General features: G+C 47.3%; 1 protein-coding gene across 1 annotated transcript; it reads right to left on the bottom strand.

Moving 5' to 3' along the window:
* Positions 1 to 26977: 26977 nt before the first annotated feature.
* LOC142577746 (uncharacterized) lies at positions 26978 to 30350 on the bottom strand. Its single transcript, XM_075687200.1, has one exon. It carries the CDS (start codon positions 30338 to 30340, stop codon positions 28349 to 28351), a length of 1992 nt encoding a protein of 663 aa, XP_075543315.1. The 5' UTR covers positions 30341 to 30350; the 3' UTR covers positions 26978 to 28348.
* Positions 30351 to 53419: the final 23069 nt, after the last annotated feature.

Raw genomic sequence — 53419 nt, 5'->3', positions numbered from 1 at the left:
CAAAGGAAGAGGCATTCTGTTCATAGTCTGATAGCTAGAAAAAGTACGAAAGACGCCAGACGGAACCAATAAAAAACGCTTTAATGCCTGTCAGAAACCTGATGAGGCTCTCCGTAAAATTCGCGTCATGGTTTGCGCTGTTCTTGAATAGCTTTAGTACGACACCGTGGCAGGTAGAAGTAGCGGAAAGACCTTTTTTTTTTTTCTTTTTCCGTTATTTTTCTTTTCATGCACAGACCTCGGAAATGCTAGGAGACAGGACGCAAACACTTAAGTCTTACTTTATTTATTTTGTTTACTCGTAAATTTTATAGGTATTTCGGGGTAAAGTTCTCACCTTGCTTCCGGTGCAAGGGGCGCTTTTGTTCTTGAGAGGAAGCGACGCATTACGTGGGCCGGTGTCAGTGGTGTACTCGCCAGCCACCCATATGGGAAGAGGCCCGAAAAATAAGACCAGCCGCCCGAGACAGGAGCAGCAACACAAAAGCCGTAAATTTTCGAGCTGCAAAAGGGATGAGGGGACACGGCGTCTGCCGCGACAGAGTAAACGAACCCTTAACGACGCTTTCGCAGGAAGCACGCTTCCGCCTGGGCTTCCATGTCGGTATTGTTTTATGGCGAGGTTACACCCTCATCGTGCAGCCTCTTCTCCGGTGATTTCACTCGCCCCTACGCGGTTGCTCGCGAAAACGGTGCAGTGCTAAGATAGCTACAGAGACAACAGCGATGAAGAATTCAGGCAGCAGCTTGCAAGACCCTTTTGTAGAGGTGTCACGCTGGCTTTTCGGCAATGCGCAATGAGCCAACATATCCTGGTAAGAACACCGCTAAGAGTGTAATTACACTGAGGGCCCTAAGGTTAGACTAAGCTAGGGATCACGCTGAGAGACCCACGCAGTTATGATTGCGCATTTGAGCGCCACGTTCGTTGTTCTTGCTTTCGCACGGGGAATATCATACCTAGGAACGTATACGGAAGCGGGAAGGATGCTTCAGCTACGAGGCCATCGACATTTTAATAATATGTTTGTAGTGAAATTTCGGTGAACTGCTGCGTGTTGCTGAAATACCTGTTTTGCACTTTTGCAGTAGGGTCTATTGGCCAGCGCATCGACGCTAAGGGGAAGTCGATCACTTAAGGACCGATTCTTTGAAATTGCTCAATAGCGTATAGGAACGTTTAATTCCCATAAATGCTCACGTTTGCTTTCCAGTCGCTGTCATGCAACATGTCGTTCACTGAATAATTTCGTTCGACGAGTCTGTGGATTGCCTACAGACATCTGATAGACCGTATTGCGCTGTTCGGATCTTTTTTGTGTCTTTTTCCTATACATAAATATAGACATACTGCTGAGATTAGTTTTTCTAATATTTGTGCGCTCCAAGGTCAAGGTTAACTACATCATCTGTAAAAGTATCCTCTTGTCCTGTATTTAACTCCCTCTTCGATGGTTGTCGTACGCGCCAATGGAGCACCTCTACCTTACTTTCGAGCAAACAGAGTAAACATTGTCCATCGGAGAATAAACGAACTCTTAAAATCAGGACAGGCAGTTACCTCTACTTAAAAGAGGTCCTGGTGCTTCATTGTTTGTAGAGTGTAAGGACAGACATCCAACGACTTTCTATAAACCACCTACGAACGTAGACTTATAGTCCATGCTTAACGCATATGCTTTCGACGATCGTCTTCATTGTCACGCTCTTCCTTTTATCTCAATCTCTCGCCCTTTCGCCCAACGCAGAGTATACGGTTAGTACGCACAGGTCCAGGCGGAGCTTTCGGCTTCTATTTTATAATGAATCTCTCGTTAGAAAATCAACAGAAGTTGTTGATGTGGAGTTTAAGACATTTACATACCTGCCTATGACTTCCTACAGACTACCAGATATATGACGCTGGCCAACCACAAACCGCCCTCACGGGCTAGAAAGATTCCGAGAATTTGGCCCGTTGTTCAGGTGGCGACGCATGTATCGCTGAACTGCACACTTTTTCGATCAGGCCACGTATATACCTCCTTCATCCGCTTCCCATATAGCGAAACCTGCTCTGCTATCGCGAGGCTTTGACAAGGAAATTCTGCAGAAACTGGCCCTCCTCAGTAGTGGCTTTCTTGTAGGCTATAATGTCGCCGCTCGCTTGAACGCGGCCTAGATGCGCAGAAAGAACAAAAAAAGAAAGAAATGCGCGCAGAATGGAAGTGCGCGTGTTGTGATGCGCTGCATCTCACGTTTCCAGGCACCGCCCCGTGGGGTGAAATTCAACGCCTCTTTTGTTCACGCCAAACCGTGCACTCACTGCGAACCTCTTTCGCGCCACTACCAGCTCTTATTTTTCTCTTCCCTTTGGATTTCTTGGCTGAATGGGTGCGACACGCTAAACGAGAACAGGTTAATTCCGGGCGATGGCACGACAGTGTCTTGTTTAACGGCTGCTTTGTTCTCAATTACCCGCTAATGAGCAAGTAACGCGGCGACGGTAACGAAAGGCCATCAAGGACATGTGCATATGTGAGAGCTTACGTGTACGATGCTAGGTGGCCATTTGTCTTCTCCTTTCTTTCTTTTTTTTAATTAGCCGTGTTAAACGACCTCCACTGGCTGTTCAGGGGAAGACTTCAGCGTTCCAACCGAAGCGTGATTTGTTTGTTTCTTTTTATTTACTTTTTCAATATTGATTGACTACAAGGTGGATGCGGAAGAATGCAAGAGACATTCCACGTAACCATCACCACCCTTATTTAAATCTAGTGCGCGAAAAATGCATATTCGAAACGCAGAAACTAGGCAGGAGGCGCTATGACGTAAAGCTATTCCAAACTGTTCCCATTCCGTTTCTTTCGTTAGCCCTCCACGATTGGTAAACATTTTCGGAGCCACGCGCACTTCGCCTAGATGTCACAAGAGTTCACGAAAACCGCGAGAACTCTCCATCTCAAGATGAAGTGCACGCACTTATTATCGTAGGCCGAAGAAAAAAAAACATTTCTTTCTAATTCTACGCTTTCGTCACCATTAGGCTTCCGCCATTGAAGAATAAGTTTTCTGGCCACGCACATTTCGCCTGTCTGTCACACATCACAAAACCACGTCCATTCACCGCGTCAAAGTTGTGTGTACGCACTAACTTTGTATTAACATGCCAAACAAATATGATTTTTTTTTAATAGCCGGAGGCTGGCTCTTTCCAAAACGAACAGAAAAGGCTCCTGCGCTGTGTTCTCATAACTGCGGGAGAGAATCGCTTTCTTTGCGAATAACAAAAATTTTGCGCAACAGCATAACATTGCCGAACTTTTTCGTAACTTATACGGCATTGCTGTGCGAGATTTCCCTCACTGAGCATTCATTTTGGCGGCATGTTTGCCACCCCCTTGCACGCCGCCGCAATGGTCGACGAGCCACCGCAAGCTAAACAAGGGGAAGCGGACCAATCGAAGACCATCTCTAACTCACCCAGTTATATATACTCCCACTGCGCTAGCCCGTCCCCGCTGAAACCATTTCCTTTTCTTCGCGCTCCTCCCCTCTCGCCAGCCAATTAGATAAGAAAAAAATCGTGAGACATTCCCCTCTGTGAAGTTTGTTGACCAGCGAAGCTCTTTAGCACACGCCACGGAGGTGACACATAACTTTGATCAAAAGCACGAACTCATTTATTCCCTTGATCGGTGGTCATTATTTCCCTCGCAACTGCACTCACATTCTTTGATAATGTCAAATCGATGCACGTACGCCACTGGGTGCTCGGTTGGGCATCGAAAGGGATATGTCTGCAATACGGATCGCGTAAACAGCTCCGTTGTCGGTACCGACACATACACATCGAAATCATTGGCAACGACAGCAGGGGTAGTGTCATCGCAGCTAATTCCCGCAAAGTGAGTAGCCCTGAACCTTACGGGACCGTGAGTCATTGCATTTTTTGCTTGCTTACGGAGGTATGAGCCACTGCTCACGGGAGTATGAGCCATTGATGATGACAGTTTTCGACATGCTGTTCTCTATGTTGTATGCGTAATTAGAAAAAATTTAAGTACTATTCGCTTCCTTTTGCTGAGAGCTTGTAGCCTCTGCCTTACGGGGCTATGCGCCATTTCATGTTTTGCTTGCCTACGGGAGCATGAATGCTTACGGGGGTATGAGTCACTGATTATAATTGTTTTTGTTGAAGGAGAACAAAAATGCACGGAACCGTAACCACCACATACAGAGCTTGACTGTAAAACCTGTCACGGTAGGCACTGCTCTTCGGTTTGAAACCAAACAAGTCACCTTCTCTATACGAGAATAGCATTTGTCTGGGCTGTTGCAACAACCTTGCAGGTCATCACCCGTGCTAGCCTCGGCGGTTACGTATGTTGGACGTTAGGATATTGTGATAAAGTCGTAATGGGATAACTTTACGTCATAAGGCGCCGAAGATCAGAGAAAACGCAAAGAAAAACGTTTATATTTGTTTCCGTTCTTCTTTTGCTTGTCTGGTTGACGCGTTGTGAATTTGCACCATGGATCACTAACTAGCCAGATCCGATATGCTGTAAGACACACGCTACCAGAAATCTCCGATGTACGATATGAAAAACTTGTGAGCGCGCTTCCATGCACACCTATTTTGACATATACAAAATGGCGTAACTCGCGCTAGAATCACAGTTAAGCTTTCAACATGCAAGCTGGTGACATCATTTCTGCACACTCCGTTCCCTTAACCGTCCAAGCATTTGAAACGAGTGTCTCAGCTTTAACAGTGCTACTAGCGGTAACGCGGCCATATTGGTTTGGGCAAAGTTAGGTGCAAGGTAGGTATGGTAAATGAATGAGAAAGCCTGCTTACCAAATTTTGCGTATCGTCTAAACTTGCGTCCCGTGAGAATCCTCCCTAATCTCATTAGTCTTTCTAATCACCTGTAGCCTTCTACTTCACATGGTGTTACACGGCTTTAAGTTAATTTAGTAGGGTGTGTTGGTAGGCTAGTTGGTAACGCATAATTTGGGAACAAACTGTGCTGCGGACGAGACACCGAAGTAGAAGAAGACAGGACGAACACCAGACTAACAACTGATTTATTGAAACCACACAATACTGCTACTTCGAACGATGCGTATGAGCAAGCGCAATCATAACCGCGTGACCGTAGAACACTCCTTCCTCACGCCCCTATCTACACCAAATCAAGCTCTTTCCTGAATAGACACACTGGTGGTCCGCTGACGTACGTTGTAGCTGTTCCAACTCTTCTCGTGGGTACGTGAAGTCTTGGAAGCTTTCTTGATAGCAAGACCTGGCCCAGATAGGTGCGTCGACGCACCTATCTGATGGTTCGCTGATCAGCGAACCATCAGTGTATTCTTTCAAGAAAAAGCTTGTTTCTTTGGTGTAGATAGGGGCTTCGCCAGGGAGTGTTCTACAATCACGCGGTTATGATCGGGCTCGTGCATGCGCATTGTCCAAAGAGACAGCATTGTGTGGTTTCAATAAACCAGTTGTTAATCGGCGTTCGTACTGTCTTCTACTTCGGGGTCTCTTCCGTAGCGCAGTTTAAGTTACCAAATTACGTTACTTCAGTCGACCAGCGGTTACCTTTAGACCAAAAACAAAAACCAAATTTGGCGTAAGCAGAGGAGTTTACAATAGTTGAGACGATTGTTCCATCGTAGTCTTTTTTTTTCTTGTTGATGAATATGTTCTGTTAATTTTTAGTCGTCTGTTCTACAGATTCTGTCCAATTTCACTACTTCTTTATACCATGCAAGGAGGCTGTGGCGTTCGCAAATTCGATTTCTACGGCATTCTAAAGTCGTGCGTTGCAAGGTGGGACGCTTGTGGATTTGTCAGAGAGCGAAATTCGCAAGCACTCTACGACCGCGAGCTCTATTTAGCAGTGGACCGCGCTATCGGCCAAAGCGGACATGTGGGCACCTTACACCATAATAATGAAGTTCAATTTTTGCGAACTGTCAAAGGGGGTCCATAGTAATGGGGCCTGTATTTCAAGGGTGCTGGCTTGACCAAACGACCTCGAGTATAGCCTGCAGCTTTTCATTTAGCCGCGTCCATTACCTAAAAGTTAGAAGAGCCTATATTTTCGTAGATGAGGGACTTTGCTATAGACCACCACGTGCAGTGCGCCGTTTTCTATGGGGCCGTGTCCATTACCTAAAGTTATACATAGTTCGAACAGCGGATGGCTTTTTTTCTAAATAATCTCGAGCAGCCCGCAGTTTTGGAATAATCAGTTCCATCACCGACAGCTAGAAAGACACTCAAGTGAAAAAAGATATTTGAACTGTGTTAGTAAATATTAGTAAGCTACCCTTCTACATTACCGAAAAATCCACTTTTACCGCGAGAGTAGTCTTGGTAAGTCAGAAAAGACGCGAAAAAAAAAAAAGAAAGGAAAGATGGCTGGCGGCGCCACACTGACTTTCTCGCGCCAATTCGCCTTGACGTCACAGATTTGGAGGATGTCTGGTCGGGCTTAGTTAATTCTTCATCGGTAAAGGTAATCGGTAACGTATATTCTAAAGGAGCCGGGTACATAACTTAGCAAGTTTGGAGTGCTCTAACAGCACCACGACTGCGCGAATACAAAAAAAAAAGAAGAAAGATACTTTGAAATCTGTGACATCACACGGATTTTCCAGTGATCGCGTTTCGGCGCGAAATTAAAAAAAAGAAGAGGGAAACAAAAAGGACACGAAGTTTTGGCCTCCTGCTTCTCTTCTAATAGCCAAACTATCATAGCAAAGTTAACGAAAATACAGTTTTCAAAGAATACGTTATCAGTTTGAACGGATGCACTGTTTCTCCTCCAGAGCCCATTTAATATTTTGAAAAGAAACGATGTCATATGGGCTGCGACCTGACAAGCGAAGCGTCTGTTCGTAAAGGGGGCGTCGGGGCATGCTTCGATGTTGGCAGGAGATAACTCCTTCTGTGACGACGCGTGCACCGCATCGTGTTGCGTAACCACCTCTCACGTGAACAATACTCATTCCGAGAGACCTGATGCCGAAGGCGAAAACGACGCCATGCAAGGGGCTGCCAGGAGAAGCAGTGTTTCCGCACCCGGTAATTTATAACCAACACGTGAGCGCGCTCTCCACCGTGCGACGAACGCGAACCTCAACGCAGTGGCTCTTTAGTCAGCTTGACTCACCCTGACGGCGGCCTTGCGTGTGGAAAACAATAACCCTGAAAGTCGGACGCGCATCGGTCAGCCGCCGGGCTGTCGCCTCGCCGACGCGCCACTTGGGTTACACCGCACGCAAAGGTCAAACGTGACGCCTTCCCACCTCGCCAAAGGCGGCGAAGAGTGCGTGCTCTTTGCACTGACTGACGCCCACGCTAAAACTTACTAGATAAAACAATTTCTTTTTTTTTTCATCTAAGTACCTTACGCGATGCGAGAGGAGAGCGCCATCTACCAGGCAGGTACCGTGACTGCAGCGTGCTAAAATTGCACGGAATATACGAATGTCGTCATTGCGTGGCTTCGGTAAACGACACCGCATTGCTAGTAGAATGCCATATTCGGCTTGATTCGGAGCTTTCTTCGAGGGGTGCTCCAGTGGAAGGGCCCCTTTGGAGCATTCTAGCAACTTTAGCCGCACTAAAGTGTCGTCATCAACGCCTTACACAACTGCGCGGTAGGTCTGAACCACTGCAGGCAACGCTGGCAGCGGCGGCTATTGATTACGCCCAGCATGGTGTAAACTATAATAAGCCATGTTTATAGCCTACGTTTAGACGCTGAGAGTTACGTATTATGAGTCTACCGAGCCCGATGGCCCGACGAGCCCGACGGCCTGACGACCCCGGTTGTGTTGGCATCGCAACGGGGGGAGACGTTCCTGCGCCGTGCCTCGGCAGTATAGAAACGTTTGTTCGGTGCAGCTGTGGACGAACCAACTACAGGAGACCTCGTGCAAGAAGGATAGTTCTGTAAACCAAAGGAGAGGGTCGGCGAATCCGGAAAGCGCATCGTGCAGTAATAAACCACCTGCAGCTATCCTAAGTCTAAGCCTCTCCACATCAGCGACCTCCCAGAGCCCGCTATCTAGGCGTCTACAAAGGAGAAAGAGGCTCCGAACTTGACTGATTTCATCGCTTGAACTAGTAACATTAAAAAGAAATACCAGCCTAAGTGACAATCGCTAAATGCACTTGAGAAATACCGAGTATGGCGGTATCATCCCTAGCGGTAATGTATGGCCGACCGATATGACGTCCCACGTTTAGGAAACTCCTGCTTAATTCTGTTTACTTATATATATATATATATATATATATATATATATATATATATATATATATATATATATATATATATATATATATATATATATGTGTGTGTGTGTGTGTGTGTGTGTGTGTGTGTGTGTGTGTGTGTGTGTGTGTGTGTGTGTGTGTGTGTGTGTGTGTGCCCTGCAGTGGGTTACGCCCACTGCAGGGCCCAGGCCTCTCTCATACATCTCCAACTATTCCGGTCATGTACTACTTGTGGCCATGTTGTCCCTGCAAACTTCTTAATCTCATCTGCCCACCTAACTTTCTGCCGCCCTCTGCTACGCTTCCCTTCTCTTGGAATCCATTCCGTAGCTCTTAATGACCATCGGTTATCTTCCCTCCTCATTACGCGTCCTGCCCATGCCCCCCCCCATTTCTTTTTCTTGATTTCAACTAAGATATCATTAACTCGCGTTTGTTCCCTCACCCAATCTGCTCTTTTCTTATCCCTTAACGTTACACCTATCATTCTTCTTTCCCTAGCTCGTTGCGTCGTCCTCAATTGAAGTACTACCCTTTTCGTAAGCCTCCAAGTTTCAGCCCCGTAGGTGAGTACTGGTAAGACACAGTTATTATACGCTTTTCTCTTGAGGGATAGTGGCAACCTGCTGTTCATGATCTGAGAATGCCTGCCAAACGCACCCCAGCCCATTCTTATTCTTCTGGTTATTTCAGTCTCATGATCCGGATCCGTGGTCACTACCTGCCCTAAGTAGATGTATTCTCTTACCACTTCCAGTGCCTCGCTACCTATCGTAAATTGCTGTTCTCTTCCGATGGTGTTAAACATTACTTTAGTTTTCTGCAGATTAATTTTTAGACCCACTCTTCGGCTTTGCCTCTCCAGGTCAGTGAGCATGCATTGCAGTTGGTCCCCCGAGTTACTAAGCAAGGCAATATCATCAGCGAATCGCAAGTTACTAAGGTATTCTCCATTAACTTTGATCCCCAATTCTTCCCAATCCAGGTCTCTGAATACCTCCTGTAAACATGCTGTGAACAGCATTGGAGAGATCGTATCTCCCTGCCTGACGCCTTTCTTTATTGAGATTTTGTCGCTTTACTTAAGGAGGACTACGGTGGCTGTGGAGCAGCTATAGATATCTTTCAGTATTTTTACATACGGCTCGTCTACACCCTGATTCCGCAATGCCTCCATCACTGCTGAGGTTTCGACTGAATCAAACGCTTTGCCGTAATCAATGAAAGCTATATATAAATGTTGGTTACATTCCGCACATTTTTCTATCACCTGCTTGATAGTGTGAATATGGTCTATTGTTGAGTAGCCTTTACGTAATCCTGCCTGGTCCTTTGGTTGACGGAAGTCTAAGGTTTTCCTGATTCTATTTGCAATTACCTTAGTAAATACTTTGTAGGCAACGGACAGTAAGCTGATCGGTCTATAGTTTTTCAAGTCTTTGGCGTCCCCTTTCTTATGGATTAGGATTATGTTAGCGTTTTTCCAAGATTCCGGTACGCTCGAAGTCATGAGGCATTGCGTATACAGGGTGGCCAGTTTCTCTAGAACAATCTGCCCACCATCCTTCAACAAATCTGCTGTTATTTGATCCTCCCCAGCTGCCTTCCCCCTTTGCATAGCTCCCAAGGCTTTCTTTACTTCTTCCGCCGTTACCTATGGGATTTCGAATTCCTCTAGACTATTCTCTCTTCCATTATCATCGTAGGGGCCGCTGGTACTGTATAAATCTCTATAGAGCTCCTCAGTCACTTGAACTATCTCATCCATATTAGTAATGATTCTACCGGCTTTGTCTCTTAACGCATACATCTGATTCTTGCCAATTCCTAGTTTCTTCTTGACTGCTTTTAGACTTCCTCCGTTCCTGAGAGCATGTTATATTCTATCCATATTATACTTCCTTATGTCAGCTGTCTTACGCTTGTCAATTAACTTCGAAAGCTCTGCCAGTTCTATTCTAGCTGTAGGGTTAGAGGCTTTCATACATTGGCGTTTCTTGATCAGATCTTTCGTCTCCTGCGATAGCTTACTGGTATCCTGTTTAACGGAGTTACCACCGACTTCTATTGCACACTCCTTAATGATGCCCACAAGATTGTCGTTCATTGCTTCAACACTAAGGTCCTCTTCCTGAGTTAAAGCCGAATACCTGTTCTGTAGCTTGATCTGAAATTCCTCTATTTTCCCTCTTACCGCTAACTCATTGAGCGGCTTCTTATGTACCAGTTTCTTCCGTTCCCTCCTCAGGTCTAGGCTAATTCGAGTTCTTACCATCCTATGGTCACTGCAGCGTACCTTGCCGAGCACGTCCACATCTTGTATACATATATATGATGCAGTGTTAGCGCAGAGTATGAGCTCTATTTCATATCTAGTCTCGCCGTTCGGGCTCCTCCACGTCCACTTTCGGCTATCCCGCTTGCGGAAGAAGGTATTCATTATTGGCATATTATTCTGTTCCGCAAACTCTACTAATAACTCTCCCCTGGTATTCCTAGTGCCTATGCCATATTCCTCCATTGCCTTGTTTCCAGCCTGCTTCTTGCCTAGCTTGGCATTGAAGTCGCCCGTCAGTACAGTGTATTTTGTTTTGACTTTACCCATCGCCGATTTCACGTCTTCATAGAAGCTTTCGACTTCCTGGTCATCATGACTGGATGTAGGGGCGTAGACCTGTACAACCATCATTTTGTACCTCTTATTAAGTTTCACAACAAGGCTTGCCACCCTCTCGTTAATGCTATAGAGTTCCTGTATGTTACCAGCTATATTCTTATTAATCAGGAATCCAACTCCTAGTTCTCGTCTCTCCGCTAAGCCCCGGTAGCACAGGACGTGCCCACTTTTTCGCACTGTATATGCTTCTTTTGGCCTCCTAACTTCATTGAGCCCTATTATATCCCATTTATTGCCCTGTAATTCGTCCAATAGCACTGCTTGACTCGCCTCACTAGATAACGTTCTAGCGTTAAACGTTGCCAGGTTCATATTCCAATGGCGGCCTGTCCGGAGCCAGGGATTCTTAGCACCCTCTGTGGCATCGCAGGTCTGACCGCCGCCGTGGTCAGTTGCTTCGCAGCTGCTGGGGACTGAGGGCCGGGATTTGATTGTTGTGTTCATAGGTTGTGGCCAAGTACTGCACCATGGTGGCCAATACTGCTCTGGTGAGGGAGTGCGTTACCGGTTCTGGTCACCGGGATCAGGCCACACTCCAAGCCTGTTTTATGCAATTTTATCAACACGGGATATTTCTTGTTTTTTTTTATCCGGTGGAAAATTGCCCGGCACCGGCACCGCAGGCGAGGCGGGTGTTCTACTTCTACGCCACCGCTGCACCCCGATATATATATATATATATATATATATATATATATATATATATATATATATATATATATATATATATATATATATATATATATATATATATCACAAGGAATGTCCACAAGTCTTCGTTATCATAATCACTGTTATAATCATCCTTTCTTCCTCTGCCAGACGAAAGCCTCTTTCAGTGATCTCCAATTACCCCTGTCTTGCGCCAGCTGACCCCGTCCACTGCCTGCAAACTTCCTTATTTTATTGATCCACCTAATTTGATGTCGTCCTCGACTGCGCTTTCCTTCTCTTGGCGCCCCTGTTCTAAAACTTTAATAAACCACCAGTTATCTGCCCTGTGCTTAACATGTCGGGCCCAAATCCATTTATTCCGCTTATAATCTCAACTAAAATATCTCCTACTCCCGTTTGCTCTCTAATCGACACCGCTGCCCATAAAAACGTTGCACATAAAAATTTTCGCTCATTTGTTCTTCGCAAGGCGCCTAACATCTTCTCGAGCTTGCAGTTTCTGTCCCACCCATATGTTAGTGCAGGTATAATGCAACAATTGGGGACTTTTCTTTTCAAAGAAGGCGGTGATCGTTACCGGTCATGCCATGTTAAAGGGAAGCTGAAAGGTTTTCCAGAAAAAAATGAGTGAACATGTGTACATAATGGTTTTCAACCCTCCGAATTCGAATATCGTATCGAAATTGAGCGAAAGAAAGCGCAAATATATTTTATTTCGACGAAAAGTGCAGCAGCGGACGCGCCCAGCTCGCGCGTCTCGTTTCCGCCTGTGATTGGTCGGGCGCCTCGTGACGTCAACTCTAGTGACCGACCGCTGCCGCTACACATGAAGCATGGTGCCAGGTAGTTTGGTGCTGTAATGGAAAATTAAGAGGTAATGGAAAATTTAAAGAGACTGCGTTTTTCTGAGGAGTTCGGCGTTACTCCCTACATGTACGAGCCGATTGCGAAGAGCCGGCCTCTCGAAGAAGCAAACGATGCTGGTGCGAGCAGTGCTTTCGACGCGAACGAAAGCGAAGTCTTGGGATCTCCTCGTGTTGGAAATGCTATTTGGTGAGTATGTTTTTTGCAAAGCGATCTAGTGATCTCGCCGATCTTTCGCCGATCTAGTGAGCTCGTTTCCGGTCAAACAACTGTAGTGTTGTGTTCTTGCATGCCTCCTCGTGGACCGTAAGCGGGGATGCGATCGTCGGCATTTGTGCGCTGTCCAAAGCTGTCGGCAATCTACAAAGACGGTTTAAACTCGTGAAAAGCTTCCCGGTTCATGCAGTACGTGTAGTGACCTTCATCTGTGCGCCATCCGCACACTACTCGTAACCGAAGTCGTAAAGGCGGCGAATTCCGTCGGCTACGTGAGACGGTCGGTTAATTCAGGCGTAACGCCTCACTGTTACCAAAAACCGGTACACCAGCTCAAACTCCATTTATCTGAAAAAAGCATTGTAGCAATCACTAGCTTACACGTATTAAACTACACTGAACAATGGTTCGCGCAGTCAGGTTCTTACCTCAAGCTTCCTTCTTTTCGCGAAAGCTGCAGCCTTGACAGCGGTGACGAGCTCCTTGTGTACGCGAAGACTGACGGCACTGTGCCGGGCCTTAGACGAGCCGACTTGACTGGCAAACGCAACGCACGTTTTAATGATAAATTCTCGTGATAATCCTCGTCACGGAAGTGGTTGGAGCACAGCACTGTTGTTCTTGAGGGCTTGAAATTCGTTCGCTTCACAGCAGCCTCCCACTTCGTTAAAAGCTTCTTGTCTTGTGGGAAGCAATGGAAGACAACATCGTCGCGGCCGCTGGTGCTCGTGCAACCGTAGGCTGCACAGAAAGCCGGCATGATCGGCCCACCGCTTCAGTTGATGCTGCGCACGTTGACTACCACTCTACATACACGCAGACGCACCAACAAAGGAATGCAGGGTCGATCGAAGCAGATTACGATGGCACGCACGCAGAAACAAGCACGGTCAGGCACGGTCGCGCAGGCTGCGAAGGAACAAAACACTAGAGTTGACGTCACAACACCGCGGTTTCCGGTCTCCGCTCGCATCGTCAGCGTCAGCAGCAGCGCGCGGCATTCGACGGGGGGCGGAGCTACAGCGCAATTTTAACCGACGATTACGTCGCTCCTAATTGAAAAAAAAACCCCAAATTTTACCTACATGGTTTATAAGGTTCTCGCATCCGTATATGAGCGTCTTATTGAATTCGACAGACTCTTCAGCTTCCCTTTAATGCCTGCCGTATGCGCTCCAACCTATTTTTCATTCTTCTGCAAATTTGCTTCTGATGATCAAGGTCCCCTGTAACTAAAATGCCTAGACAAACGTACTACAGCACAGACTCTATCGAGGCTGACTGGCGACCATGAATTATCGTTCTTTTGCCAGGCTGTTAGACATTAGTTTTCTGCATATTAATCTTCAGACCTGCTCTTACACGTTCTTGATTAAGGTCCTCAATCACATTGGTGCGAGTCATCTGCACCATTGCTGTGAGGGCAATGTCATCAGCAAACGGAAACTTGCTGGGATGCTCCCCGTTGATCGTCATTTCTAATCATTAACAGTATAGTAACTTAAATAGTGCTTGTATAAGCAAAGTGAGTAACTTTGCAGATCTCAGTGCGTAGCCCTTTTATTCACAATTAAGGTAGCCCTAGAATACTTACATATGCTTGGTAAAATATTCGCGTATTCTTTCTTTGCTCATTGATCACAATTGCTCCGTGACTGATGGTATTTCTCTTTACTGAAACACACCATTTTTCGTAATCTATGAAAGCTATATAGTGAGGTTGGTAGTGCTTCGCAGATGTCTCAACTGCCCGATTGACGATGTGAATATGATTCATGGTTGAATACCCCTTCCTGAAGCCAGCTTTTTTCTCTGGGTTGATTGAAGTGTTGCCCTCAGTCTGTTGGAAACACTTTGGTGAATATTTCATACAATACTGATAGCAAGCTGATAGGTCAATAATTCTTGAATTAGCCTTTTCTTGAATTCTTGAATTAGCCTTCTTCTATAAGAAGGAAAAGGCTAGTTAGCCTTTCCTTCTTATAGATTAGTGTGATGTTGGCGATCTTCCAAGTCCTTGGTACACGAAGTCTTGAGCCGTTGTGAATATAAACTCTCGAGATTTCTCAGTATAATACCTCCTTTACCTTCGATAAAATTTACCACTATTCCATCTGCACCTACCGCTTTTCACCTCGAAATGTCTTGCAAAACCCTTCTAACATCTTCCATTGTGACACATGGAACTCCTGCATAATGTTTGTCACTACTTCTACTTGCGGTTGCGTGCCCACTGTACTGTAGTTATTGGACAGTTGCGAATAGAATTCCTCTGCTGCCTCTACAATATATTTGACATTGATCTACACGTATGGCAGGATAAATTCTTCGCTTCCGTTCGAATGATATGTGATGATTCTTCTTAATGAGCGGTCGATTAAGCCTCGTTCATTGGTGTCACGACCTGTGACGTTAAAAATACCTGGAGTAGGCACTCTAATGTGGCGTTGTTACAATTTTTGGAGGTTAATTGTGATACACCGCTGTGATCGTTTGCCTTGGCTGTGACAGGCTTGGAATGTGTACCCGTGCTCTGTATCTTTCTCTCCCTCTATATTCTTATGTTTCTACCTCCTTCCCACTGAGCAGGGTGGATTAGGGTTCTGGTTAGCCTCCCCGACTTACTCCTTTATTTCATATATCTATTTCTCAGTTACTGGTGTACCATTCTCCAGCTATCAGCAAAATCGTCCCGCTTGGTATACCAAAAGTGGAACGTACTCATCTAACGTAACTTTAATATTTTGGCTTATCATTCACTTGTATCACTATAGATTCTCATAATATAATGAAACATGAACAAGGCGACTGTTACCCTCGAGCAGAGCGTCGGAATCTCATAAAACTGCAATCGTGTAGGACAGGCAGCAAATCCACTTTGAAAGTTCTACACTAGGTGACGTTGACCTCATAGATTAGGACAATACCTGGGCGAATTTATATTTAGTCGCCAACCTCAGAATGCAGTATACAAGTTCTGCGCCGCAGGATCGCATTAGAGATGGCGTCTGTTCATATGCCCTTTAAAACATACAGTTTCCGAAGGATATGGGGATGTGTAATGAAGTTCCCCTCCGCCATGACGTCACGACAATGAGGAAACGTAATTGACTCGCGCATCCATACAATTTATCTCTAGTAGGACAGTTATGTAATTGCCTTTGCGTTCTTAGGTTGTCACCAGTTTGAAGTCGTTTACTATACATAGAGAAAAAAGAATGACATCTCCATCGAAAAAGACCGAAAAATACGTTTTGTCACATTTGCATGGCGTCGAGGTTTGACTTGATATGCAGATGGAAGAGCTTCACCTTTTTCTTTTTTTTTTCGAAAGAGCCGAGTTCTAAACAAATGAAGGAAGTTTTGATCCACTAGGTTGACTGGATATAAGGCTCCAGCGACTCATGCGCCATGCAACGAATACTTATGGTGAATGCAACGAAGCAAAGCGAGAAAACAAAAAGGTTTTTTATTATTATTATTACTATTGCTCGGACAATCTCGCCCGTAAGAATTTTGACATGCCGAGCCAAGAGGTTATTATGCGCGAGCGGTGCTTTAGTTTAAAAAAAATCATCATTGTCGTAAGCAAATAGACTTTCTTTTTTATTACGTGGGCGGCCGGGGCGCATCACAAGCTCTTACACATTGTATTAAATATAGTTGTTCCGATGTTTGTGTTTATGAGACTTAGATGAAAGCAAGCTCGGGAAATCATATCGCACAAAGAAAATTTTGGCTAGTTTTCTTTGGTTTGTAACGCGAAGGGACACAGACGAAGACTAGACGAAGACAGTACGTCCGATCGCTCGTCCGGTCTTCTTCTAGTCTTCGTCTGTGCCCCTTCGCGCAACAAACCAGGAAACTGTTACCGTATCAACTCGCCCAACTGTCCATCCTTTTGCTTTGGCTAGTCCTCTGCGGGTCAACCGCAAAAAAACATTATGCTGCCCAAGAAACATAAACAACTTTCAAACATAAACATTCATTTTCAGTACTACATTACCATCTCTTCTAATTACTAACCGTAGGCAATTTTGGAGCGTAGTCAATAAAAAAGACAACTCAGCTATCACCCTTAAAAACTCAAACCATCGACTAATCCAACTTGATCAATGCGCAAGCGTTTTTAATTCTGCATTTGTTTCTGCTTTTTTCCAAAAATGTGTGTTCTGTAACCCCTACCTTTCCCGGTACTGACTTTTTACCGATGGACCCTATTGCCTTTGATATCGCTGGCATAGAAATCATAGTAGATATGTTAAAGGGTTTTTCGTCATGTGTCATTGATAATATAAATTCCAAATTTTTAATCAGTACTAAAGTATACAGTGCTATAATACCTTCTAATCTATTCCAGCAATCTCTTCAGACAGCCTGTATTCTGGACGACTGGAAGATCGGGAGAGTGATTCCTTTGCAGAAGTATGGGGATAGGCTATTCGCCAGATAATTGTCGGCCCATTTCACTTACGTGCATTCCCTGTAAAATTATGAAACATGGCATTTACTCCCACTTTGAATCCTTCCTACAGTCAAACGCTATCTTTACAGAACATCAGCATGGATTTCGCAACGCATTTTCCTGTGAAACTCAACTCTTATCGTTTACACATGAACTAAATTCCATACTTGACAGGTGTTCCATTGTTGACTGTATATTCCTAGATTTTTCGAAAGCATTTGATAAGGTTTCTCATCAACTGCTTCTGTTAAAACTAAGTAAACTTGATCCTAAAGTTCTTTAATGACTGCACTCTTTTCTCGCCGATCGTTCACAATTTGTCACAGCTAATAACACTTGCTTTGTCACTTCTACAGTTGAATCAGGTGGGCCACAAGGCTCTGTGTTGGAACCTTTGCTTTTTCCCATTTATATTAACCATTTACCTGATAGGTTATGCTCATAAATTAATCTTTTTGCAGACGACTGTGTCCTTTACCGCGAAATTAGCAGTGACACCGATATAGGTCTTCAGTCTGATATCAACCATGCTCTCTACTAGGCTAACACGTGGAACATGGAACTAAACATTAACAAATGTAAATACATGCGTGTTTCTAGTCGTAATACTACACTGCCCTCATACCCATTTTAATACTAGTAACTTCGAATCTATGTCTTGTCACAAATATCTAGGCGTTTTTAAAAAAAATTCTTCGAATCTTTCTTGGAAGATGCATGTAGACCATAAAGCCAACAATGCTAATTACATGTTAGGCTACATACGCCGCAATTTTTACTTCTTCTAGTTCTGTGAAACTACTTTTTTATCAATCGTTAGTTCGTAATAAACTTGAATATGCTGCATCTGTCTGGCACCCCAGTGAAGAGACGCTCATCTATCAACTTGAATCTATCCAGATGCGAGCGACTTTCTTCATTCTTTCTAATTATCACCGCAATTCCAGCGTCACCACTATGAAAGCAAGCGTATCATTACCATTGCTAACCCAAAGTAGAAAAATATTCCGCCTTTGCCTTTTCCATAAGATATATTATGGCAACCCCATTCTTAAGAATAAATTGATAACACTCCCTTGTTACGTTCTAGCTCGCATAGACCATTGTCATAAGGTTGGTATATTCCTTCATGCCCCATCAATCATTTTTTCATCTCATTCATCCCCAGTTTATCAGCAAGTTGGAATCGCCTTCCTCGATCTGTCGTCGTACTATCTAATAATCCTAAGTTCAAAGCTGCTTTAACTAACCTGCTGTTGTCATAAACGCGAAAGATTGTAGCATGATCATCCTTCTTAATTTTGCGTGGCCTTCTTCTTTATCCCACCAGTCTTGTTTTGTAGGCATTATTAGTGCTTTGAGTGTCATTTCTTTTGTTTTCTTTATTTGTTGATAAGATATCTTTATGCTTCGTATGCTCAGCGGTTTCCTTTCTTTTGTTTTTCTTTTCCTCCATGTACTGTGCGCTATTTATTGTTCATTTCCTTTATTGTATTGATGTAACTTTTCCATTTTTTTTTAGTTTTATACAAATTTACAGCTGTTATTTTTCGTTTTCCACTTTATCGAATATAATGCCCTCTGGCCCTTAGGGTAATGAAATAAATAAATAAATAAATAGGTAAGTAACATACATTAAAATAAAGCAACTAGCAGTTTCTGTGTTTTCCACTCGGGCTTTTGCTTGGAGATGTAAAACTTCAGAGAGTATGTGGAGTACTAATACATTGGCTTTCTCCTTGACCGAGCTATCTGCCTGCCTGTCCTCTTTTCTATTTCTCTCTCTCTTTCTCTCTCTTCTCCACGCTATGCTATGCACTAGGAATCGGAATCTACTTGTAACATCACGGTTGCTTGTAACAACACTCCTTTTAACTTCACGCTCTAAGCCTGAGAAACAAAAATAAAGTTGAGGATGAGTTTGTCCGTTTGTAGAGTCACAAAATAACAACAGTGCACATTCAAAATCATGAATGCGGCTGACAGATCGAGTAGCACACTGTGGTATGGATGTTATAAACAGTGATAAGATGCCTCAGAAAGGCTGGCCAACGTTCCGATAGGAGGAACTATCTTCGTCAAAGATGGCCTCGTCATCCTCGGCAGGTTGGTTTTATCGGGTTAGTAGAGGGACATCACGTGCGGTTGTTGTTGGTGGCGGCTGGCCGCAAAGGGAGAGACTGCAAAGAAAATGAGCGCTGTCGCCTGACGTCTGTAAGCGGGGTTTCTAAGACGAGGGGACAAGAGCGGGAGAGTGGGAAATGCGGAGAAACCTTTAGTCTTCAAGTGGAGGCCGATCTACAGCATTGCTTGTGAAAACATTCGTTAGGTTGTATGACTGCAAGGCTTCTAGCCGATGGGAGGGGTACATTGCCGCGGAAAGACAAAATGCCGTCAACGACTCGACGCTGCCCAGTCTGTATTTTCTGCCTCTCCCTCGATCCCTCTCTCTCTTTCTCTCTCGCTATACCTTTTCTTCCAAAAGATTTGTACCAGGAGACCTTTTTTTTCTTTCTCAAGCAATCAGCTAAGTGATGCATGTACTGCTCTTGTTCTCGGCTTTCGTACGGCCGCGCTTGCGCGTTTGAAAGCGGCGCGTCGCTGTTGGAGGGCGTCCAGGTGCCACCTCGACATCCAGTGAGTGCATTGCACGACGACAGAGGGCGGCAGTCGACGACGGAACTTGGCGGTAAGTGCCGTTCGCACAGAAGGCTGCTCACGCGCCGTTGCCGATCCTGAAATCACGCCTCGACAGCACAAGTGTGTCAGGCGCCATTCCTAGCGCTATGATGTGGTAGTGCAGGGGTGACGTGATGCAGATTATTCAGGTGTCAGCTAAGGATCGGCTACATGCATGAAAAGAATAATTTCTTGCTCAATGACTGTGTACGTGCGAATAAAGCCCCAGGTGCTGGGTATCCAGATGGGATCGGTCCAGATTGTCAGCACTACTGGCATGCAAGGATTGCTGCTTGCACACCGGCTACGGTCAGTCATTATGTTTGACAATATTATAGCAATTGAGGCAGCCAACGCAAACTTTAATAATTGAACACAAAAAATTCCCTAAGCAGGTTCATCCAACGTCAGACCATGAGAAATGTGATATATGCAATCTTCTTGCCCTTTATTGATCATTTGTATTTATTGCAACTAGCTGCCCCGCATTCGGCTGCGAACTGCTAAATAGCTAATAGGCTTTACTTTACCAGTCGTCATCCTCCTAAATTTCACTAAATAATTTGACTTTGGGGAGAAGCCGGATACCTATTGGGCTTGTTACGAAGATTTCAACTCATAATTATTGATTGATTGATTGATTGATTGATTGATTGATTGATTGATTGATTGATTGATTGATTGATTGATTGATAAGCCACACTTCGCAATATTTTCGGCAGTCGCCTGGTTACTGCCTAGTTCGCTGTCATATCACCTAGCCATAAGTGGTTACCGTAAGCGGTTTCAAGTGACCGAAAATCGAATTTTTCTAATACGAGTCGAATGTTAATAGTAAGGATCGAATATCGAATCGAATATCGAATAGGTAAACACAAACGCTTATATTAACAGCCGGAACATTTATTCTGATATACTATTAGGCATAACGCTTGTACTGAAAAACTAAAAAAAGAAAGAAACCTATTAATACGGGAGAATTATGATTAGTTTTAAACGCAAGATCACTAATCGCTTATCATTTAATAAGCTGCACGCGTAAGCCCTCAAAATCTTTAGAGCGTGGTTGCAAACAATGTTTCTGAGAATAAATGGCTGATATACGAGTACCTTTCCAAAAACGCTAAAAAAATTGCTGTCGAAAAAAAAAAGAACAAAAGTTGTGGATAAAGAAAACAAGAAGCTGTTCAGGGACTTGTATACCGTAAACACACGTAAAAGGATCCGTTACACAGGAAAAACTCAACGGTTGTAAAACTGCCAGTTGATTACACCGCAAAGAATATACATGAGAGTCTACAAAAAAAAATAACGGGTTGTCATGTAGGCTTCTGCCGCGAAATCGAAAAGAAAACTTGCATTACCTATTTTGTTTCAGCATTATTCGAAAATTTTTGTCGCTGTTCTGCCACTGATAATTTGCGATACTCTATCTAGCGGGCGGAGGACTGTAGACTCTAACAGTCGGTTCTTGCACATTATTTGGCTGCTTTTAAGCGTTTGAAGATACCAGATCCTACCTTTCCGAATAGGAATACGAATATTTAGTGTGTAATGTTTTGTTAGTATTCGAAACTTCGAACTTTCGATCACTCCTACTGGTTGCCTATTACAAAACTTTCCTTAGAAAAATTTGACGGATACCATGATCTGTGGGAGTCAGTTTAAGGAAGAAACGTTTGTATGTTTCCCATCGATGAATGCTGTTCTTGTTTAGCAACCATTTACACGTGTACATAATCCCAACGGTAGCTCCTTGGGCATCGCCATAACGCACTCTGGACTGATGTGAACGTGCATCGGCCCTTCTCTCGAAAGCGCTGCAAAGCTACAAAACCTGCCTTCGTACTCACGTGCAAGTCCATAGAGGAGTCGTCCTTTGCTTACGATGGCCGACAAAGTTTTCACTGGGAAAGCTGTCGCTCAACCTAACCATGCGCCGCAAGACACGTGTGTCACCAAGTCAAAGTCTGTCATACACGCTGCCCATTTAACCGAACTCGTCCTGCACGAAGTGTTTCTCAGGATACTTGTTTGCGCCCGTAAACGACGCGGTCTCGTTCCGCTGCCTTCTCATCAGTGCACGTTGGCGCCACTTCGCTTCGCGTTCACGAGCAAGCATGCACTCGCGTTCCAAGTTGCTCTTCACAGCGTATCGACGCTGCTTCCGAATCTTATACTGAACATTCTCGAATTCCGTCATTTTGTAAAATTCAGTAATGGCGGCATTTTGAACCAATCAGAAAAGCCAAAGCAGCCCTCTCGGCCAATCAGAACTCACAAGATGGGAAACTCAACAATATAGCGTAATACGACGTTGCTCCTCTTCGTACTTACAAGCCAGCGTGCGCTCACGTTACAAACCACGCTTCTATGCGTATCGAAGACCACGTGTCGATCCGTATTGCCGCTCCACTCGACGCTTCTTTCGGGCTTCCGTCTGCTGTGCACACGGTACTGACTTCGGCCCCGTTTCGTGCCTCCTAACGCTTGAGTCACCGCTCGGCGTGTAACATTCCTGGTTGTGGTTAGCTTCGACCTTTCGCGACCAATCGTACAAGACACACTCCAGCATTAGGCCAGCGGGGTAAAGAATCAGAGACAGCTTCACTTTAAAATGCGGTCTGTAAATGTCGTAACATTTATTTTTATTACCTCTTCCATTGCCTCACCGCCGCATCTAAGATTTCGCAGGCGTAGTGTTAACGGCAAGCCCCGCACCAGATCTGTCCTTGTGCTTCTCCGCAGCTTCTTACCAGGAATAACCGAAGGCGAGGCTAAAAAGCGCCGTTATAAATTTTCGTATTTCATGTGATCATTATTGCAATATTTTTTCACTGCAGTTAGGGTGTACATGTTTTATGTGCTTGGCTCGTTTCTGCTAGTTGTGTCCAGCAGCGGCAAGCAAAAGACGCGGACAATGTGTTGCAGATAAATTCCATCGTCTGCTCACCTCACGTAACTCCAGTTCACTTCACACTGCAGTCTGTCGCTACACACGACAGCTTCACTGAAGCCACTGCCGCCTTTGACGGCACATTCGACCTGCCACGTTTACTTATCAATTGTGAAGCCATAGTTTATCCGGCCTCGTAATGCCTTCAGTCAATAATAAGCTTGCCCGACCGCTATGACTCGGTGAATTTTATTTTTTAAATGAGAATACACGACATGACCGAAGGCAGACTAAATTGAGGTTTAATTCAGCCATATAATTGCGAAGACTCACTAGAAGGATACCCAAAGGGTTATCCTGACACCACGAATTTCTTTCAGTGGAGTCTTCAACAACTCGAAATAAAATTATACATCATTGGTTCATTTACTGACGGTCCATCATAATTAATGACTGAAGGCTTCCGCGGCGCAGTAGATGTGCCCCGTTACATGTGTTGAACTGAAAGCTGATGAACAGGATTTGCAGCGAACACTGTTATTACAAAGTGCTTCGTTTAAGGATGAGAAAGTACGTGCCAGGATAGTTTTTGAACTTTTTTATCCTTTATTTATATTAAGAGTGCTCCTACAATGAAGAATTTGCAGTCAATTAGCCTGTTCAACAAAATAACCCACATGTGTTCCCGATCTTCCTTTTGTATTGTCGTATTGAAAAAAAGAAAGAAAAGAAAATGTTCCCCTTAAGCTGCGACTAATCAGTTTCCAACACGCATGAACAAGTACAATAACAGTTCTTTATTAAGTTTTTGCGATGACTGCAGGTTTGTGGTGTCAAATAGATTGCAGCTTGCACCACTGTCGACGACCCTTTACTAGTAGTGCACGTAACGCAGCTTTCATCATTTCATCCTGTGGGTTATTGAGTGTCTCCCCTGCTGCTTTCTTTCTGTCCACTCACTCGTTCTTCCATTGTAGGGTAGAAAAACCAACGTTGGACCGGCTAACCACTATGCCGTTAGTTTGCAGTTTCTCTTCTTGGCCGTCAAGTAATGTTCGGAGTATCAGTTCGGCGTGCTGAGTGTGGCTTCGTGGCGACAATATAGCCCACAGTCATAAAGAAACCATAGATGCAACTCGTAAAAGCAATGGTGAAGCTAATACAGGACATAATTACAATTGTCCCTTCACCTTGGCATTTACGATGGGTGCAAGCTATGTGCCAACAATCCCAAGAAGCATCGTCATGAACGGGCCTCGCAATTTATTTGTTTCTTTTTTTATCCTTCTTTTGTTCGCCCGTATGCTAATTTCTTGCCTTCTATAGCAGCCTCTGCGCATGTATTTCAAAAGCAGTTATTCTTCAGAAGATGGCGGGCTCCGCCCGTTACTGTCTGAGTAAATGAATTCAGAGCCGAAGGAATCACTGAAGTAGGCTGATCCTTTTTATTGTTGTTGTTGTTGTTTTAAGTTTTCATTGATGCATATGTTAATCCTCCACGTTGTGTGCATGACGCAATCTCAAACTACGATACTCCGGCAAGAGCACCTACACAGTCTTTCTTTATTTCACTGTATTTACGCAAAGTAAAATCTGACATGAACTTCAGGGTGTTCGCTTCGCAGTGCCACTACCCTAACACTATGGTATCACAAAAAACGTCGGTAAGCGTTCCACTGAAGATTAGTGAAACACTTGGCACGGAAGGTCACGAAATATCGTGTTTCGTACACTCATAATCTTTTTTTAAACAGATCCTTGCTTAATCAAAAAGAGAAACCGCGTGGTTTCAGCGTCCCCGAAAACAAAAAGCGACGCAGCGTCGACATCTGTTGTTCGAAATTACCACCACTTACAAGAGGGCGTCATCTGGTGCAGAAAACCGAAAACGCGAAAATGGCTCGCATTTTGAAACCTCGCTCGAGCGCTGATTGCCTTCTATAACCGTGAAATGAAGTCACTGTGCTCACTAATTCATTCTACAGTTCTGCTTGACTTCTTCAAATGTAACCTAGGGCAGAGCAGGCATTTCGTATAGACTACGCTTACCTGAAGTGCCACTCTGTGCCACGCAGCTTGTTGGTGTTGGCGAGTGCTATAATTCTATATTTCTTTGCGCGTGTGTGTTTGCGTGAGAGTGAGATGTATTGTGAAAAGCACAATAAAACATTGATAACACTGTCTCACCATCATTTGTGTTGCTTCAATATCATTATATTCTTCTCCTGCCAGAATTTGTTTCGTTTATACGTTTTAAATATGCCTTGCTGAATTCTTTTTGCTTACGAAGTGTGTTACACGGCATCCTCAAAAAGATACGATCCTGTCCTCTGCTGTGCAATTCCTTTTCCCGAAAGAAACCTGATCATGCTAGAAATTTCGAGTTCCATTTTTTGCATTCTCCAACGTGCATTTCTAGTGATTTCACTTCGCTTGAATCAAAGAAAGGTAATTAGTCCCTTCGGCAGATTTCACCGAAAGTGTTGGTGGGTAGAACTCGCAGAACTTACGTACTATTTAGTAGTGCGAAGGTAATGCTCGAAAGACTTTTCCCAGCATCCGGTTGCCGTTAAAGGGAACGAAGGGAACTCAAACGACGTGCGCTAAAGTTTATGCGAGCCAATATTGTAAAACTGCCAAAACTTGGGCATCACCTGTCTTCCAAAGTTCATTACCAAGGCGCTTCCTTCCTTTATCTGCCCACAAAAACTTGTGGGCAGATTTTTTTTTTTTTTGCATTTGTTCCACCACTAATGGAACCAGTAGCAATGCTGAAAGTTCTCAGAAAACGCCTTTACGTTTGGGATCTTGGCCGCCTATTTTATAACGGTACAGCTAGAAAAGGCTCAGTCGAATTCAGTGCAGGGAGTTAAAGCCTGGCGGATTTAATTAACGTCAGCCGAAACTCACTTTAATCGAGCGTATGTCGGCGGTGACGTCAAACGACCGAAGAGTGAAAGGCTTCCGTTCATTAAACGCTTTCCACGAGCGACCTTGCCGGGCTTCTCACTGCGCGGGCGATTGAAAAGAGTTGTGGATGCGGTGACTTCGTCAACCGAGTTCTGGAGGCGCGCCGCAGTCAAAACGCGCGCATGTGTAGTTATTTCAATTCCCTGGGTGGGCTCACGCTTTGCTGAAGGCAATCCAACGGAGTGCATAGATGACGTCCGAATAGAGAATGCGTGTTCGTATGTGATGTCCTTACAGTGCAGTCTGCCTCGTCTCTGTGCTCCAAGCGCTACGAACAGAGTAGGGCTTCTGTTTTGGATCGCGGAACGGCCAAAATTCGGGTGTTGTATGAAAAAAAAAACCGAAAACGCCGACTTTCAGACTGCGTGGGTATAGTTTGCATGTAGGGAGAGTTTTCAAGCATTACACGTGCACAGACACAAGAAAACGAGCAAAACGTGCATTGCACATTGCTGAATTTACCCGTTTCGACAATGATTTCAGCACCGTGTTCCTGTTGGTGAATGAAATGGCTTAACTATACTTAACGAGGCTATCCAAAGCAACAGGAGATCACGGTAGGCTATATGCCAAACTGCAAAGCATAGCTGCGCGTGAAAGAAAAATCAAATACGCAATATATACAACACAAAACATAGACAAGAATTAACGTAGAATAGTCGTGACACCATATTGAATCATGTATGCTAGGCCAGAAAAACGTGTATGGATGTCTTGAGGTTCGCAAAAGTTATGTATCGTTAAATTGAAGATACACCAACGATAGCATTTCCGACCACTAGAACGGAATACTTTGCATGTTGGCACTTGAAATCCTTTTGACTCCTGCTTATCGCAAAAGCATCCCCTGTCAAGTATTAAATTTCCTTTGTTTAAACAAATAGCGCATTATATGACTGAAGCAGGAGGAATCTACAACGTTACAACAATACAATGAACAACATGGCACGGCTGACGGCTACACGTGTGTGGTTCGGAGCATCAGTAAAATGGCTTCAACGTTCGCCTTCTTCACACGTTACTAACAGCCCAGATGTCATTCGCTTTGATTACAGGAATCCGAAGAGCAGAAGCATTCATCATACCGTGAAGACGCCCTTTGTGCAAAAGTTCTTGGCGAGCGACTTCGCTCGATCCTTCGATGCACTCAGGACGAGCACACGCCTGGTTGAGCTCCTTGACTTGCTTCAGCTGGGTCATTCGCGCGTAATAACGACACGCTCACTCTTTGTTAGATGTGTGTTTTTTTGTTTATTTTTTTCGGCATAAATAAAAAATGGCGGCAAAAGTAAGCGGTCATTCAAAAGTAGAGGTAATGCATGTATGCTGTAGGCGCCCAGCTACGTCTCTTCTTTTGCTCGCCCCACTGACACGGATTCAAACAGGAAATACAAGTTGCTTACATACACGTATATGTAAAAAAAAAATCAACTACAGGTAGGAATTAGGTGGTGAACGGAGGCAGGAAACGATCAGTATGTCATAAATAGGGCACTATAAGCACTCGAAAAACAAATAATAAAAAGGTAAGAAGAACACACACACGACATGGTGACCTCATGCAGGGCGCTGATATCATGTAATTGGTAGGTGCCTCTCTCGCTCTCTCATTAGGGTATGATGAAGATGATTTTTTTTTCTCTTCTGCACGACGATATAAAAGAGGAGGGAGATGACTGAGAAAGTACGGGAAGACGTCACTGAAAAATCGTTAAGCAAGGAAAGGACAGCAAAGACACATAGCGTTAGGTCTGAAACAAGCTCCTTGGGAGCGTTCTCGGTATGTACATTTTTTTTTTCTTCTCCTTCTTCATCGCTCATTTCACTACCGCCTCGTAAGGCCAAACTCTGAAGGCTGACCGGCTTGTCTACCCGTTCCCATGCGCTCCTTCTAAATTGCATTTCCACCCACTAGGTTGAGAGGCGCATAGCGGCAAGTCTGGGCAGCTCGAACGCTGTCTTGCTCTACATACGTCCAGTGCAATGTATGACTCGAGTACACCACCAGAGTCCAGCTGCTGGAGTGTTGCGAAATTTTAGCGCTGGTGTTTGTCCCGCGATAAATGTATGTAGGACGGCGGTATTTGATGCAGGGATATCGAGCTAGGAGCCTTCTAATGCTTGCTTCCTTGGAATTATATGTCTGCGGTGGGACCCCTTCGTTCCAGATGGGTAGCACGAGAAATAGCTCCTGGTTTCCTTTATGCAGCCCGTGAAGAATAAAAGCAGCAAGGAATATTTTATACCTGCATATGACGACAGCGTAAATGTATGGAGTAAATAACATGAATGCGCTTCTCAGTAAAGATTAGCCGGCACTGCCGGCTAGTATAATCAAAGATTAAGAAATAGACGGTCGTCGTTATCTCGAAGAGGTTTCCAAGGGACGCAAGTGACATCATAATGTTGAAAGTATTCTTTGAGTAAGAAATCGTGCAACTGTCTTGCAAGTATTGTTCACTAGGCGTTTTCGTTTGCTTGTTTTGTCAGTACTCTGTTCGGGACCGTTGCTGCTGCTTTTGCTCAAAGCTTCGGCACGTTTGTGCGAGGTATGGTACTCTTCCGAAGCTCATTACTATCTTGTATGTGTGCCTCTCAACCTAACGGCGCCATTATAGCGCTGGCCTAGACTGTACTCGATTTACTGGGTGTGCTGCTCGTGGTTCTTGTTGACGTAGTGTACGCGTCGCTGCTGCTTGCGCTGTCTCCGCTGACCCGAAGCGTCTGGCCCACGGTCCTCTGATCGTACGACGACTTGGACGACGTCTTAGTGCCGCTGCTTCCACTGTCACTGCCGCTGTCTGTGTAGCCTAAGGAAGCGTCGCCGTACTTGTTGTACGCTGAGGACGACGTCTTGGCCCTAAAGTACGGAGCTGCGGCACTCTTGTCACCGTAGCTCGTCGAGCCCGACGAAGAGCCGTAAGACGTCGAGTAGGAGCTGTCCGCGCTCGGAGACGAGGTCTTTGTAGACCCGTACTTGGCATTCCCGGCTGCGTACGCCTTCAGAGCCTGTGCTACAGCCGCGGCAGCCTGCGAGTTTTTGTAGGACGTGGATGTGCTGGCATAGTTCGTGGCTGGTCGTTTCGGCGAGTAAGACGACTGCGAAGAGGTGCTATAAGAGGACGAAGGATAGCGCTGTCCGTAGGAGCCGTAGTTCGATTGAGAGTTGTCGTACGCAACGGATGAGCTCGGGAGAGAGGACGAGGAGCTGCTGCCGTAGCCGCTTGAATAGGCACTTCCCGTTGTGCTGTACTTGGAGGGTGATCCGCTAGAGTAGGCCGATGAGTACCCGGACGACGGCTGGCTCGAAGTGTACGACCTGGTTGGCACTGTGTAGCGGCCCGACGAACTGCCGTAACTTGACGGACTGTAGGCGCCGCTAGAGGAAGTGTATGACGATGGCTGTGAACTACCGTAGCTTCCTGAAGAGGATGTAGGATAGTTGCCGCTCCCTACGAGGCTGTAGGCTGGCCCGTATTTGTTCGAGCCTGATCCGTGATTTGTGATGCTCGTTTCATAGCCACTCGTGAGTCCACCGATAAATGCCGACGGAGAAGAGCCGACGTATCCACCCCCAGATGAAAGCGTATACGTCTGAGGGGAACCACTGTAGGCAGAGCTAGATTGAGGTGCGTAGAAAGTTAAAGTGGGATCAGACGAAGGCGACGACGAGTAGCGAGTTCCCGAGGAGCTGCTCTGGCCGTACCCTGCCGAGGCCGGCTGGGCTTGTTGGAAGGCGGTAGCGAACGTGCTGTACTGCTGGTCTGCCGACGACGACTGCTCCTTCTGCGCGCTAGATCCCTGCGATTGCGTGTAGATCTCGGCGGAAGGCGTGTAGCTCTGCGAGTCCGTTCCAGATCCATCTCCTTGCTGGCCTCTAGTCGCCCCGACCGGAATGGCCACGGGGCCGTCGCCGTAGTTGGTCAAGCTCACGGGCACTCCCAGCTGCGCCGTCATGATTCCGTTGTAGACGCTCGAGCCTCCTGTCTTGTAGCTGTAAGCGTTGTTTGGCGACGGCGAAATCTGCACGACCGAGTTCACGTGCTGCTGGAAGCTGTCCTGGTCGCCAACCGAGGAGCCGAACGACTCGCTGGTCTGCGGCTGGAAGAGCGATGACAGCCCCGGGTAGCTACCGGGTGATCGGTCCGAGTCGATCTGGCTCTCGGCGAATTCGGTCGCTTGTGCCATGTGCGTCGGTCCGTGTTGTAACATGGCTTCGGGAGCGAAGGTGAATCGCGGCCCTCCGTGCATCGGGAGCGTCTGGAAGGTTGGGTGCGCCGCGGCTGCCTGGAGCGGCGGGAGCGCGATCTGGTGCGCGAATATGGGCTGCGGCTGGTGCTGCTGCTGTTGCTGCTGCGACGGCCTTCCGAAGGAGAAGAAGCTCGGCCTCGGTGAGCTGGCCGAGCCCCGGAGTCCCGACAGGAAGGACGGGGCCCGTAGCCTGAAGAAGCCCTTGCCGGGCGGACGACTTCCGCCGCTGCTCCCAGAAGAAAAGAAAGGCTTCCGGAAGAAGGATGGCTTGGGACTGGATTCGGCCGGCGCGTAGGGCATCATCGAAGGTGTCATGTATGGCGGCGCCAGACCATGTTGCAGGTAGAAGTTCTGGGCGGTTGCCATGCCGCACAGGAGCGTACATATCACCTGCGAAGACAGGACAAGGAAAAGAGCGTTACATCTTGTTCGCACGGAACTTTCAGGTCATGTTTTTATACTCAAAAGGCTACGCGGTTTTCGTAGGAGATATAAATACGATAGGCGACGGACTTGATGTATTTCCCGGAATGGTGACCGTTCACATTGGATGCCTGGCTTCAGGATGAGCCAAATCAACCCATACAGGGAGAACAGACGATAAAAAGTGTTTGTAGTTGTCTTTCCTTGCTGTTTGCGTTGCCTTTGTGCTACCTGAAGCCACCGATTCATACCAATTACCACAACCGAAGGTTTTGCCCCAGATGTTGAAGTCCAGCTTCTTATAGCTGATTCCTCAAATGTCTTTCTCTCTCTCTTTTGGTGTCTGCATCTTATTCCTGCAGGACAGACTACAAACGTAATCTGGAAAGCAGACATTGTATTCCCACTAACATCTGGCGTCGGTCATCTTCCTTTAAAAAAGAAAGAAAGAAAGAGAGAAAGAAAGAAAGAAAGAAAGAAAGAAGAAAACTACGCAAACATTTCTTACATTATTTGACCGAATGATGACTTATACTGATTTAAACTGATAACATGAATATCGGGCAATAAAACTACACAATTCCTTTTTCCCTCTAGAGTGACTCGCGTCGTCGACACCATGTGTTAATATCTGAAATGAGCACTGGGAAGAAAATAGTGCCAACAACCCGAATGCCTTTTTTGTGTGTGTTTCCTGATTTCCATCCCTCCTGATGGTTCTAGAAAACAGGAGTAAACTGCCTTCGATATTATTATGCAACCATGAGCAGGTTATTTGATCTTGAGAAGGGATCACAAGATAAGTACGGGCACAATTTTAAGAGCGTTATTTGGTTCGCGTAATTTTAACTGTTTTTCTTTCAAATAAATAAAATATACGGAATTGAAGCATCATTAAACAATAAGGAAGTCAACCGACCTGTCAACCGTCACTAAAAACCACAAACCATATTTGTCGCTCACGCACGTGCTAACGTGATATATTACGGTCATGGTGCATGCAGCTTTCCTTTACTCGTTGGTAGTAAGAATAAAAGATTGGATGGAATTTGTTACTCATTCGAAAACAGTGCATACTTTCCTTACATATGATCAGTCAATGTTTTTACGAGCGATACTTTGGAACTCTTGCCGAGTCAGCCGGCTCGCGTAGCAATAAAGAAACAGCGCGTATGTTTGTAAAAGCGACTTTCCTCGGCTATTATCTCTCGCAATCAAACTTGCGCCAAAAGATGGGAAGATTTCCAGCGCCTTCATGTGAGTTGAGAAGCGTCTTGTGGGCTCAGAAATAAAAGGAATCCACGTTTAAGTACGTTTTTACAACCGCATTTATAACCCTCGTGCGGTGCTTTAGCCACTCGCGGCGTGTAGAGCATGCAAATTGGCTGCACCTTGATACACTTTGTTGTTTTCCTCGAAATATCGCTTTTGCGCTGCTACGAACTGTACCGTACTAGAAGCAATCACGTGCTCTTTCGTGATGCCGGTTCTCGCAACCAAAAACAAGGACACGACGGATTGCTTCGAACGGCGATAAAATAAAGATCCCGTGCAGGCCTTGTGGCGCAATCAACGCCACAACGATGAGGCACATACACAAAGAAAGCGCTGTGTATGGCTGTGGTTATTGCGTTATCTGTTGGCAAGTGCGCTATACACCCACTTGTCTACGATCTCCACAATTAACGAATCCACATGCCGGCGCGTGATTCAGCAAAGCGCAACACGAGCCCTGGTGAAGAACGAGGGGCTCGTTATCGGGACGTGTTACACCGACGACCACGCATGCGCACCTCGTCGCATATGCATGTCCATAGCGCTCGCGCGCTGCCTATCAAGGAACGAGACGTGCTATACATTAGGAGGCACCGCCACGTACTTGTGCCGAGCTTCTATCAGGGGTCGGTAATTAATCTCGGCCGTCTTTAGGAGAAAGCACAGTGCACCACCGAGCGTTTTGACATTAACCTCATTGAGTACCGGAGCCACCCCCCCCCCCCTTTTATTTTTATGGTCTTTCCGTGCACACGTGTGCCGGCGCTCGCTTGTTTGTTAAGCGGCAGCCCCAATCTTCACGGCGGAATGAATGAAGCGAAATTAATCGCATGCGCCACATTTACGACTTCCTCGCCGTGCGCGCGTATAGGCTGTGCTGATCGCCCTTGTATACTGGCCCGGAGACGAGTGCAAGGTTGCTCATTACCAGTGAAAGCGATGCCGAAAGGATGTGGTAACACGTGTGGGTGGATCATAAAACTCAAGGCTTCGGGAGTCACGTCTGCGTGGACGTTGGGCGGTGATATACCCTATAGCCCTGTTGCTGTCTCTACAAGAGGCGCTGGAAACGTTTGGGACATCCGAGCGTGATTCTTGAAAATTTTGTTTGCGTTTATTTTTGCGGGAACTGTACTTGAACGGCGACAGAACAAAAGGCAACGTTCCCTTCACGAATTTCACCGTAATTTCTCGTATTTGGGCTTTTGCTGTGCAGGAAAAGTTCCCAAATGCTGACCGCCTTGCCCTTTAATCGCCTTTGGAATACAGTACAATAGTTTCGTATTGACAAGTAGAACTGTAGCCTCCAAACACTTGACGACACGGGGAGTAAGTGCGCAAATTGTAAGGTGGCGCTGCCGCCTATCTTGCATATTTGCATCCTTTCTTGCTTACCAAGCCGAGGTGATAGTGTGACTGATAAATATTTGATATCTCAGAATTATAGGGATTGTATGTATCTTTAACGTAATGATCTGTCAAATTAAAGTTGTTGAATAAACAAAATAATTTTGTGAGGTGCAATAAAATCTTGTAGCCGTAAAGAAGTTCACTACTTTCTGCGTGGCAGACATCTTGAATAATAAATATGGTTGCAAAACCAGGAATACAAGACTTTCTGCACAATCTCATATAGGCACCGAAGAAAACAGTCTTCTAGAACACCACAGATAGTCACTTTCGACATGAAAAGGAACAAAAAGCTTCAAACAAACATCTTCAAAGGATTCATTTCATTGCGAAGATGAATTATTTAACGGTCCAGCTATAGGGGATTTTTTTCTTGTCGGTCATCAGGTCGCTTGATTGCGCTTATCAATGGACGTCGTTTTATTGGGGACCACTTTTTAGAAGGCGTGGTACCTTTTCCCATGACTGGCCACATTCGCAATAAGGGAAGAGTAAACAGTGAAGAAGGCTGCTCGACGGACGTTCCGATCCGCTTATTGTGAACTTCACTGGAGTCAGGCTCAAAGAATAAACCGGATGATCAATCGAGCTCCGATGCCGCGTCGGGTTTCGTTGGCGCGCCGACGAATGCGCTGTGCGCGCTGTCTGGCCGTGCGCAGCACAAAAGCCCAGGTCGGCCTCTTCAGGTGGCGACGCTGTCTTCACGCCCCTTCAGCGGCGGCAATGCGCGCGGTGAATACCGATGCGAGCAGCGTTTTTTTTTTTTCAAAAGTGGAGCACCACTATTCGCGGATATACCCGCCTGTCTGCCTGCCCGGTTGCTTACGGTACATATCGCGCAGGTCACAGTCGTGAGAGAAAAGTTGAAAAGGGGGCGAAGGCCGTCACTTGGGGGTCGAAATTCAGGGGGAGGTGATCCGTCAGGAAAGGAGCTTTTGGCCCGCGAAAGGTACAGAGGTTACGCACGACGCTGGCAAGCATTATTCGTCAAAACCAGTGCAGAATACGAGTCGCGGTGGCGCGGCGTCACCGATGGCAGGGAATCGTTATCGCGTGCGCGCCAGAACGCGACACCCCCCTCGCCTGCTGCTTCACCGTCACGCAAGCGTTATACGTGCGCCGCTCCCGAGGCAGCAGCAAAAGAAAGGACAGGCGCGCGCGACGGCGCGGGCAGCGCAACGACAACCTGGTCGAACGCGCAGCGCCTTCGCTGGCGGGCGGTATTGCGCCCGAACACGCTGGGGCCGCGCCGGCGGCGTCATCGCCGACCTGCGCGCGCGGATCGCGCCGCCGCACGGCCGCGCAACGCTACGGGCGCAGCGGAACGGCAGCGGCGCGCGACACGCAGTCTGGCAGTAGGGCAACGATCCCAGACCTGAATTACGGATCCTCCGCTGGCGCCCCGGAGGCAACGGGGCACCAGCAGCGGAGGGATTACGTATCTGGGGCCCCGCGTGGCAGGCGCGCCAACGAGCCGACGCTGCTCCAGGGAAGGGAAGCCGCCGCCGCCGCCGCCGATCGCGCCTCTTTTTTTTTCAAGATCAAGGCCCCTCGGGCGAGGCAAGTCGCCGGCGCCGCGGACTTGCGCGCGCCGCGCGGCCGTGCGAGCTCTATCCCTGTGTTTACCCCATATCCGAAGGCATCCCACGTCGCTGACCCACATTCCGTGGCCGCTGCTTGCGAAGGCGGCGCGGCGCGGCCGAACCCCGCGGCAGCCGTCCTGGCCGTCTATTCGACGACCTGTGGCGCTATGGGCCCGCGAGAGCTAAGCGAGAGCGCTGCGCGGTGCTTTCGTGTTACTCGGCTTCGAACATTTACGGGACGCCTCGCGAAGTCGCTGAAACTGAAGGAAGCGCCAGCGTGCCCGAAGAGCCGCGGCTCCTCGTCTTCTTCGTCACTTACGTGCTCACTTACTCTCTCTCTCTCTTCTGCGGCCTTCTTAGTGAATTCCTTCTGTCTTTCGAATCCGAAACAAGGAACCCACATTCCAAGAGGTTACAGAGAGAGCGATCCGTTCTCGTCCCTGTCATCGCTCCTGAACTCCGAGCACGTCTGGAGAGCAGTTGAGCGCAGGTTTACGAAGAACTCGCTTGAGCCTCCTGTAATCCGGGGAGGCCCCTTCACGGCAACGAGCACAGTCAAGGCTTCCTCCTCTATACTTGGGCTTTTGGCTCGTGCATCGGCATTCGGAGCACGCTCGCGGCACTTCGAATTCACATAGCTGCAGTAAAAAGGGCACACCTTCGGGTTCGTTGTTCGGCACCTCCTGAGAGCCTTTCGGCAGGAAAGAAAATAATACCGACGAGGCTTGCTCGCAATTCGCTCGAATATGCGTACTTTTTCACTGCCGAGTCCTGGTCAAGTGAGAAAACGCGGTAAGTTTAGAGCTTGCAAGAAAAGCAACAACAGATAGAACCCAATGTTAGAGGCGGGGATGCAGGTTGTACTTAAATCAGCGGCGCAAGAAGAGCTACGGACACAAAAGCGTAAAACAGATACCTCGGGGCGCCTGTTTTACGTTCGTCTATTCGTTGTCCTTCACTACTCCAAGATGTCGAACCAGCTAGCATAGCCACTTGTGTTGGCCTTAGCAGAGAACGCTTGGAAGTGCCTGCTAAGAACGCATTTGCACCGCGAGACATGTGTTCAAATGAATAATCCTTTGAGTTAACAGGATAACTTCTAATTAGCTTTACGTTCACTGTACAGATGCAGTGATAGCCCTTAGAATTTTATTGGCACACATCTAAGTACACGTCAAAAACAATAAAACTTCGTCGACACCTTACGTAGTTCTTAAGTTTTCCTAGGTGCTACGCCACGTTCGTGCTGCCTCTGCGCAAAGTGCTATGGGCACTGGCCTCCTCGCTCTTACGGGATTTTATGCCTTTTTTTTTCTGTGGTCACGTGAAAGTAGTATCGACGGTGATCAAGCGCACAGAGGAATCACACCGCATATGACCATGGCCAGTACAGCTCGATGCAGCGAGACTTGATTACCACGCAGAGATTCTCTCGAGCTCTCTTCACGAAGGACACGCCATGGAGCAAACCAGCATGGCGTGCAGCCCGTTAATCAGGCGTCATTGTGTTGTATATTGTTACGTTATGAATAGATTGCGGTAAATACACTGATGTACAAAAAAAAAAACACGCGCACTTTGTTCCATCAGTTCTGCAGAAAAAAAAAAACAAAGGAATTTGAACCATAATTACAAAGGAAATTACAAGAATGATCAGGCTGCCGGGATGCAGGAAAGCAGAACTTCCTCAATGTGTAACTGATGTATTATATTCAAATGCAGTACACATCTTTGCATTCTTTAGCCTTTAGTTTTATACTAATTGCTTAGTATATCGACGGCATTTTCGTGTCCTAAGAGCGTACCGGAACTGCGAGAGGGGCGGCTGCAAACTGAGGGCAGTAGGTTACATTTTCGCAGCTAGTGTTGTTTCAAGTGGACGAAAGTGAGCACGCCGGCGTTTTCGGATTCAGCCCTTCGTCGGAAAGCCGCGACTTGAATTTCGCCATGCAAAGTAAACGTTTTCTCGACAATAAGGGTCAAATGAACAAAGTATTCTGATGAACTAGCAATACCAATAATCGCTGTTCAAACACATTTTTTTTTAACCAGTAGCACCCTTTGGTTATATTGCGGTGGCCGTGAACATTTTCCTGTATTTCTTTTCCGCCCAAAAGAAAATAAAGCTCAACTTACTCGAACTTGAACTTGATCACAAGCTTTGTCTTTATAGAGTCGCTAATGGCCACGGCGTAAAGATGAAATGACCACTGGGTGTCTCACATGGATGTGAGCATTGCGTCATGCACATAACGAGAAAATCTTCAACTTAATGCCATAGAACACACCAAAGAGCGCTTTCCAATGGACGGAAGCATTATCATCACCGACCGCGTCGTTCGTTGCTCATTGTAGGAGGAAACCACGCCTTCTGCCGTTATCCCAATACATTTGTTCGGCGGTAGCGCTGGAATACGCGAATCTGCACATTCGCTGATTGCCGGCAGTGGCCTTTGATTACAACAGCCGCGAGATACATCAGGAGGCAACGTCGCGTTTCGAAAACTCGCGATATGCGAATATTCCGGTAGGCGGGCACCTCCACGTGGCTGGAACAGCGCCAGTAGAAGATGACGAGGCTCGTATATTCAAAGATGGCGCAAAACATGCAGAGTGTGAACAGACTCGCCACATTCGTTTCTTCCAGCCTTTCGGCTGCAGGTAGTGCCGCGTGATATATAAAGACTCCCTTTCCTCCCGAGCCCTCCTCTTCTTTTTTTTTGTTCCCGCGGTGGGGCCCAAGGAACACGCATGAAATGTTGGAAATAAACAAAAGAATTCATTACTCATCAGATTAAAGGGAGACTAAATACTAAGGCTAGACGCGTAAGTATGGTCTAGCTTTAGCGATAGAGCGATGGGTTACATTTTTAAGACTAACGTGTTACAAACACGTTAGTCTTATTCCGCGATCGGACGCGTAAAAAAGGAAAATCTGGTGGTGATGCAGCATTCAAATTCCTGCAGCACCTGTCCACTACGTCACTAATTTTGCCTGTGTCTTGGTGAGGCTCGTTAATAATACATTATGGCAGAAAATGGTTACAGTACATTGATAAATGATAAGAATATTCAATCTGTCATAAAAAAATGTTCTCACTTCTGCCTGCATGAAAACCTCTCACACAAGAAAATTACCTGACATATCGATCTTGTCGTCTTCATCTGTGTTGTCAAATCTGCTCCTTCATGCCCTGCCAAAAAAATGGACCTGTTTTTCTTTCGCTTATAAGGAGCCACTATTGCGCTGATGAAATGCAGACGGGTGTTTTAAAATCGTTAAATCTGCAAGCGTGAAGTAATTTAATGTTTCAAGCCATACGTCGCAGAACTCTTTAACGTATGATAAGGTTGGTATATAAACAGCGTAGCAGATTTTAGCCACTTTGCCACAAAACACACGGAGTGATACGAAGTCTGCGACTACACCAGTGTTGCAGCTCCCGCAGCGTTGCACGCCAATTACGATATCACCAGATTGTCTTCAACGCATCGAAGGCTAGCTTTGCCACAATACTAGGTGCGTTTCAGCGCTGTGGCAAAGCCTTCTTACGCCGCGTCTCCCACCGCGAAATGGCTCAATACGGTGCCAGACATCGTCGGCCCGTTGAAAAGGACTTCTATCCTTTCTGAAAGCGACTGGCGTGATCGAGCGCGCCTTTCATTGTGTAGTACTGTCCACGCACAGGCGCAGTATCAGCGACTTCGTCTCGCTCTCCCTTCTTTATAATTCCCTTTTCCCTTCCCCCAGTGAAGGCCAGCCGACCAGACACTTTTCTTGTTCACATTCAATCTATCTATCTATCTATCTATCTATCTATCTATCTATCTATCTATCTATCTATCTATCTATCTATCTATCTATCTATCTATCTATCTATCTATCTATCTATCTATCTATCTATCTATCTATCTATCTATCTATCTATCTATCTCTGGAAAGCTTTCACCAATATAATTCCATAGACGTCTTCCCAAGCGGAGCAAAAAAAAATTAAAATTAAATATTAAAATTAATTAAATTATGGGTTTTTAGAGCCCACATCCACTTTCTGATAATGAGGCACGCCGTAGTTGGGGACTTCGGAAATTTGGACCCCCCTGGGGTTCATTAACGTGCATCTAAATCTAAGTACACGGGTGTTTTCGCAAGCAGGGCTGGCTGGCGGAGATGCACTACTGTCGTCGCGAAGACGCGATGTCATTTTCGGTTGACCACGATGCCCCTCTACTTTTCATTTTTTTTTTCTTCTAGTGTATCAACGATGGCCCTTTATATGGTAACGGGAAAGTTACCTTGACCAGACACTCTAATTATCTGTAGCAGCATATTGAGTGGTTATGGTTAGTGGAATATCTCAGCATCCATTAATGGGCGATCTCTCTATCTCTCTGGTGCTGCTTCACACCTTGTAGCAAATATAGAATACATTTGCAGCACGTAATGATCGACACCACCCTAAACCTGGTGGAGCACACATGACGATCGATCGCGCAATCAATCCCACAATCAATCAACCAATCAATCACTTTCACGAGTACCACGCATCTGGAGAGCGAAGGTACGCGGGTCGACTCTCGCGGTTGTCGCCGCGGAGGAAGGCGTCACACAGCTGGAGCACTCGTTCATCGTCGGGAGGGCGACGCCACGGCAGAGAAACGGCTGCGCCTGTTTCTGCTGCCGCTGCCCTCGAAAAAATGGAACGACGCTGGGGCGACCAGTTGGCGCTTCTGACCACGGCACGAGATTCCCGCCGTTCCAGTTTCTCGATCTCGCCTCGGGAGCTGCAGCTTACGCCGGCGGCGTATTACATCGCCCGCGACCCGTCCCCCCCCCCCCCCACCTCCTTTCGCCTTCTCCGCGCACCTCGGTACGAGGAAAGGAACCCTCGAGTGCACGCGCAATAAGAAAACGCGCAGGCCATGCGTGGAGACGCTGGCCTGCCGCTCATCTTCGGCGTTCTCGCTGAGCGGAGGCGACGAGCAGCGAGCTAACAAACAAATAAACAAGCGGACAAACAAAGAAATAAACAAAGAATGCCTCGTGTAAGGGAGCAGCGATGCTTCATGCGACAAGCGGTCGCGCTTCGAGCATGAAGGAGCAACACGGCCTAAGGATGCGTGATGCGCAGCAGACGCTGTCGAAGAAAAGCGCCAAGCTGGCTTTCCCGCAACGCACAATAGCCTTAAGTGTGCCGTTCGACACATCGCTGACGAGAAGCATTAGTGCTCAGCTGGAGTGTCGTATTCGGTCTTGTGCATCTCTTCTCATTCACGTTTAGTCCAAAATTAGCAATGGGGCTGACAGGTAGAGTAGCACACTGTGGTATAAATGTTTTAAACAGGGATAAGGTGCCTCAGAAAGGCTGACCAACGTTTCGATAGGAGGACCTGCCTTCGCCAACAGCGAAGATAGGTCCTTTGACGAAGATGGGTCTTCCTATCGAAACGTCGGCCAGCCATTCTGAGGCACCTTATCCTTATTTATAACCATTCACGTTAAGCGTGTGAAAGCAAGAAAGACACGCGAGCTACACAGTAATTGAGGTTTTAACAATGTTCTGCCTTCCGTGTACTGCGGAAAAGCCAAAGTGGCACTCTTTGGCGAGTCTATATTTACAACCAGGCAAATTGCGATTAGCCACTGAGGCTCAGCGGCGGCAGCGTTTTTATGACAAGCATCAGGACGTGCAATTGAGTTCTCATATCGTCTGCACATTTCCGATGTGACAGGAACGTAGAAGTGCTCCTTCCACCCCGCACCCTTTTTTTTTTTGTATATAACACTTTTCCCGAATTGGAATTGCACTTTTCTGCAATGCTTATTTGCCCCAACTAATGGCCGCCCCGGTCATGTTTGACATGAAGACGAAGTGATCGCAGCACATGCTGTGGCTTGTCTCTTGTGCATAGTTTCATCAAGAAAGCCATGCCTATATTTTTCATGTCATAAGGGAAGCAAACTGGGCTCGTTTTGTGTAAACTGCAAAAATGAATCACTGTAGCCATTAGTTTGACAAAGTGCGTCGCGGCAAAGCTAGATTTAAGATTATGAAAACGATCTATTCAGTAGGGAAAGCTTACGTACGTGGCACTGATTCAACAAGAAAGCTCGATTTCCTTTTTATGTGGAGATCCAGCCTCTAGATTAACTTGCTTGCTATGGTAAAAACAGTGGTCTGAGCTCATTAGTTTATAACTGAGCAGTGCATCTGTGTAGCGTTCATTTATGTCAACTGTGGGACGTCATCAATGCGAGCCATTGTTAGCTATAAAGATATCCACGTGAAATCAACGTCACTAGTTGTGACATACGTTTCCACTCATGCAATGACCCTTTATTTGGGCTAACTGCATAAACAAAAAACAAACAGACAAGTAATGCAATACTCCGTCAGTTTCGCATCCTGCTGCGGACAGCAACTCTTATTTTAAGGCTCACGAAAACCAAGTTTAATCACCATGTCTTGCGAAAATTCTACTTGGCAGATCCTACACTCTGCAAATGCCTGACACCGAGAGTACGTTTGTTGAAGAGGTCCAGGTGGTCAAGATTAATCAGTAGCCCTTCACCACGGCATCCGCCGAAGGTCATGAAATTGTTTTAAGGTCTTTCCCTAACTCGGATTCTCCCTAACTCGAAGCGCATCGAAATGACAACTAATTAACTCCAACAATCACGTATGGTGCTTGGTTTAGTTGGTAGAGCGACAGTGCGGGATAAGAAGAAAGCGATGATGCCAGGTTTTATATCTGAAACGGGATGAACATTTCTTCAAGTGCTATGCTTTTATTTCTAAGGAACCCTTATGGGGGGGTGTTGCTGCTCAAAGTGGCGTTTGGGCCAGGAATCCACCAAGGCCATCGACGAGTACGTCCGCTGGTAGGAATGAAGGGAAAAATGTTTATTTTACGTTTTTACACTCACTCCAGATACGGAAGCCCATTCCATGTAGAAGCATATTAAACGTCTGAGTTTGCATCAGTACACGTAAGCACTCCGCTCACTGCACCAATGTCGCCGCTTTTAGTAACGTCATATTCCGTAAGCAACTAGACTTGGAAATCTGATGACTGTATCACGGCCAATCACAGTCGTCGAATCGGTAGCAGTATCCCGCCCATGATATCGCATCGTTCCGCTGAATTCACCTCCGGTGTTTCTAAATATGCCCCGCATAGCAATCCGAGGTTGAAGCCGTTCCCACAGTAGCATTCGACGTTGGCCCTTTTCAACATTAGTTCAGGTTGACAGGTGCAGGGGAAGGGGTCTTTTGTGGACTCGTCAGCAATCGGTGTCAACGCTGCGTTGACTTTTCGTTAGGCGCTGATGAATGCATGGGGTTGCCTCGTGGTAAATGTCCAATTAATGCTCTTGGCCGTGTTGAGGCGTAACAAGGAGTTCTTTTTGTATTTTCGGGCTAATTCAATGCCGGTGGCAACTTTCTTTTCTGCAGTCGAAGCACTGAGCATTCGTCAACAAAATGTGGACACTAGGGACATCTCTCGCAGCGAGAAACGTGGTTATGCTACGCTCTAAATGTACCAATTCGTGAATATGAAGACTTCAGCTGATGCCGCCTTGCCTTTCACAAGATTGAATAATTTTCGCTGCGGAACTTTCCGGTCACAGTGCACTTAAATGGGCCGAAAATTACAGTTCCTGCATACTGCCCTCTCACCCTCTCCATTTTGATGCGTGCCTTGCAAAAAGGCATTCTAGTAATTGTAGGTCACGGCCGCACTAATCAACAATTTGTAAGTATTGAACTGCTGTTAACTTCTTCGGCCTTCACAAGGAAATTGAAGGAAACGGATAAACACCCATCGTCATTGCATCATTAATTGAAATTTAAGCCTGAATAAATATGCGTATTGAGATATGCAAAAGATTTGCCAGGGGTCTATTCGTTATTCTTCGGGAATCAAAAGCTACGCGTGCTCTAGAGCTGAACGTGAGCCGTCTGACTGATGCTGTGAAGAAACTTAATGCACTAGCTGCTGATGGAAATTAGGGCACAAACCAGTGGAGCCCGTAACAAGACTGGCTACTTTCACATTGAAAACATGTGGAATACCTCTATCAAGTTCATAGCTACGTCGTTGTTATATTGAGAAAGTGATAAAAGTTCGCCCGCCGCTCACAAAGTTCAATGCACTCGGTGGCTCCACTCCGAGCACTGATGGCTGTAGTACTGTGACTGTAAGTTTCTACGATCGTTCGCGTATACTAACGCGCCTGCAGACGAAGCGGGGCCAAGTTCGCGGCGAAATAAAACGAGTCGGGCACTTTAGCACGAGGAAGAGTGCGCTTTTATAGCGCCTGCATAGGGGGGACACTTCAAGCCGCGGAGCGCGACGCAACCATTCGTCGCCCGACCCGACGCAGAACCCTTGCGGTGTCTTTTTCTTCAGTACAGAGCGGTTGGGGAGAGAGGGAGGGGCATTACTAGCTCAGCCCGCGCAAACAAGCGGTGATCCTCCTCTGATGCGACGGCGCGATGGGGCGCACCTTCTTCTTGTCCTTCTTCTTCTTCCAGCTTCGGTGTGGCGGTGCCCTCTCGTCGACCACCACTACTCATCTCGGCCAGTATCTCTTTAAGAAGGTCACAAGGGTGGCTCGGCGGATTCCGCATGGAACTGGGCTGCACTCAAGCAAACCATAAGTAGCGACACACGCACGCACACTCACGTGGTGCGTAATCGTCGAGCCAACTCCGTTATCCGTGCATCTGGCCCTGTAAGGAAAGAGTTATACGCGAAGCCGTCGGTGTTGGTTGCGGTTTTACGTGTAGTCGGCGCCCCCTTTCTCTCCCTCCCTATAAAGGCCACTTCTGGAAGGTCGCTGCCCTTGGGTCCTCCACGCGGCGACACTGTGTTGCACGTGACGGCGTCTACATCGTCGTCGTCGTTGTAGCCGGTCGTGGGAAACACGGAAACAAAGATGCATTGTCTTCCCGTGTGCGACAAAATGCGGGCCGACCTTAGAGACGACAGGTCGAGGACTCGCGCTGACGGTGGCCTAGCCAACGTATATATACTTTCTTCCTCTTCCTCGGGCTGTTGCTTGAGAGCGCATGTCCAAGATCCGCCATACTGTAGTACGCGTCGCTGGCAGAGAAAATATTAAACCATAATAGCACACTGCGAAATAAACTTGGCACACTTTGGTACATTTCGAGGTCGTTCACAAATGTAAGTGAGTAATCAACAAAAGAGAAGAAGACGCAGAAACATTGGTTGTTGTGTCTTGTATACTGTTATGTCTGCCTTCGATATTCTGTGGCATCAACATGACTTGATTTAATCTTTCAAGACTTGTTTGTAAACCCTTATTCGCCTTAAGCCGGAACCAAAGACACAGTTACTTGGGGTACGCACGTAGCACAAACGACATATGTAAGAGCGCCTAAAAGACAAATCAGCTACAGTTTCATTGAGACAGGCGGCGTCCTTCACGAGCAAGATACGCAAGTATTCCTTGAACATAGCAGTCTCCTCGGCGAGTTTCGCCCAGCGGTTTGGCCTTCCACACCACGTCAGGTCCAGGGGAAACTGACAATCCGCATGCAGTTGGTCACAAGAGGAGGCAATTTGATTTCCCGGTCTTCAAGAGCTCCTCGGTTGTGCGCATTGCGGCGCCTCCGTGTTGAATCTTAATCTATCTGCCACGGAGCCAGCGTACAGCGTGTGCAAGGGAGCACTTCATTCATTCCGCATTTCGGACAACTCGCCATCACTGCCAACTCTGGCACAGCAGACCTAACCCAACAGTCACGCGCGTACACTCGCATACCCGACACGGGTATAGTATGACCGAGTTCCTTCTTAACGCGTGTTCGCTGCACCGAGCACAGACTACTTATAGACCGAGTCAGGAATAGTAGGCACGCAGCAGTGACTCGCGCTGCGGACTCGTCAGCGTTGCCGGCAGACACGGCGCTCAATCTCCAGAGACGCGCTCACGCGGCGGAGATTGCGCCATTCCTCCGACAAAGAGCGTCGTGGGCGCCTTATACTTAACAGAAAGCTTAGTCATGGCTCGTGGTGTGCATGCTCCCGCAGTTTAATCCTTTTTTTTCTCTCTCTCTCTCTCTTCTCACCAGACGCTCACGAGGGCAGTCAGTCGGCTTTCATGTATACGCGCCGCCGTACAAAGGCGAGCTCCATTCACGAATGATCGTTAAGCTGGTTTTAAATGATGGGGCGCCGCCGAGGGAGCGCAGTCCGTGAGTGAGCTGAGCGCGAAAGGGAACGACGGAGACACCTCCTTTCAAAAAACGCGCCTCCAGGAATGAAAAATATCAATAATAACGCATAAAAAACAAGCACGAACAGAAAAGTCTCTGGAGGATGGAATGGAACTCGTGACCTTAGCGTCAACGACGTTGGCACCGCCACGAGCGCGTGCCGGGCCGTAGCTTCACGGTGAGCCGCCGGCGTCTTCGCAATCCAGACTGAACCATCAAGCCGTAGCAACTTTCAATCGAGCCCAGTTGCCGTTCTTTTTTTTTTTTTCGCTTTCCCTCCTGGAGGAGTAACTGTTGACTTTTCTCCCAACTTTCTTTCTTTCGTCTGTGTTTTTTTTTCTTCCTCTTTCGGCACTTCTTTCTTTCTCTTTTGGTTCTTATGCACCACGCGCTCCTACGGCACTGAGCAAGATGTCACGCTCTGACGCACGCCTTGTTTCTCTTCGGATGGTCCACAGAAACTCGCACACACACACACCAGGGCAGGTCGACGCCGTTTTACGGGTCCTAGGAGAAGAAGGTCCCTGCGCCGCCTGCGCCGAAGGGCATTTCTCTCTCCTATATTTTTCTTTTATTTCCAAATGTGTAATGCGTTTACCTTCGCGGCTCTAGGTGCTCTAGATATACCCCTTCCCTTGAACGTTACTTTCTTTTCTTTTTTACACAGCTCTTTCATTCTTATCCGCTCTCCCGTACTTTTCTTTCTGTCGGTGTGTGCGTCTGCTCTCGCGGTATCTATCGAGCGGTGCGCCGGCAAGGCCTTGGTGGAGCCTCATGAGGCGCACTGCTTTCTTCTCTTTCTCTCTCTGTCTCCGCTCGGCGTGCATCTATCCTCATGGCCATGGTCAGTGGGTGACGGCCATCAGACACGGACGATTTCCCGCCGCACGCATGCAAGCAAGCAAGCAAGCAAGCAAGCAAGCAAGCAAGCTGGCGCTCTTTTCGTCCCGTTAGAGGAAGCCGCGCGTCCACCAGCTGTGGCCGTTTGGTGTGGCGCGGCTTAGTATTAGCAGTAGCCATGTTTCTCCTGTGGGGGGCCGTCGACGGCTTTCACGCAACGGAGAACGCCGAGGTGCACCGCGCTTCTCGACTGTCCGCCTTGTGGCATCGGCCCGTGCATCTGCAGTCTCCGCGCGGTCCTCCTCGCGTTCTTCTTTTGCCATCTTCACCGTGATGGAGAGCATTCGGCAAGCACTCCCAGCTTAAGCACGGTATAGCTTACCGATATACTTGCGAATGAAAGCGTATAACCGATGTATGATCTTTGTGACAATGTAGGATGACACCTTGGGCGGAACGAACTAGGGGTGGCATCAAAGAAGGGAGAGGTGAATGGCGAGGATTCGCACTGCTATTCAGCTAAGTCGGTTAGGCATAGCAGCAGGAATTAAAGCGGAAGGAAACTCTAAAAGCGCAGTCGACAGGATGGAGGGTGGCGATTATTTTTGCGCACACAATTCGAACGCTTTCAACTCGCTGTTTCGCGTCGCTGACTTTTGCGGGACTGAATTTTAGAGGATAAGGAAGAAACATTGAACGAAAGATGATAGGCGTAACGTTAAGCGATAGAAATAGGGCAGCATATATTGGTAGGCAAGCGCGGACAGTTCATATTCTACATGAAGAAAGAAAGAAAGAAAGAAAGAAAGAAAGAAAGAAAGAAAGAAAGAAAGGAAAAAGAAAGAAAGAAAGAAAGAAAGAAAGAAAGAAAGAAAGAAAGAAAGAAAGAAAGAAAGCAGGGACGCTAATCAGAAAGGCATTGGGTTCGCTATCCTTGAGATTCCAAATAAAGGCAGTTTCACCGGTTATGTAGTGAGTAGTACAGATAACCCATAGTCGGTAGATTAAGGCATTAGATTGCTGCGTATCGATAGAAAGGCATTCAAGTGAGGCAGAGGCCTCGACGGTGCTGCGAGACAACGGAATTTGGATTCATGGGCTGTGTTCGGCTCACACAGTGTAGCTTTAGTTGTATATCTCTGGGAGAGACGTTCGCATTGAAGTTGGCATAAATCAGCTAGTGATCATGATCATTGTCCTTCGTGAGACCTCCGCGTGTTTTCACATTCAGCGGCGGCGCCACTTCTGTGTTGCTTTTTTAACATAGCTTGATGCAGCCGTCATCGTCTCACTGCCTCTCTCTCTCTCTCTCTTTCTCTCTCTCTCATATAATCATATGCTGCCTATGAGCACCCCTTAGTTGACAACTCTACGTTAGAGCCTAAGTCCGCGGGCTATCTATTGACATTCTATAGACCTACCGCCCGAACTGGTTACGTCAATTCATACCCGCTAGGTGACCATTTTATCAGTAAACACTATAAGACGCCCCTCGCAGGCAAGAATCAATGGTTGCCTAATTTAGTTTTGTCTTGAACGTATATGGGTAGCGAATACAAGCACAATGCGGAAGACTGGAACACACAGAAAAGGGATGCATGCACACATAATCTGCTCACGGTTTAACGGCGACTTTCATGCCGTTTTGCCGGATTTTTTCATTGATCCGCGCGCAGGCATACGGAGTATACTGAAGAAACAAAAAAAAAACCGATAAAGATTTAGCTCATTTCACTTGTTTTGCTGCAATGTCGACTCAGAAACGACGCACGCTGTCGCTTTGCAAGGCCGCAAGCGAACGCGTTGAGCGTCTGAAATCATCGTCGCGCTATCACCGCACAGACCAGCTTCTAAGGCCACAGAGCGTGGTACACGACCCGGCCCGACTCACTGACCGTGAACGTACCAAAAAGCAGCCGTTCCAAATCTCTGTCGCAACTTGCCCGAGCGCGTTCACCCGACACGACCTCCCATCGATGTCGAAAGAACTAAGCGCTTTCGTGTCACCGCGGCTTCTGTAACAGGGCCGGCGGCCAGCACACGCGACGATGGCCCGTTCCTCCTGAAACAGTTTGCTCCTAGCCGTCCTTCTCTCATCGCGCCAGATAGCGCGGCGCGGCAGTGCACTATACTATAGTAGGTTCCGCGAGCGTCTTGTCGAACGCCGAAATCTCCGCTCGGCCAACGAACGATTGACTCGTTTTCTGTTGCGCAAATGGAGGGGGGGAGGCGACGCAAGCGCTGCTATAAGGCCTCCGCGCCGTTGGTGTTACGCTCAACACACAACACGGGCAGTTGGTTCTTTCCTCGTGCGTGCCCTCGTCTGACAGCCACGGCGGGAAGAAGCACGCGACAACGGGCGCGCCGCTGATTTTCCGGCACGTGAGCTCTCAGCTCGTCGAAGAGGGAAGGCGCACGCACCACGCGCGCCTGCGGGCGGCGATGGCCGAGTCGCGATGTGCCCCGCACGCTTGCAGCAGCAGCAGCGAACGCGAAGGCCCACAGACCGGTGTCCCCTGCCTTGGCTCGATTAATATTCCGTGCGAGTGCGGCGAGGAGGGCGCAGAAGAGGGTGCGTGTGTGGCACATGCACGACGCTATAAGCTTCCGCAAACGAACGGCGAGCCGCCCGTGCGTGCGGAGACGGCGGCGTGCGCGTTGTCGGCCCGCTCTTGACACTGAACCGCGCGCCCGACTTCCGCCACGGCCGAGAAGGTCAGCCGGAAAGCAAGTTGGTTGTAGGCTACAGCTCCCCGGCCACGTCTTGCCATACGGCTGCAGGCGATTGAGGGCCGCGTGGTCACTTGCGCCGCCGTTCACACATACGCTCACACGCAACCGCGTATACGAGGCATGCAGGACGAGCGGCCAACCGCATTCTTGGAAGTCCAGAGACGTCGCTCCGTCCCTTCTGACGTACTACGTCAGCATGCGAACTGTCGAGGTGGGCAAGATGTCGCGCAGGACCAGCACGTCTGCTGATCCAGCTTCTTATTTGACTGGCTGATTATTAGGGCTTAACGTCCCAAGTAAACTCTTGAGCAATCAGGGACGCTGCTTTAGAAGGCTCGGGATTAATTTTGTCTATCTGGGGTCAAACGCAGGAGTCTGATCCCCTGTGGTAACATCCAGACTCCCAGGCTCACACTCTCAAGTCTAATACCAGCATATTCCTTAGTGCTTTCGACGGGAATGCAGTAAGCACTTTTCTGTTTGTATCCAGGGTAAGACAAAATATATGCAGGTGCAATGTTGAGCGATGATAATAAATAAGCCCGTTTTAATCATTAAGCAGCGAACGACCGAATGCGTCAGAGTACGCGGCGTGCATACCTATTCTTCTTTTTGCTTATTACGACTACACGAAGTTGTTGCCCACGCTGAGGTTCTTACCATCACCTCCAGCATTCGCGTAGCCATATATAATAAAACCTCCCAGTCCTCATTTCTTGGTCTTCTTTTTTTTTTCTTTTTTCTTCACGATGGCTACGGCGCGCTGGATCATCATTTCTTTCTTATTTTTATCGCGGGGCCGTTTTCGCCTCTCTGCGCCCATAATTCATAAGGTATTGACTCCGCGTCGTACGCCGCAGGTTCTTCCTTTTATTTTCTCTTTATATTTTTTTTCTCGCGTCCCATATGCAGCATTACCTCGTTTTATGCCCAACTTTTTCCTCCATCAAGCACCGTAGCACACCGCGGCACCCTGTAAAGGCTGGCTAGCTACGCTCACGACACTGCGCCACGCCGCCATCGCCGACCAAGAAGCAAGATTTACGCTCGTGACGGAGGTTATCCGCGTGCACGCATAGATAGATACACAGGCCAGTTTCTCACGTCATGTGCGTGTGCGTGTGTGTGCGCGTATGCCACAGCAATCAAAGAATTGCAGAAAATGTCGAAAATAGACGCTCGCGCCAGCTCGGTACGTGAGGTGGAATAAGAAAGTGAGGGTACGGGATGGGGGGGGGGGGGGGGGCGCGGTGAACCAAGTATCAGAAAGGAGTTTCGGGTTGCCGAAAGAAAGGCCGCGGCCTATTGCTGGCCAATGCAACCTCTTCTTCTGCCATCGGAGGGAAATATAGAAAGATCGAGGAATATAGCAGAAGGGGGGCGGTGATCCTGTGGTGTAGCGGCGTACAAAAGCTGCGGCGCGTCTATTTATACACAATGCGTATACGCACGGAGCCCACATAACTCTGTGCCGCCTCCCACGAGCTTTTCGTTTACTTTTTCGTGCGACCGCGATGTGATGCATCTCAGGGTCGATCCCGGAGCCACGGAGCAGGTGGAGCGCGACGGTGCGGCCGAGCTCGGCGAGAGGTGGCAACGTTCGACCTCGCACCCGACGCCGTTCGTGTGCGCCTGTGTAATAAGCAGCAATGCGACTCGTGCCGAGTGGTTTGAGGGCGGCCCCCTCCAGCCAAAGGGGTGAGTGCAGTGGGGCGGCCGATTCACTCACAGAAGGCGCGTGTACATCGCCACCACCCCCCCATCCTGCGGGGTCCTTGACTCTTCGTGGCACGAGCGAATAACGTTCGGGGATCATCTGCATGTGAAACGAACGCGCATTCGAAGGGGGTCCTTCCGCGATTCACTGCGTGAAAAATGTCGCGTCCACGATCGTGCTCCGTAGCACTAGCGCGCAGCTCATCAAGCAAAGCTTTCCGGGCCCCCCTTTCTTTATTATTATTATTATTTGGAGTGATACCAAACGGCAACACTACATAGTTGCGAATAAGAAAAATCGGGCCCCTCGGTCCTCCTCCGTCTCGTTCAACGCTCAATAAGTTTATGCTGCAGTGAAGTGAAGTGAAGATACTATTTTCATTGACTTGGCTATAAAGGCTGCTTATTACGGGAAAAAAGGAAGAGTGAGCTTTTCTGTTTAGAAGTTTGCGCAAGGGCCTCAAGAGTAGCACGTCATTGTAACCTCACAGATTTAAAATTGTTCTTTGTTTGCTTGGCTGTTCCAGCGCGTAGAAGCTTTTCAGAACTTGATATATTGACTCCTTTGTATCTATAGAATGTAACGTAATCGTTGTTTACTGATAAGCATTAAATTAAGTTTCAATAAACCTGCCAAAATCCCGGGCGTCACAACGTTTTTTGGCCGGCGTCGCTACTTGGCCTTCGTTCCTGTTTGTTTCTTTCCTGACTTACAAATCCGCGCACTCTCTCTTGTCCCCACACTTCCAACACTACATACAAGGTTTGCCTGGTAATCCTGCTTGCACGGCATGTGGCGGCTTCCCGGATAATGCTCACATTCTGTGGCATTGTCCGGGGAGCCGTCTCGCTAGTCAGGTTAGCCTTGTCAAACTCTCACCCACCCGCAGACCTGCAGCACTTAAGAAGTGGCTGGCGGACTCCTCCTCCGACTACGTAAAAGCCATGATCGAGCTCTTCATAACGCTCGGCTTGGCAGGCAACTAGAACAATGCGGGCGAACCTGGACCGGGGTTCTTGAATAAAGTTCAGTCTCTCTCTCTCTCTCTCTCTCTCTCTCTCTCTCTCTCTCTCTCTCTCTCTCTCTCTCTCTCTCTCTCTCTCTCTCTCATCTGAAGGTAAGAGCGGCCGCTTAGCTATTCCAGAAGCTTGATTTATTATTGCAACTTACCTTACTATAGTTGGTTAATGTTCCTTTAAACGTCTTTAAGCTACATTTCATCCTCGATATTCTGGGACGTATGAAAGAGAAATATCATCTTCGCATTAGTAATCGTCAAATTGCTGAAGCAGAAAGAGTCGCCGCAAAAGAACACGCAATCAGTCCACATCTAGGACTCCGTACCGCGATCACGACCCATGAAACGTCGCTTCACTGTTGTCACGACGTCGTTTTAATCTTGTAGCCATCGTGTTGTGTCTTCGTCGTGTCATTGTCGCTCTTGAGCCAGTTTCTTCAGCATATCAACAATGATTGTCACATTTGTGATTGACGTTATCATTCGTTCTCAATTCATGAATCGCAACTCATTCCAATACAACTCGCATCTGTGATCTTTTGTGCGAATTAAATGAACCTAAATAAAGGGGCAAACTGAAGTCAAAAGGTATGGCCAATATTACAACGTCAGACATTTGGGTCTGATGTCAACACCAGCGAACGCCCTTCTTGCTATCCTATGATCCTCAACTCGAGTAGCTTGACATTGCCACGTACATGCTGCTCATTGCGAGGTCGAGGGCTCGATTGCCGGCTTTTACTCGTTCAAGCACAGTGGGCACGTCTTAGCCCCTTTCGCTAAAGAGCAAGAAAAAGAGAAAAAAAAACGACGTGTAACTGTGTATACACACCTCCGTTTAACCGAAATGGCCTGCCACCCACATCGTCTCTCGCGTCCTCAAAGGATACGGAGGCCTACTTCTGAGCAGATTTTAAGCAGATATGCGTAGCCCTTGGAAATCTGCGCCATGTGCACCGGCCTTATCTGCAAACCTGGGCAAAAAATTTTATTGTGTCAATCTTATACCTGCCTTTCCTCGCGCCAATGCACCCCATCGGCCGGCGCGGGGTATCTGTGCGCGGCTCCTCCGGCGGTGTATTTAGTTTACTGGTTTTCTGCTGGAATGGCGCGGCACACATAAGCCAGCTCCGAAAGGGGTCAATTGAGGCCCCGTGCCAGCAGAAGCTGCGCCGTTGTTGATGACCCCCCCCCCCCTTCCACCTCCTCCTTCCCCCCATACCAGCACCACATACCCGCACCAACCACTCTGACTTCTCGGCGATCTTATTTTCGCCCGTTTTTTCTCAACGCGAGCACGAAAGAAGGAGAAGGCGAAAGAGAGAGAGGGGCGGAGGTGGTTGAAGTCGGCTGCCGGTCACGAGAGGAGGCTTGTCGAGTCGTCGGCACTTCTTCTCCGGTCGCGTGTTAGCCTCATTTCGGAAGGTTGGCCGCTCTCGGAGCCCAAAACGAAGACGAGGCGAGCAAGAAGAACAAGAAGAAACGGCTTGCGCGCGCGTGAGCTCGCTCCTATTTGGACTGCAATTAAACGCGGTCAGCGTGGCGCCTCCGGCAATCGTATAGCGGCGCGAGCGCTGCGCGCGCTGCGCGGAAAAAACGCGGTTCCTGACGGGAGGAGGAAACGAAGCGTAAAAATGAAGAAAGAAAAAGAGGCGAACAACAACGGGACCTTGGCAAGCATCTCCTGCCTGCTCTTGGTGGATGACAACGATGCCCTCGGTATACCTACCTCTCCGAATTCGCCAATATTCGCTGTCCGAGAGTTTCGAGCTGCTTGTTAAGCTCGGTCTCGACTCACGGCTCATGCTTTTGTCATTCGGCGAAATCAGCGAAGAGCTTACCTTGTATTTCACTCAGCCGCTCGCTCCCTAGCTCCGATTAAAGAAAGGTTTTATCACACTTGTATTCATCCGTCACCCAGCATAATCACTCATGTAATCTTTGATTCGATGAGAGAGAGATAGGTAGATAAAGTAGGATATGTAGATCAGTCCAGTTACCTTCAAGAAACGCATTAGCTCTTTGGTGGCCTTGTGTACACTAAATTTCTTCGGCTAAGGTTTTCGCTTCCGAGTATGGCGGGCCGTCTGAGTGGGTGAAACTCGTAACTGGAGCATATCGCTGAGACTCGAAGGATGGAGAGTGGTACGGCATGTACTCTATAGTTTCGACATATCCGCAAGGGTGACATGCGGC

This window comes from Dermacentor variabilis, chromosome 4, assembly GCF_050947875.1.
Source record: "Dermacentor variabilis isolate Ectoservices chromosome 4, ASM5094787v1, whole genome shotgun sequence".
Classification (NCBI taxonomy): Eukaryota; Metazoa; Arthropoda; class Arachnida; order Ixodida; family Ixodidae; genus Dermacentor; species Dermacentor variabilis.
The sequence above is the reverse complement of the archived record's forward strand: the minus strand, read 5'-3'. Positions and strand labels throughout refer to the sequence as shown.

Bases quoted from the DNA above. Each gene is read 5' to 3' on its own strand.
- LOC142577746 (XM_075687200.1), bottom strand. From the start codon at position 30,340: ATGGCAACCGCCCAGAACTTCTACCTGCAACATGGTCTGGCGCCGCCA.